Source organism: Papio anubis, chromosome 1 (assembly GCF_008728515.1).
Source record: "Papio anubis isolate 15944 chromosome 1, Panubis1.0, whole genome shotgun sequence".
Taxonomy (NCBI): Eukaryota; Metazoa; Chordata; class Mammalia; order Primates; family Cercopithecidae; genus Papio; species Papio anubis.
In genome coordinates this window covers 162,833,318-162,905,406 of record NC_044976.1, presented here as the reverse complement: position 1 = coordinate 162,905,406, position 72,089 = coordinate 162,833,318, and the positions used below count along the sequence as shown (strand labels likewise).

The 72,089-nt window shown below is 34.3% G+C and overlaps 1 long non-coding RNA gene and 1 pseudogene across 1 annotated transcript; one reads left to right on the top strand and one right to left on the bottom strand.

The window, feature by feature from the left end:
* Nucleotides 1–14,649: 14,649 nt before the first annotated feature.
* On the bottom strand, nt 14,650–57,743 carry LOC101003555. The gene is made up of 3 exons (XR_159878.5): nt 57,480–57,743; nt 54,662–56,759; nt 14,650–17,953 (listed from the first exon to the last, which is right to left on the bottom strand). It is a non-coding gene; the product is annotated as an uncharacterized LOC101003555 (long non-coding RNA).
* An 8,167-nt stretch (nt 57,744–65,910) lies between these two features.
* LOC116275350 lies at nt 65,911–66,632 on the top strand (annotated as a pseudogene).
* The last annotated feature ends 5,457 nt before the right edge of the window (nt 66,633–72,089 follow it).

The window sequence follows — 72,089 nt, the reverse complement described above, 5'->3', positions numbered from 1 at the left end:
GTTGTACTAATATTTCAGAATGTTTGCATTTTTAAATTAACGTTCGTATCCAAATTATGTTTCTCTTTTTTAAGTCAACTCTATTTTAGCTGCATCTGAAAATATTTTAGCATTACTACCAACTACTTTTTACCAACAAAATATTTTGTCCTTTATTTCAGCCTTAAGGAATCATTAAGCTCCATTTTGTTTACCGCTAATGAAATAAAAATGTTGGAGGAAGTGAAATCAATTTAATAAAAGCAAAACGAACCTAAAATTGTATGCTCCAGGAGACAGGCACTATGTGAACATTGATAAGAGCTTGTTATAGCATAGGTATTACTGACAGGTTTAGAATACAGATCTCTTTAGTTGAAAATGTAGCCCAGCTAGAGGTGATAACAAACACTCTTGTAATAACAAAGATGTAATACTATTTTTTTTTTAAGAGAAACACAGGAAGGGGTTCTGGGACTGTTTTTAAAAGTACCAGTCACATTTTATGAATTATTATATGAACTATTATTTATTTCATAGTTCCACATTTAAAAATGAACAGTGCCATTTGCTCCTTCTTTTTGGAAATAGATTATGATGAAAGGAGCAAAGATATTTTGATGAAGTGACTACAGGGTGAAATTTTCAGGCCACATAAAGAGAAGGATAAATTCACTACACCTGTGCTTGTTCTTGTACATGAGCCTGTGGAAATCACAGTCAAGTTCTTTGACACGAAACTGGATTAACCCAAAGGATAATGAGTAGTTACCTTTAGGGGATTTCCCTCATGTGTTAAGGCATGAATGATATTTCTATTCACTAAAATTCAAAAAGAACTAAACTACAAACAGTCCTCATGATAATTACTAAACTTTTCCATGCATAAATAAGCACTTTGGAAGATACCAAAGTGTATTATTATCTAGAGTTACTCATAAAGATGACCTTAGGTGGCAACTCCAAAAGGTCTGGATTTGAAGCACCTATACGATTCCTACCATATCAGTTCAGGGCAAGTAGGATTTGTAACTAAGCTCAAAAATATGTTTAGTACCACAAAAGCATTAATGCTCCCTATGACTATATTGAAGGAGATTTCTGCAGTAATTCTTAAAGTCCATGGGTCTGGATGTTTGAGAACTCTTCCCAAACTCATCAAATCTAAATGTGGTGCTCAGTCTCCCGATTAAAGAAATATAGCATAGGGCAAGTTACATACTTAACTTAATATTTAAAATATGCATTCAGTATACATAGTTATGATTTTGTTGCCTGGGATAAAATATTGTATGTTAACGTCAGTAAAAACTAAATGGCAGTTATGGGTTGCATAGGTTATGGAATAAGTATAAATTAAAAACCAGAAGATTTGAGATATTATTATACCACTTATCAGCTATGAACTCCTAAGGAAATTATTTAATATCTCAAAGATCTATTTCTCAAAAGAAAATGAACAGCTGCCAACTCTGCTATCTACTTCATGGTGTTTTGGTGAGGAATAATTTAGCTAAGAAAGGCAGAATTTATCGTGGATAAAATGCATTTTGATACCAGGAAGACTAAAGTTTGAACTTTGATATTGCAAGTTTCTAATTGAAGGACCTTGCACACTTTACCTCTTAAAATCTGTTTCGTCTCCTGTAAAATGGTCAAGAAATGGTTGAAGGAGACTGACTTGACTATCTATCTAGCTATCTATGTATCATTTATCTGTCTATCAGCTTATGTATCAAACAATCATCCGATTGTGAGTATTGGCAAATATTAATGAAGTAGAATAAAGTATTTTTTCATTAGTATTCCATGCAAATGTAACCCATTATTAAATGGAGTAGCATGAAAAAAAAGTGTTTATAAAATCTGCTCTTCAAATTAGTAACTTTATGTCTATACTTAAAATTCTAGTGGTTTCATACTATTGAAATTAGAATACAGCAACTTGGATATTGTATCAATAATGCTTGTTCATTTTTAGAAAATTAAATGCATTCATGTAACAAAAAATATTGTAAAAGAAAATATATAAAACGTGTATTGTCTCTATCCTTCCTTCTGCCAATCTAAAGAAAGTATTCTTAGGGTGTTTTGTTTTGTTTTGTTTTGTTTTGTTTTGTTTTGCATTGAGACACGGTCCAACTCTATTCCCCAAGTTGGAGAGCAGTGGTGCGATCTCGGCTCACTGCAACCTCTGTCTCATGGGCTCAAGCGATTCTCCCACCTCAGCCTTCTGAGTAGCTGGGACTCCAGGCACACGCCACCATGCCCTGTGGTGTATTTTGTATTTATTGTAGAGATGGGGTTTCGTCATGTTGCCCAGGCTGGAGCTGAAGCGATTCACCTGCCTCAGCCTCTCAGATTGCTGGGATTACAGGCACGAGCCACCATGCCCGGCCAATCTCAGTTTTCTGTTAACACCTAGGATGGCAACTGCCCAGGATGATAACTAATGGGAGTTCTTAAAAACCTTCATAGGTAAAACTAATTGAAAGCAGAGACTAAAAAACATATTTGTATACCTCTGTTTAAATAAGCAGTATTTACAATTACCAGAAGGTAGAAGCAACCTACTGCCCTCTGTTCATCAATAGTTCAATGGATAAACAAAATGTGATATATATATCTTATACTGATGATCATATATATTTTATATATAAATATTTATAAATGTAAATATATAAATACATACACACACACACACACACACACACAAAATGGAATACTATTCAGCCTTAAGGACTAATATTCTGCTACAATATGGATGAAACTTGAAGACATTATGCTAAGTGAAATAAGTCAGTCAGAAAAACATGAATATTACATAGTTCCACTTACATGAAATAACTAGAGTAGTCAAATTTATAAAGACAGAAAGCAATATGGTGGTTGCCAGGAGATAGAAGGAGGCAGGATAGGTGTTAGATGTTATTGTATAATCAGTACAGAGTTTTAGTTTAAAAAGGTAAGTAAAAGAAGAGGTAGAGATGATTGATGATGATGTTGCACATGCACAATGATGTGAATGTACTTAATGCCCCTGAACTGTATACTTAAAATGGTTAAAATTGTTAAATTTATGTCATATACATTTTACCACAATGAAAAAAAAATCTATCTAGCAATTTTCTGTACATTTCTCTGCTTTCTTTTACTTATGATTATAATTATAATCTTCAGGTTTGGTGTTAATATTCAGTATTTGCAAAAGTGATTTGAAAAGGGTATGGGAAGAAAAATGAAATGGGTCATTTTTGCACTGACTCAATCCTTTAATTTTAATCTCCATTTCCTGAGTTTAAAATAAATTTGTTTAATTAATATTAAGATAACCAAAATGAATTCTGGCTTTGCTTCCTCTTCTAGATAATAGATTTGGAGAGAATGGTTGTTGATTGATTTAGCAAGGCAGGTATTTTATAAAACCCCTCAAGTAGCTACTTATAAATAGAATTGATACCTGTGCATAAATAATACTTGTAAAAATGATTAAAGTATTTAATATTGGAAAATATTTAGGTCTTTTAAAAAGAAGCTTGTCTAGTTTTATATTAATATCATAATATGCTTCATATATATTCATTAGCATTTTAAAGTTTTACCTTCCACGTATATACCCTTAATCCATCCACAAACCTATGACTCAGAAATTTCTATTCTAGTACATACTTTAGAGCATTTATTGCCCATGTGCACCAAGAGATGCATACAAGAATACTTACTGCAACAGCTTGTGTAATTCCAAAGCAGATAACAATTTAGATGTCCAAAAAAGAGAACAAAAAAATAAATTAAGAATACTTACATAATTTAATATTATACCCCAAGGAAAAAAATAAACATACAACTGTATGCAACAATGTAACAATTAGAAACATATTTTGACTGAAGAAAAGCCAGTAGTTGTAAGAATATGTACAAAATGTTACCATTTTTGTAAAGTTCAAACCAAGCTAAACTTTCATTGAAAAGGTAACCCTGAAGGTCAGGAGGATGGAAAACCATCGTGCAAATTTGTGTAGGTGATGCATGGCACACTTTAAGGGGCATCGTTCATATTAGAACTGTAGGCCTTCCTTACATTTGTAAAGTACACAACCTGCGCAACTGTGTGTGGAGACTTGGTAATAGTAACTTCTGAGAGAGAGAAGGGAGAGGAGAAGTACAGAGGTTGCTTTATCAATTTTGGTGCTGCTCTAGTTCTTAAATTGGATAGCAGATTTACAAGTGTTCATTATATTGTACATAATCTTTAGTATGTATCAAATAATATATTCCCAGAAATAATTCTGGGAATTATCCTAGTGCTGTGGGGTAGAAGAGAATGGGGATATAAAATTAACTATTTTCCACACAAAGAAAAGTGTTTTTTCACTCTGTTCTTTTGCCTCTGAAAGCCACTATTTTTTTTTTGCTCCCAATAAGAATAAAAGTATTTTAATGAAAATATTGCATCATATGTTCCCACTTAGCTACATAATATTCTGACAATAATTTCTTATTTGACAATGATTTCTTATCAAATGTCAGCCAAGTATGGAGACATCCAATCCTGATTCAATGAGAAAGTGTTATAATAAATCATCCCCATTCTCAAATACCTTCTGCATTTTTTACCTGGTTCCTCTGCTAAGTAAAATATGTCAAAGGTTCCTTGACATTTCCAGATTGAGAAAAAGACTTTGCTCCTCAAATCTGTTATGTTTCCAGTAGCCCCCTTTATTTCTACTCCATATGTAGTAAACAGAAGATGTGATTTTCTACATAAAAATAATAGGAATAAAAGTCATTCGAAATCAGAATCAATTTATTGTAATGGTCAGCTTTTTCCAAGACAGATATACATATTCTCATAAATATTCTCAGTTGATTTTATCTAAGATAGTGTCACTTTAAAGAAATGCCTCCCATGGCCATGTTAAAATCACTTATCCTCAACAAGCATATTGCATCTCAATCTTAAAATGAACATGTGACTTAAAAATTCATTATATTTTCAAGTTATTTAAATCTACTCTTAAAAACGCATGAAACTCCCTGTTGTATTTTGAAGCATGAAAGCAAAGTTATCCATCAGTTACTAATCTAGCACACGCTCCTGGAAAAAAAAAATGAGTTTTGCTTTTTAAAATGGCTGTAACATCTGATCAATATATATAATATTAGATATCATGAAGGTATAAGTTAACTGTGTATTCCTGATTATATCTATTTTTGAGAAAAAGCTCATTGATTCTGTAGAAAATGTAACATCTAGGAGGATGTACAGCTCAGTAGTAGAGTACTGGACTGCAGATCAAGAAAATGTACATCTTATTTTTATATGTACAGGAATATTCTGAGTAAAATGCTAATTTCCAGCAAGTTTTTATTGTTAAGTTACTATAATAAACATTATGTTAGAAGTACATATTCAAATGAAAACTTATCTCTCCAGTGACATTTGAAACACACCATCTGCATTATGTGCTATAGCAGAATTCAGAAAACAGCTCCTTTCTTTTATATATAATAGTCATTCTATTATAAATCAGTTTAACATAAAATACTTTGCTTAGAAAAAGCGACACTTTAGCTATAATTTTCTGATGGGAACAATTTTTATTTTTCATGTCGCAAATGTCTATAGTATGCCATGTGCCGTGTGATACATTAGAATGAAGAAAATCCTAAAATCAAACAAACAAAAATGTGGAAGATGTGTATCGCAGAACAAAAAGAAGAAAAAAAATCTTTACGTTGGTTTAAACGTATTAAGTTAGAATAATGTAAGCCAAAGTATGTCTCTGTCTGTCTTGATTAGTTCAACTCATAAACCTAGTTTAAAAGGCAGTTTACTAAATTTTTCTACCAAAGGAGAAAAATGAGGGCAAGTACAGTATAGAAGAATTTTTAAATGAGACATACTGACAGAATATAACATGGTGTCCCATCAGATGATGTGGTATGATGTGGTGTTTTGACTGCATGGCTACAGAGGGCTATAATTTAAATGCCATTAAAGACACATAGGCTTTAGCGCGGAGACAGGAATACTGTAAAATCTTTTAGTCTGTAGTCACAATGCAGATAAAATTGTTCCTTTGATCTTGCAATGCCAAAGTCTGTTGTCCAGAAGGGAAATGTTTTTGTGCTTCCGTCGTAAACTAAGACAGATTTCATTTGTTTAATCGAAGCCATTCTGTGAACACCATGTAAAATAAAGTGCATTTTATCAAGCAGAGCTTAGTTTTCTTCCATTGTTATTTTAGGTTACATTATGATTATGTAGTGCCCAAAAAAATGTGCCCAAAATACACACATCTGGGTTTAGAGTGAAGAGACGCTAACTTCAAACGTCTTGATGTGGACAGTTTAGTGGCATTTGTATGCCAAGAGTTAAGAACATTGTAGTTCTCTTTTTTATATGTGTTTCTTTTTCAGCAATAGTGATATATTTTGTCATAAGACTAAGCAGAACATAAACACACACATTTGACCTCTGTAAGAAACCTCAGCAGCTAAAATCTGTAATAAAATATGTGCTGCACGATTTGTAAAATCACACCCAATGCTCTCCAGATCAAGTCTCTAAATTAAAAAAAAAATTGTAAAATGTTAACAATTTTTAAGCATTAAGTTGTAATTTTAAATGTACATATTACCTGATTAAGGGGAAGCTACAATGTGGGAGATTCTCAGATTCATTATGTCTTATTTCTTTAAAAAAACTGGGAAAAGGAAGCAGTTGTTGGGATTTGCACATAGTCTTGATGGCTCATTTTACATGAACTATTACATTTATGCCAAATATATACATAATTTTTGAATGACAGTATGTCAATGATAGCTTCTAGCACCTAATGTATTTTAGGTCTTAATGGCTTATATTGTGATTCTCCTTTATATTAAAAGATGAGCAATATTATTTTTACAAAGTAGATAGTGAGTTTGAGTTAGAGATACAGATATTTTCGCCAAGATTAAATCTAGTATTAAAAATGTTACTTATTTCTCTATTCTAATTAGACTTAAGAACTGTTTCCAGTTTCTTTCCTATGTGAAAATTTTGGGATGATTAAAGGCTGTATGTTTATTGGCCAGAACTAACATTTCCATTCTGTCAAAATTTATGTTATCAGGTGAGAAACTTTTGATAATAAACTTCACTAAAGTCAGGTTTGAATAGCTTAAAGGCAAAATGCCTTATGCATAAATCATGTTTCTTTTATTTTCTGCCGTGATACATTTTATTTTATTGTGGCATAACAAAATTCTTAAAACCAACTTTCTGACCAAGAGGTCTTTGGAAAGTAAAGAGTGATTTTTATATGTGTAAGGAAAAGGAGGAGGGGGGGAAGCTTAATCAGCACTATTTCTGGCACAAATCATGCTCAAAGTGAAGCAATTAAAACATATTGGGCATTTCTGCACAACACTTATCAACAAGCAAACAGTCAAAATCAAAACCTGTAACTGAACTCTTCAATCATACTGTTATAAATATTTGATGATTTCAACCATTTGTCATGTAGCAAAGGATATCTATAACTTTTAGCTGAAAGGATGTGTTTTCTTTGTTCTAAATATTTGAGATCAGTTTGTATTTAATAGAAACAGAGGCTCAGTTTGCTGTCTGGCCCAAAGTGGAGACTAATGGAAATGCTTCTGTTGAAAAGATTTCACTTAGTGTATTTTATTACATTTGACATATTATTAGTAAAGATTCTAGAGGATGAGAACAGTCTCCCAGGTATCCTCTTTGTGTTTCCCCCAAAGCTCAATATGTATGTCAAATGATGAGTGCCCTGACTACAGAATGGTGTGCCCATGTCTCCTTTGTGTAAGTGGATCCCTTGGCAATTAAAAGTACATCACTGGCATTTTGTCCAGACCTCTGCAAAACATCAATGATGTGTAAAGACACCATTATATAAAAATAATTCTGCTTTGCTGATTCTGAAAATAGTTTATCTGACTATGAATGCCCAGGAACAACCCCAGATTGATGCAGAATTTTTTATGACTCATTGCAGGCTGATGAAAAGTGAATTTTAGTTAAGATAAGAAAGGCAAGCACCATGAATGGCAAGAAAAACAATCTTAGAAAATGTGTTGTATTTTTTTGTGTCTGATTTTGAAATAGCTTTTTAAAAACTTCCTATCAACGTCTTTCTAGAATCCATAATTGCTAATGGTTACAAGGATCAGCCCCAGGCAAATTGCCTAGTGAGATTTTCTGCAGCAGTGAAGGTAAACAAACCAGTCACTTTCTAAACAAACATTGCTTTTATGGTTATTTAAGCCTGCAGTATACACTGGAGCATTAAAATAATATGAGAATGCACCGTATCTTCTGGTTATCATAGGAACACTTGGATAAAAGTGATCAAATGCTTAAACATACACAGAATCAGTGTAATACAAAATATATTATAAATACATTGCAAAAATATTTTTAACCAGAAGAGGATATCAGAAATTAGTCACTGAATACAAGGCATCAGCAATCACTTAAGATGAACTATTAAATTGTGTGAGAGAGAAAGAGAGAATAAAAAAAGAAAGAGAACAAGAGAGGGGAGATTGAGATTTAATCACTATGAGTGTAAAATTCCAGAAGAAATAATTAAGCAAGGAGAAATATTAAATTTAATTGGAAATTAGGTCAAATAAAAATATACATTGAAAAACTTTGCCAAATTTTAAAAGAAAGGTAGGGAAGAGGGAAAATGGAAATAAAAATAAAATTTATAAACAAAATCAAAATCATATGTAATTAATTATATTTTTGCAGAGCTTTTCTGTGAATCAAAGCAATCCTCAATCTGTTCTGTAGCAAGACAGTCTAGTTTATTGGAGATCATTGGCAATCATTTTGATTAGCAAAGTAATTGTGGGGCAGTACTAAAATCCATTTCATTCTTAATTTGATGAACAAAAGACACTAATGCTCTTAAAGTGAGAATAACAATTATTTGTAGCCATTTCAAAGATAAATTTACAGTAAATCAATCCAGCAGTGATCCCTTTGATTATTTTTAAAGAATAAGAGCACTCTGACTAAACAATATATAGGTTTATCAGCTCAAAAACACAAAATAATTTTAGGCATTTGGTGACACTAAAATGCAGTTGGATTTGCCCAACATTGAACAGTTCTGCTCTTCTTTTGGAGGTCTTGATTTCTAGAAAATTAATAAGTATCTGAAAATCTCTGCTAACAGGGGTGCTATGTGGGCAAATACAGAGCAGGATAATTCTCGCAATACTTACTCTCTAACTTAAATTAATTAATTCTCTTCCAATGATTTAAATAGGAGTATATATTTGGGTAGTCTTCTTCCATGTTGATCATTTGAGAAAATGATGGCAGAAGTGAGTATGAGCAGAATGAGGTTTAATTCCCTACTATACTACTCTATATTTAAAATGATTACATTTGGAATATGATATCATTAAGAGAAAGACAACATTAACACCTGTAAGTTGTTCAGATTGTGACATGTTGTACATTTGTGTATAATTCCAAAATGTGGTTGCCACAAAATAATGTGTTCACCAATATCCAAGCTTTTTGAGCTGCCAGAAAATATCAAAACAATTGGTGCTCTTTGGAATGCGTAGTTAACTTCCTGCTAGGAGAGGAGTCACAGCTGCTACAGTAGCAGTGGGTTTCCAGATGTCAAGGCTGTGAGGATAGTGAGGTAATTGCAGGAAGGAAGGGATACAATTTTGTTATCACAGATTACCCTCCCCATTGAAAACTCTGGATACAGCATTAGTGTCAGTGCTTTGGATATGCACATTATGAACTGGAGGTCTTCATGTTGAAGTGTAGAGGTCTGTACATTTGCTTCAGTCGAAAAGGCTGGGCCAGACTTATTAAAATATGTGGGAAACAGAGTAAATGCTCTCAAAGCTATATTATTGGATTTATAAAGCGTCTGTAAGTGTTAATATGCTTTATCAGCAAAAGTTGGTCTTATAAGGACAATAACCAAACAACAAAGTTTAACTATAAATGTTCCAGTACTATAGCTCATCCACTGAATTAAGAGAAAACAAAATGTTTAGATACTGATAAATTAATCAGCAAATCTGCTTAAGGCCTTCTTTGTATACTAGTGACTGAGTAGAGGAAACAGATGATGATTTTCCCAGTATTCAACCTAGAAGAATTTCTTTCTCAACTTCTCGTGCTATGTAGTCAGGAGAGTACAAATTACTGAAAACTCTGTTTTGCATTCAGAAGCTAGAATCACGGTGCCATATTTCCATATGGGAATTTTAAAGACTACAGTATTTTGATATATGTTAGTGTCAAAAACAATACATATTTGTCCACACAAATTAAAGTGAAATTAATTGAAGAAATTCACTTTGACAATCTCTGTTTTTTTTTTTTTTTCGGTTGAAGGGTCCTTAGGACTTATTGTACTGAGTATAGATATTAGCTTAAATTTCTTTGTATATGAGTGGAATAATGGGTGCATTCGTTTCACCTAAAATAAGGCAGGGTTGAGGATATTGTGAGAGTTATGTGAAGTTGCCAATTCTGGATTCATTCTACCAGCCATGAAGAGAGGAACTTCTCATCTCACTCATACCAGATACACTATCCTCTGCTAAAACTCTAAGCTTTTCCTAGTTTTTGAGGACAGTTACATATCACCATTGAATCACACTGAGCTATTAATGGTCAACTAAACAGCCGAAAATCCCATGTGCCATTCTTACTTCATGTCTCCCACATTCTGTAGAATTTTGAAGTTAGAGATAGAACTTTACGCCTGTCTTGCTAAACCTGGCCTATTATATCTGACTAAGGGACACTGGATTGTACAATTCCAGAGAGTGCCACTCCTATCATTAACTCATACGTTTTCTTCCCAATGTTACACAGCCTCTATGGCCGCAGGTGGCCTTGTCTACCTTTGAATTTTTTTTTTAATCATGGATAATTTATTCACTATAGTGGATGCCCTCTAGTTTAATTAGTAATATACCTTAAATTTAATAGAATCCTGTCAAACTCTAAATAAAGTTATTGAATTAGTGGGGTCTTAAAGTACACTTAGGTGATGACATATGGAAGGACAAGAGCTATTGGTACTTTAGGGAGGGTTGAAGACTGAGGACGTAAAATGATTAATTCTTTTGTGGCAGGTGAAATAAGGACAATTGTGGGAAAATATAAAAAATATTGATAACAAAGTTTTTGCTAGTCTAGGAAGATGAACTTTGACTTTGTAGTAGGCATTTGAAAAAAACGGTTTTGGTTAATTCAAATCCCCGTTTCGGAGTTGATTATCAGTTTTGTTTTTCTTTCAAGGTTTCCTGTCTTTCACTGGCATGTAAAGAATCTCTCGTTAAAAACAACCACTCTCCTAAGTCATTCTTTCCAGTGGTAATGCTGATTTGGTCTATTGCAAATGAGAAAACCCAAATGAATACAATTTCTTTATTTTTATCTACACCGCCTTTGCTATTTTAATAAAAAGAAAGTTCTCAAGTCAAAATAAGTTGTACCTAAAATTAAGCATGTCTCCAGAACAATGACTCTCTATAGTACTGGATCACCGGAGAACTTGTTAGGAATGCAACTTCTCAGAAACTATGAACATGAAGCCCAGCAATATGCATTCCAAAAAACCCTCCAAGTAATTCTGACACAGCTAACGTTTGAGACACTTTGGCCTAGCAAATCTACAGTAGCTGAGTGTTTTTCTTCAATAACTAAGCTGGAAGAACTAGTGACCCAGTACTTGGTTAAAGGAAATTGTAATTTCGTTTCAATTTGAACATATTCACTATAAACATGTTTTGTCACATTTCAAATATACCGGCAAGGATAAGTTCTCATATCCACTTTTCCCCTTTATTGCATGTCATATTATTTGTTATCAGGGAAAGACTTTACTGTAATTTAAAAGTGCAACATACAGAAACAAAGCATTGTTACCCTAAGCTCTTCATAAAGAAAAAACTTGAACTATAATCATGCCACCATTTTATTATTTAGTTACTACAAGTTGGACTATAAATCCTCCCAAGTTTAATATCTGAATTTTGATACTACAGATTCATGGTAATATGTTCAGCAACAATACAATTAATACCTGAAAGGAAATGATCCCATATCTATCCTTAGTGAACAATGCTGGGTCTACAAAAGAAAAATGTATTTTAACATTCATTGATCTAGATAGCTTATTAAAACCTCAAATTTTAAAAATATAATCAAAGAGAAATACTGGTATATTTAAATTTTGGGACCTTCACATCACCTAGTAAAGGGTTTTAAAGTAAGTGACCTAGAGAGGTGAAGTGGCTCATGCCTGTAACGTCAACACTTTTGGAGGCCAAACTTGAGTTCAGGATACCAAGACCAGCCTGAGGATTTCATCTCTACAGATAATTTTTTAAAAAATAGTTGGATGTGGTGGCACACATCTATGGTTCCACCTACTCTGGAGGCTGAGGTAGGAGGATTGCTTGAGTCAGGGAAGTTGAGGCTGCAATGAGCTGTAATCACAGCACTGCACCTCAGCCTGGGCAACAGAGTGAGAACCAGTTCCCTAAATAAATAAATAAATAAATAAATAAATAAATGATAAATAAATAAATAATCCTCAGGAGCTTTGGGGAAAAAAAATCCATGAAAGTCATAAAGAATAAAGGGCAAATCAGCTAAGTCATTCCAGGTGCTCAATGAGGAAGCTATATACACAAACACACACACTCATTAGATAGTTATAAATTTATACTGAAGGGAAATCTTCAACATTTAATAAATCATGAATAGTGCATGTAGCTTTTTTCTTTTTACAGATGAGCTAAGCTAAAAGTTACTGGTTTAACAACTTTCACCATTTTCGAAACAATAATGGATCAATTCCATATAATATATTTTTTTCTACTGTGTAAAGCTTAAGGTTTCATACTACTCGAATATTTCTCTTTTATTGACTTGCTTCCTAAGCTTCCATGTAACTATATTCCATGTAACTGTTATTTTTCCCTTTCTTATTAATTTATTTCCACCAAAACAAACACGCGCGCACGCGCGCACGCGCACACACACACACACACACACATACACAAAGAGGCGTATTAAGTTAATAGCTTCTCTACCATCCCATCATTAGTTAAAAAAAAGTTGACAGTCCATATTTAAACATGACTATCAGCTCAATTTAATGATGATTTCCCAGGTTCTTTTCAGATTTTATCTTTCACTCTCAATATTTGTCATCTCCCAAGAAATCCGTGCTTTAATACATGGACAAAACCAACATTTATGGAAAGGCACAGTGAAGGCTACTCTTCGGTTAAAATCAGCTCCATGTAGAATCATCATAGTAGGGTCTTGTTTTGTTCACTGCCTAAGAAAGTTACCTCTAAAAACCTATTACTGTATTTAACTATAACACACAAGAAAACTTTTTCATGCCCAAAGGCAAACATTTTGCATCTATTTACCTTATTTACATTGCAAATTTTCAAATAATGCACAAAATATGAGCCTACATTCAACATCTTTCAACATTCAACAATTATAGCAAATATTTCAAGAGATGAATATACTATTGATATTCTTATTTTTATATCCTGCAGGAATGTTTGCATTGTAGAGCTATTCTTAACTTATTACATAAACTTTCCCTGTGCAACATTCCCATTAAAGTTAATTCAAAGAACCAATCAAACTCATTTTGCATAAAGTTAAATGAAGAAAGCAAACTTGCCTAGACAAATGGTCTAAGCAGATTTTGTTCTCTAGGGAACATTTGGGAATATATGGATATCACCATAGTGGGAGGGGGTACTATTGGCATCTAGTGGGGAGAGGTCAATAATGCTGATAAAAATCCTCCAATGCACAGCAAATTTCCTCAGGACAAAGAATTATCTGGTCCAAAATATCAATAGTGGCACCTGTTGAGAAATTCAGGCCCAGAGAAAAATAGTGTTCTCTAGGCCAATATAAATTGGCCATAGTTACTGTAATTTCCATGTTTCCTACTTGAAAAATGAAAGCCTTCCATCATAGCAGTATAACCCTGCAACATGAATGAAATTCACTTTTCTTATACTCAAAATCTCTGTTTCCACTCTAATTCTCAACTCCCAGGGAGAGCTTTCCTTCTAAGTGCAGAAACTATGACTAATTATTACAGACAAGCATTGAATCTTTATTTATTAACTAATATTTTTGCACTGGCATTTTGAATTATGTGGTACATTGCCTTGTGTGAATGTTTAGCTTTGTTAATCACTCTGAAAAGGAAGTTATTACATTATGAAATTACTACTCCTTATAAAAAGTAGTCATTTCACTATCTATATAATTATTATTCCTAATAAGACTTTTATTTCTATTTCATCACTTTCTAAATTTTCTTGTGATTGAAAATTAGTTGACAAAATACTAAATCACAGTCAAATTTCTAAACAATATAAGCTGTTGATCAAAATATACCTTCCATTGTGCCTTTTAGTTTTTAAAGGCACAATGAAAGGTATATTTTCTAGAAATGTTTTCTCTAGTGTACATTATGATGTTTTTATTTTTTAGCCAAAGGATGTTTCTAGGCTTCCCTGTCTAAAGATGTCACTCAAAATTTAGTCTAATTTGCAACATAAAGATAGCAATAGACAAATGTTGCTGTGAATTTATAATTTATCTAGAAATATAAAAAATAAAAAATTGGGAATAATGTATTTTTGTGCAATCTGGTTTCAAGTTTCATTGAGTTATATCCTTCAGTGCTATTTGTAGAATATGGGCAGGTGATACACAGCTGCACTTCCTGTCCCTGAAGATTCTAGGAAAGGCAGTTGGCGTGAAGCCTAATTATTTCTGCTATATTTGATTATAGATACCTTTATTAATACCACAGATACTGCACACCTACAAATTCTGATGATATTTTCATATCAATTGTTACAGAGAAGTCTATAGAAACAACAGGAAAAAATAGTCATGTTCACTCTCCTTTGTGATGATTTCCCTCTACTTTTTTTGGCTAAGAGAATTCAATTTTCCATATATACAAATTAATTATATGATACTAGTTTATATTTTTGACATTATTATTTGAATTATGACAGCCATTGAGACAATTCAGATCTTGATAATATTCATCTGAATTTGGAGCCCATAAAATACAAATTAAGCCTGCCGACTGCCACATATTCTGATTTCTTAAAAAAAAAAAAAAAAAGATTATTTTGATTTCACTGAGATATGTCTTCAGTGTTTTGAGACTGAAACATATGCTCTGAATAAATAACAGGTAGCACTTAATTGTGGAAATGGAGAACCCTTTAAGTATTGCTATTTCATCAAAATGTTCATCTTTAACTGAATAGATGACCATATTTTAAACATTTGAGTCAAAATATGTTTAGAATTAGAAAGCTAATCAAATTATGATTACCTAAATACATCTAAGACTTGCATTGTTAACCTTAAGGCAGTCTTGAAGGCTTTCAGAGCAATGACTTTTTGCTTTTTTAGTTTTCAAAAATCCTCATTTTCAGTAATATCGCCACATACACTTTGTATGATATTTGAAATACTAATCTGAGTGGCTATTTCCTTTAAAATTGCTTTATTTCTCTAGAAAAACTAGAAAGCCAGTTTAGGGGTGTAATTTAAATTTTAAAAGCCTTGTTTAACAAAAATATTTACTGGCATATTTAATATGTTGGTTTTAAAAATATTATGTCTATTACATCTTCAAGAACAAACTATATTTTCTGTAGAATAAAACTGAGTGTCCCCAATAGTAGGATCTAGCTGTTTATTGGTAATGCATTTCCTCCCCACCTCACCACTGACAATTTTTATGGGAATTCTTATGAATGAGAAGATGAGAGTTTTTTCCCTTCTTTTTTCTTGTTTAAGAATACAAAGCTAATAATAGAAAAAAAAAACTTCTGATTTCCAACAAAACTGATGAAATAGCTTACCTTCTTTTCTTCTGGATAATCCCTTTGTTCTGGTTAAAACTATAGAACTGTGAGTAATAAATAACTGGAATACACAAAAGTGAAATAGGGATTGTACTGGTATCCAAAAATAATATTTATTTATGTACAGAATTTGGTTGGGTTTATATATTTTATACATATACAGAGATCAGGAGATTTATTAGCAATTCAAGTAAGTTTTGCTATATGAATAATACACTCAGGCAATTCAATACATATTCTTGCCTATGTTGAATGATGGATGGTTACATTTTACTGTGGATATATTTTGATGATTATATTTCTTCTCAAACAGTTCTAACCAGTTTCTGAGAAAGTATTTCCTTCGCCTAAATATATGCAAAACTATAATTAAGCCAACAGCACTTATAGACAAGCTGAATGGCTTAGGACAGTTGATTTTCTGTGCGCCATTTTCTTCATCTGAATATGAGAGTTGTATATACAGTTTCTATACTTTCTACCAGCTCTGAGATTCTGTTAATTCTAATGAAAAATAAGAGTAAAGACAAATTATACATTGAAATTCTCAAGATCATAGTGAATATTATGCAAGGTAAACAGGTACCTACATTTATCATTTCATTGGTGATCCTGCTTCTATCAAAATTCATGCCTCAAATTATTTCATCTACAAATGTTTCTGATACCCATAGAGCACAACACCTTCAAACATGAACTAGTGGACAGGGGACTTCTGAGATGCACTGTCTCCTTTCTAAACATACTCTGTTTTCTGGGGACATCCAGCATGGAACAGTAGTCAGAGGCCAAGAAACTACAGTTAAAAAAAAAAAAAAACTGGGAAAAGGGGAATGAGAGGAAGGAAAGTAAAATATAGAATTGTCAAAGAGATAAAATCAAGTGGAAAGTGGGGGGACACAGCAATGGGTCGGAGAATAGAAACTAAGTGGGAAATGGATTCAGCGAGGAATCACCTACAGTACATCTTCAAAACTGGGAGCCTGATTCACTGTCAGACGCAGAAGTGTCTTCTTCCCAGACTCTGAGCTCCAGTAGCCACATCTTTAAATTGCCTGACTCCAACAGCTGATTTGGTTGCCACCACATAAATAGAAATTATAGCTTTCAACCCTTCATTTTATCTCTCTTACCTATAATCCTCTAGTTCCAGTCTGTCTGACCACTTGACAAAGGTTTTTTCGTTTTTGTTTTGTTTTGTTTCAACATTATTGCAGCATTGGGGGAATACTTAAATACGTTTTACACATAGAGAACAGTAGACAGCCCTGGAAACCCTAGATGAGAAAAGATATATCCTGCTGGGAACATAAAATAGCACACAGGACACACATTAATGATTCTTGTAATTGTGATTGTCCTATGTCTTATTAAAAGCCATCATTTACCTGGAGGTCTTTCTTGAAAAAAAATGCAAAGATGCTTTACAGATTTTACTTAAGAATGTTTCTCAAAGCCTTACTGATCTATTTTCATAGGTATGTTGTTTGGTTAGGTCCTTCAAAGGGCTTCAAGGTTTACTTTTATATTTAAAAAGAGTAAAGATGAAAGCTATTATTTGAATACAGCATTACATTCAGTGGCACCAAGATGCTTATTACAAGTGCCCCGATGAGACAGTCGAAGCGTCTCATGGAAGCCAGTCTCCTCTAATGTGTATTTTGGTGCCCTGTCTGCTGGTTCGCCTAAGTGATGTGGCATACATTTGATGAAAGGACAGTAAATGACATCAATTATAAAAGACATCTACTAATGAGAGGAAGAAGAGGAAGAGAGAGAGATTGAAAAAAAGAAGAAGAAATTCTCCACAATTGAAACAGCAAAGCACTTTGAACTAAAAGAAATGACGTACCTTAATGATGCCCTAATTTTAGGGTACCACCAAACAAGCTACTCACTTTTCTTTGGAAACGTGACATGTTTCTTCAACTTCTGTACAACTGTCATTGAAGATTTAAATCAATCTGCCTTCAGTTTCCATCATTGATTGTTGGTAATGTTGCCAGGATCTCTGTACAAAACAAAACAAAAAGATATTATGTGAAACTCAGGCCATGCTGAGCAAATTAGCTGAAATTTATTTTTATCCTCTTATGGGGATGTTTTCCAGTTCAACAATCCATAGGGATCTGCCAACTTTTCACATTCTAAATTTTCTCCTTTCTAGGGCTACTAATTTGGTCGCAGAAAACATTTTTTTTTTCCTCTATAAATAAGCTTTGTCAAATAGCAACCAGAGATTAGTGAAAAGATAAACTGGTTTTGGATATTTCTGGTATACTAATTGAATATAAGGTCTACATTTTCTCTCAATGCATATCCCATGCATAGAAACGCTTAAAAATATTACATTAAATATTAGCATAATTGTTAAGAAAATCTAAGATTTTATTCTCAAACATCTTATATAAATATACTTGCTTTTTAACCATCCAGTATCTCTAAAGAGACTTTATCTACCTAATAATAATATTATTATTTTATGTTAACAACGTTCTTCTAGTCTATGATAATAAATTTTCAAATAAGAAAATATTAAACATGATTAAGAAGTGTGATTTTCCCCCTTCAATTGTGCTAAATAAAGATAAACAAATCTGTTTCTTTTCTTTTCAATATTGAAGTATAGAATCCTGATATTTTGTTTTAAAAAAATACTGTAAGAGACTGCTTAGAATTCATAAGTTTGATGACCTTCTTAGGTTAGTCATTACATATTCTCTCTGCAGGAATGAATTTCTATTACTTACATTTCAAAGCACTATCAATATTTTCTTGAACATGTTCTATATTACAATATGTTTTCTTCCCATGGTATTCTATATTCAAAGCTCTAGAGACTGCTTAGGAAGCACAACTAAAGAGGTGTGAATGACCCTGTTGGCTGAAACTGCAAGGAAGTATATTGAAAAGCTTTACATGTCATCCACTGCGTTCTTGCCTTTCAAGGCAGAGGCAGTGGGCTTGGCAGACTGGGAAAGGGCATAATCTTGCCTGCTTTTTCTGGCTGGATTTTTGGGTCACTCTGGTTCACACTGGCTCACTCAGCTATTCTGTGTACATATACTTAGTAGTTAAATGACTAACAAAGGAAGGGTGAGTTAATATCAATCAATCATATAAACAAATATAAATAAAGCAGATATACTTTAATAAATTAAAAGTCACAGAGTATCAGATTTAATTTTATAGCATGTGAAACATTCTGAAAAGTGAACAAATACACAAATCAACTGGTCTTTGGTGTAGTGACTACATAGCTTTGGAACCTTTGGACTGATTTATTTTACTGTATTCACCAGGGACTTCCTGTCCTTATTAATACACTGAACTGTTCTGCATATCAAGCTTGAAAGTTTTAAAAGACAACAGAAGTTTTGCACACTCCCTTCAACTCGACATATTAGCATTTTGTAGTCAGTGCTGGCTTTGTAGATTTAGTGCCCATTTTCTTCAGTTGGCAAAATTCTTCATATTATAGATAGGTAAACTAAGGCTCTAAAACTCACTGAGATTTCAGAGTAGCTGAATAGGGCTAAAAAGTCCAAATTCCCAAACCAGTGCTCCCATTTGATAAATAAATAGATGAATACTCACATTATTTTAATATCTCAAATGAAATATTAATTTTATTAATAAATATTTTAACTACCTTGTTTAAATACTCCACAGTATTTTTCTTAGATTAGAAATGATACTGAAAATGTATCCTGACATGAATGTTGCTCTGAGACTTAAAGAGTTTGTATAAAACATTTAACAGACATAGGATTTACCTAATATTCTCTTTCCTTTCAATTTCCTTTCAATTATCTCTCATTAGATTATAAAGTAATTTCTCAGTCTCTTTTCTCTGTCTGATCCTCCTATTGACCAAATAAACTTAAGAAATTCAGGAGCTTGGAAGGGGATGAGAGAGAACAAAGTGTGTTGTCAATTTTTTAACAATTTGTTGTAAAACTTTCTTTTTAATTAAAATGTCCCCAGTGCAATTTCTTGGTCTACTACTCCTGACAGCTACTATTAATTATACTTTCACCTGTTAAGGGTCTAACACTTTCTAAAACATATTAAGCCAAGTTTTCTGTAAGTATTGAGCCTATGTGTTAAGAACAAAATGATACTGAATGGATTTGGGTGAATATGTAAGCGGGCAGGAAGAAAAGCGTAACCATCCTTAGTAAATGACAAATTTTCTTTGTCTCCCAGTCCTAGGCTTTATACCTATGCACTGCCTGGTGTGGTGTGGAGGCCAAGCAGACGGCCTTCACTGTTAGATGCCAGAAGAAGGGACTGCAGAAGCCAAGGCCCTGGGCACACAAGCTAAAACTTGCATGCTTGGCAAGGCTCAGATGCCAAGGTTTGAATCTCTAATAAACCACTCGCTGCCTCTCCAGTAATGATACCCTGGGGCTGCTGGGAGGGGATTCTTTTTATAGGAAACATACTCATAAGGATTTAATATTATCTTTCAGAACCCTTTGATTTAATGGACTTTTTTTTAAAAAAACTTTTCCCCCTTATTTTGTAGACCCTGTGATGTGAGCCAGTGTTAATTCCTAATCCAACAGTAGTATATAATCAACATCTCTCTACTGAGCTCAAGATTCCTTTTCCTTTTTAGCCATGTGCTTAAAAAAAATTTAAAATATCTTGCCACTGAATGTCTTTTTACAGACTGAAAAGACTTTTAGGTTAAACAACATTTGTTAGGCTTTGATGCAATCAAATGCAATTTCAATCTTGAATTATTCAGCCCTGCCTCTCTGAAATTGCACATATGTGTCAGCTTTCAATTTTTCTCACTAGTGTTTTACACATGAAATCTATTTTCACTGAGAAAATGGAATCTTTGTGTCTTTGTCTCCAGGAGCGCTGCTTTCAGGCATGTTCTGGCAGGGGCTTTGACTGTCTAGGCACTGGGGGAGGGGCCTGGCAGTCATTTGTCAGCTTTTCTTGCATCTGTAATTTCTGGCCACTCAGCAGTATTAGAAGGTCTTAGAAACGGGGTGAGGAGGGTGTGGGGAAGAGCTTGTCATTGATGAAAGCCAAACCCCGAATAACTGCCCAATGTTAATGACCAAAGAGAGAAGGGAGAGTCTGAAAAACTTTTATTGTGCTTTAATGAAAAAGACTTTTTGGAAATGGCTAATTTACAAAATTGCACATGGTAACATTTTCAGATCTCAGTTTAGAAAGCCCCTGTCCATATTGTGTTACCGATTTCATTGCTTTTAGCTTGGCAAGGGCTCATGAAACTATTTTAATTTTCCACCAGTGGCTTCTGGTTATTTCTGCTCTTATTTCCTTGTAACAAAACTGACAGCCCAATTAAACATCTGCATTTTTTAATCTGAATTTCCCCCATAACTATTTTGCTTTTCTTCTAAAACTTCCAGATGTTTTGGTTCCTTTATGATTTTAATGCATGCGAGTATATTTCTTCCCATTTCAAAGAGAGAGAGAGAGAGAGCTAGAGGGACTGACCAGATGTTTCTATATGAAAAGCTTTGTAATACACCAATAATCAGGTCAGTATTTTTGTCTCTTTATGAGTATATTTACATTAGAATACATCTCATTGTCTTTGAGCACTTTACAATTTGAGTCGATCTATGCAACTTATTTTTGTGGGCCATTAGATTTCAGAATCCACATTGTGATCTGCTAGTTAATCCTTGTGGCAAAGGAAGAAAGTAACCCTCTGTTATCTCAGTATCTAGTAACAGGGACAGAAGCTACTGTGATTTGTTTCTTATTACTTGTCTCCCCTCTCCCACTTCCCACTCTTGTGGGAGATAAGAAGTTGTAGGTTATGTGAAGCAACAATGTATTTAAATTCATTTTCCAGATTTGTGCAAACATTGACGGAATCATCAATATCTTGCCTTGAAGTATCTGGACAAGAGTTTAAAGAGTCTCTTGTATATTTCAAGAAAACCTGTTTCCCTTAATTAATAACAGGAAGCCTGGTAAACAGACTTTTGCTGACAAATGAAACTGAAACAGTAACATATACACAGAAACATGGGAAAAGAAAACAATGCAGCATTGTATGGTTATTCCAGAAGAGTAGCTCAGTTCAGATACACTTATACACTCACATAAAACCCCAAAGACAAAGATTATTAATCGTATATTTCTGACCATGTAAACACATACTTGCAGAGTACAATTATTTATCCCACTGCTTACTGTTTGAAAATGATCTCTGGCTATTTAGACATTTAACATTTAAGCAGAAAATCATTATTTCCTGGAATATAGATTTTCCAGACTATCAAGTAAACATGAAGAAAAACAATCTTTATAAAAACAAAACAAAACAAAACAAACAAAAAAATTATTAGAAGATTGTAAAAGTCCATTCTTGCTGCATACTTCTGGAAATGCAATGGGAACACGTAATAAGATAATTTTAGTGTAAGTTTTTTTTGGGGGGGAGGAATGTATATCCTATTTGGGTAGTGTATATTTATGAGGTGTCGGGCACACTAAATGCAACAGTCATTAATTAGAGAGTTCACTGTGCAACTTGACCCACTTGTGCTTAAAGCGCTGGACAATGCTGCCCCTGGAAGGAATGGGTCTTTATCTTCCAACTGTATCATAGAATGGGAACTCACTGATCCCAATATTGACCTTGACAGTAGCAAATTGAGGTTATACGTAGTGTCCCTGCTTAGAAACACTGAGTTTGAGTTTAAAATTTTTGTTTTGGTTTTTAAAAAAGAATTAGTTGCTTAAGTTACAGGTAACTATTAGGAATGAATTGCTTGATCCTTAAGTGATTTTTAAAAATTACGTGTTAAAGGTGATTAGCTGAGAATGGTTAAACGTAAAATAAGCTTAAGCAGATATTTATTTCTGTTTATTTTAAGATGAATAAGCGAATAAGCAACAAAGGGGAACATAAGAACATGCTTTTTTAAATGATGTATTATATTGCACATTAAAGGATGTATTTTGATGATTCGAGAGTAATTAAAAGACCTAAACTGTGCTACATAAGTAGAATTACTTGACTTCTTGGTAGGCTCTCATAAGTCGCATCTCAACACTAGAAAAATGAAAATGGAAAGTGTCCTGGGTGGCAAGGGCAGTAGTTTGTGACATGTGTAATATACATTCATACAACTGACTTAGGAACTAAAAACCAAATTTATTTTTTTCTTAACCATACCCGCAGTGGATATAAATTTGAGTCAAGGAAGTTACACTCAAAACGGAATAGGTCCAATTACAAATAAACAACAATTGTTTCATATTTTATATATATCTGAGTGAAAGAGAAGTACATATGACACACTTTAACTCCAGAATCTTATATTTATTGTGGAAATTGGGATCAACCAAATAAATACTTTGAATTTAAAGGAACTGTTGTGTTGGAATAATTACCAGAGTAGACCTTTGCTAATTGCAAGAGAAAGTAAAACATGTCCTTGGCTGTAAAATTTCAGTGAGTTTGTAGGTAAGCAAGAACAATATGCAAAAATTTAAAGTGATAAAAGTGTACTTATTTGAATTTTTGTTAAGTATACGATGGACTCTATATATTGTTTTTTAGGTATATATTAATTATTTGGAGAAGCTTTTTGGGGGGAAAAAGTGTTAATGAATCCTAAATCATAAGAAATGTCAATAGAGCTGTCGTTTGTTAAATCCTTGTAAGAAGAAGAGAAAATCAATCAGGTTTCTTACTAGAATTATGCTATTTGCAAATTGATGCTTTGGAAAATATAAAATATCTTTCAAAAATTTTAGATAAAAGTCTTCTCGGAAAACTTTCAAGTATCAACTAACTTATAAGTAATAATCATAAATTTATATAAAAACAAGGAGGATATCCAAATTTAAAATAATGATTTTCACAGCCAGATTCATTATCATACTCTCATTTCACAATATTTAAAGGTATTCTTGGAAATGGTTTATCATAAAGACCATGTACATGATATGACTTACATTGTTTAGCGATATGATCCCAGAGTCACCCCAAATCTAGTTACACTTATTTCTCAGGTAGGTTAGGTTGAATAGAATTCCCAATACCTGGCAGGAATAAAATTTCTCCTCCTTTCTTTGGCTCCATGAGAGCACAATGTACTAGTCTTTAGATGAATCTAACAGGAAAAATTTGGTGTACATATTTCAGAGAACAATGAGCTCTGTGCATAATTGTCAGAGCATCAGTAAATCATCTTGCTTGTGTAGGAAAGTACGAAAGAAAGTTTCATTTCTTGAAAATGAGATCTGGAAGAAAAAACACTATTGACCTCAGCATTATACATGCCACTGAACTTGAACAAAGATTCTAATCAAAGAACTGAAATATATAAAGCAAAGTTCCAAGTTAGACTTTTGTAAATGTTCTCATAGTAACGTCTTTTGGTTCAAGTGGTTTGTGTATGGTGTATAAATTTCATTTTTGTTTGCTCATCCTATAAACACACGATTGGTGATTTCTCTAGTATACTGTCTTCTAGTTTCCATTTTCTTTTTAGTAATCTGCCCCAGAAAACAGTAAAAATTCGCATCTTGACTTCTGCCTTTCCCTCTATTATTAATTTATTCATTTAGCTAGTCTTTTGTAAATTTTCTCTAACAGATATTCTAAAGGGATAAAATATATGGGCATAAATGGAAACTGAAAAAATTATTTCTTGACTACTTGGTGCCTTCTAACACTTTCAGTAGCTCCTTTAATCCATCTGATACCTAGTAAATTTCCAATACAAGCAGAGGAATTTCTGTTGTGAATGTCAGGTATGAACAGGGTAATCCCCTCAACAGAGTTTGCTAAAGAGCAAGGAAACAGTATTGGTAAAATTCTTTGACAGAGAATTTAGCAGTTTCAACACCTCCCTTCCTGCTCCCTTTTAAGATTCATTGTTATCATCAAACAAAACTCTAAGACTATTTCAGACTTCCCCAAACAAGGAAGTTCTTTCAAACTCCAACCAAGTTTCTGGAGATCTTTTTGTCTTGCATTGTCGTGTGCTTTGCTTAGAACATCCCAATAGATTTCCTGTCATTGTCATCATTCTAAACACTGTGACCTGTAATACACACTGAGCCCACTGGAGGAAAACATGTTATTTTGTTAATAATGTGCTAACAGCAGAAATTATTAAGATTGAAGAGCAGTTTTTAAAAATCTATTCAAATGTGAATAAATGATGGTTTTGATAGGGCCTACATTAAAGTAACAATTACAGTTTTATTTGTAGCGTAACTATAGGTCAAGGCTGGACACGCACATTTACTATAAATATCAAGAGTGCTGATTCTTCTTTAATAAACAACAGAACATGCCTAACATATAAAAATCAACCTTTTTATTTTGGCCTTACAATTAAAACAAAATGGTGAATCATTACTGCCATCCAATTAGCATCCTTTTTCTAATTTCTCACCATTTACATGTCTTCTTCCTTCAAAGAGAAATCAAATTTGCTTTGCTAGAGTGTAAATTATGTTTATAAATTCAAATTTTGTAGAGCAAAAGTATAACATTTGTCTTGGTGGTTTAACAAGTAGAATATTCATAATATATCTCATCCATAATATATTCAGAAACAAATTTAGCTCTGCTTTACAAAAACTATAGATATTTAAAAATGAAAATAATTTTGAAGTATAGTTTCATTTTTTTTTGTTTAAATGAGAACTCAAATGGTATTGCTTGCGAGAATTTCTGACTTTTAAAAACCCATGGATTTATTTATAGATTGCTTAGCAAATGTATAAGTATACATTATCAATTTGTTAAATTTTACTTGCTTTTAGATAAAGGGTTTGTTGAAACCTTAAATATGGTATATAAATTCTCTATGAAAGGAACTTAGAACAATGTGTAAGCAACTTTTGGGAATTGATGCTGCTCAATTCTACATTTCTGTTCTTCACGGGTTGCAGTATCTCTAAAGTGTTCAGCTCACTTTTATTGAAGTGTGATAAATAGGCATATCAAATTGTATACAGAGAATAGAACACAAATCAGCTCTGCCTGTTTCTGTTGTTTCTTCATTCTCTAAATAGGTATCCATTGCTCATTATAAACAGGGGATGTGCCCTTTATTTGGCAGGTCTTATTTCTTCATTGACTTGCACATTTCATAGAATGGCAATAGAATCAACAGCCGTTTATATATCTGGAAGAAAGATTTATTGGACAGAAAAACAACAGATTTTCTTTCCTTTTTAGTATATTTTGTACGTTCTCTTATAAATTCTATGGCAGCAAACAGTGACTGAGTGAAACTTGCTATACAAATTTAAATCTTATAATTTCAGGTAACAAAAATCATTCCTTTAACAATGTTTATTATGCAAAACCATCAATATTTATTTTTTGTTATGCACAATACACAATTTTTATTATACATAATGTAGCAATATTTTAAAATAGTTTGCTCATAAAATTAACACCATAAATAAAATTTATTATTTGTATATTATTTAAAAAGTTATTTTTTATACTATGTTACTAGACTTTTATCTATAATTTCAAGAAGAATTATTTGGTTGTGGTCTTGAAGCTCTATGAGAAAAGATTTCTTATGCTAATTGTAAGCTTAGTAAACTTAAATATTTGAGATATTTGTGGTTTTGAGTGGCAGAGTATTTTTTTTATTATTGTTAATGGGATTAGAAAATTCTGAACTTTGGAACCTAACAAAACAACCAAATAACCATTTCATTATACTCTGTCATCATATTTACGATACTCATTGGAAGTAGAACAGAACAACACTAAATAGAAGACAGAAGATGATACACTTCAATTTCTGCTCTTACATAATCTTTTGAAAACATCTAAAATTTGCAATCAGGGTTTAAGCATGCCCAACTTTCAACGAATGCAATTTCCAAAAAGACAGACTTGAGCATCAATAACTCTGACAGGATAAATTACTCTATTCTACTTTTAGCAAATCTACATGCATCTATTATAGCATCTTCTTAGAAAAAAAAAAAGTCACTTTTTCCTCTTTCATTGGAAGGAAACCTAGCATATAACCAATGAGAAGACTCCCAGTAAATATGCAGTGCCATCTTGATTGCTCTTGGTGACTATCCATACTTAAACAGAGACTGTTCCTTTCTGTATTTTAATAAATCCTTAATTCTGTTTCTTATACTCTTCTATCTCCCATACTTACATTTGCAAATTCCCCTATGATCAAGGATTAGCACAACACTGAGGACTGAAATGAAAAGAAGGATCTAAGAGAAAATACCTTCAAAGAGACGACAGAACTCATCTTTGATGGAACAAAGAAAAGGTTAAAGAATTCTCTTTGGACACCTGAAAAAAATGTTTTCTTTTTTTTTTTTCTTAGAGAATAAGCAATTTGTGGGAGTCACCAGATTATCAATTATTTAACCTCTCAAGACTAGTGGCAGGTTTTCCCTTTCTTATTTAGCTTAAATGATTATTTAGGAGTTAGGTCCTCAGAAAGTAAGGATTGTTTTCAATTCTCTGTTATTCTTTGTACCACTTAGCCAGAATATCATGCATTTTAGGGGCTGTCAATAAATACACAATGCATTAAATTCTCTTTGCGTTTCCAGAGGAAGGGTGTAGGGAAAAGAAATAAATGAATACCTGACTCAAGAGGCTGAGAGTCTATTTGAGTGAGATGTGGGTCTAGTGGAAATATGCAGAAAAGAATCTTGTAGAAGAAAAATGACTCACAAGTATGTGAGGGGGAAGACTTTTTAATGTCAGTGTCCATATTTCCTGATTAAAGTGAGGGTATTTGCATCATGTTCTAGCATTCTAAATATAAAAGCAGCTAAGAATCTCCAAGAATCCCTTAAATTCTTATTCAAGAACAAGAAGAAATGAATAGGTTAGAACTCAAATATTATAACAAAAAAGTATTCTCTAGCACAATAAAATCATTACAATAAAACCTGTTAGCTGATTGGTTAGTGTTTTAGAGTGCTGTAAATGCGTAGTAACTGAAAAATGTTTCAGAATTTAAAAAATAGGTCATTGGTTAATGATTCAGAATAAACAAATATGTGAATGGTCAGGACTAACAATAAAGTTAGACTTTTTCTCCTGGAAATAGTTTGTTAAATGATATCTTTGAGGATGCTTTTAATAATATTTATACTTTGAACACACATATTTAAAAACAAGGCAACACAGAAAATATCACTAATATGATATATTTTCCCCATAGAACGTGCTTGTTAAAATTGTTCAAAAATGAATTATTGCATGTTTGTGTTCAGCCCAAAAAAATGCAAAACACTGCTACAATCACTACACTAATCTTTTGAAAATAGAATGCTAACAATTTTTTATGAAGCTAACCATTTAAGTCAATATTCAGAATTTTTCCTCATGCTAAAAATACTTTACATATTTTAAATCAAAACTCCTCTTGAATATGCAGAAGAAAACTGAGAACAAAATGTGAAATTTAGTAGAAGGAACAGTAGCTTTGGAGCTCTGGGATCTGTCTTGACTTGTGACACAAAGCATGTCACCCAGGCCTCTCTGAGAGATGGGGTTAATCCTAACAGATGAGCTCCCTAGAGAGTAACTGTGAGAATAATTACCATTATAAATATGATATAATGAAGTCCTCTCAAAAAAGATGCTCTTTACATCTGGCGGAATCTTACTTAGTAAAGTCTTACATAATAATTTGACCTTCACTGTAACTTAAAATATACCAGAATCCAGCCACTTCTCACCACCTCCACAGCTGCCGCCCTAACACAAAGCACCTGCACCTCTTGCCTGGATTATTGCCATACCAGCTTCAATGGCCTCTATGCTTCATCCTTACACATTATCACCACCCCTAGCCTAAGCTGTTCTTCACACAGAAGCCAGAGTGATCCTTTTAATTCTAGAGCCAAATCATATATGTCCACTGGTCAGATCCCAATAGCTTTCCATCACACTCAGAATAAAATCTTGAATCTTAACCAGAGCTTTCAAGGCCCTACATGATTTGCTCACCTCACTTCTTCACTGTGCCCCCTGCCATTGTCTCCTTGTTCACTCTAATGACCTCCTTACTCTTTTGCTCAAACATCCTAATAACATTCCTGCCTCAGGGCATTTGCACTTGCTATTCCCCTAGTCAGGTGTGAAGAGCTCTTCTTTGGATATTCATATGGCTCCCACCATTCTTTCCTTCAAGGCTCAGCTCAAATAATATCATATCATAGAGGTCTTTCCTGATAGCTGTATATAAAATTTCATACCACATATAATAGTCTGTTCTCATGCTGCTAATTAAGACATACCAAAGACTGGGTGATTTATAAAGACAAAAAAGGTTTAATGGACTCACAGTTCCACATGTCTGGGAGGCCTCACAATCATGGCAGAAGGCAAAAGCCACATCTTAATGGCGTGGCAGGCAAGACAGAATGAGAGCCAAGCAAAAGGGGAAACCCCTTATAAAACCACCAGATCTTGTGAGACTTACTGCCACAAGAACAATGTGGAGAAAGCTGCCCCCATCATTTAATTATCTTCCACCTGGTCCCTCCCACAACACGTGGGAATTATGGAAGCTACAATTCAAGATGAGATTTGGGTGGGGTCACAGACAAACCACATCATTGCACTTTCATAATTCTTGTATTTATCTTTTTAGTATTTATAGCCACCTGATTGATTACATATGTGTTTGCTGTGTACAGGGAATTTGTGTTTATCACTGTCTTCTCAGCAACTAGAAGGGTGCCAGATTTATAATAGGTACTCGATAAAAAATTGTGGAATGAAACAATGCATGAGCTAGCAATCAGTCACAGAGATACATCAGCCATAAGATATTTTAGGATTACATCTATTTGTTGTATTTCATAATCACTTCTTCTCCTAGTCTTATAATGGTACTTCTGCTATATGCAATTCATTTGTTTCTCAATATTTATTCTTCGATAAGCTCATTATTTGTGCTTTTTAATGATGAATGTTTAGGACATACTTCCATTAAAATCTGTAAAAGTAATCATTGTCTTCAACATTGGTCATGTATTGGGCATCGATTTGTAATTCATATAATTAGAACCCCACTCCTATCTAATTCCCCTCAATTCCTAAGGTTTTCGTATTCAGTTTATTTTAAAAATAGGAGTATTTGAATATTACAATTTAGGAAGAGGCAACTTAGTACTCTTCACATTTCTAGAGATATTCACGTTCTAGAGCTGGCTTTTGGATTTCTTCAGGGATTTTTCTAAATCCTTATACATTAACTCAATATTTTAACAAATATTTACTTTTATCTATTAGATCAAGGGCTCTCTGCTGAATGATTGAGATCCTGCCTCCAAGGATTGGTCTTCTAAGGATGAAAATACAGTAACACAAGAAACAGTGTTGTAAGTAGCCTTAAAAGAATAGGGGTGAAAGGTTCTTGACATTTAAAGAAAAGATTAAGTACCACAGTGGTAGATGAGTAAGTATTAGAGAAGGTGGCATTTGAGTTGAACTACATTTGGATATTCAGAAAAGAGCAAGAAAAAAATCATTTCAATAGGAGGAAATAGCAGAAGCAAATTTGGGAAGTATATGGAAAACAAAACAATAGGTTCACATAATAATGGGAAACCTTGGGCTATGATTGTTTATGCACTCAATTTCTTCGTTTAAGAGTATGCTTACTCTAATGCACAATATGGCCTAAATATAAGTGGACTTGTACATACACTTGAAAATATGTACTTCAAAAATAAAATTTTCATTTGTTTTTCCTACTTGTATAACTTATAAACTCCCAAAATCAATGTTTAAGTTACATTAGAAAATTCAATAAGTAATACATACAATTGCAGCAATGTAGGCATATGTAGCTTTGAGCCCTTGCAGAAAAAAAAATTACATAAGTTTTAAATATTCTTTATATTCAGGGTAATCAGAGTATGTGGCACACACTTTAAGTTGCTATTGAAATGTGTTCATTTTATCAGATATTTGCTTTCTTGCTAAAATACCTGCCTACATATGCACACTGAGATGGTTTTCATGTTTTCTATGCCTAGGGATTATGAACATGGAGAACTTGCTAGGGAAACTTAAGGTAAAACTGCTCTTCCATTTTTGTATTTTTAGTGAGAATCAACATGTTATCTCCTACATGCAATTCATGACTTCACTATAACTATTTTGATACACTGCATTACTAGCAAATACATGACCAAAGAAAGACCCAGATAGCTTTCAATTGTTAGAAGGCTTGCATCATGTGTGAATCTCAGGCAGAGCAAAAAAAAGAGTAAACTTCAGTTCCAATGTATTAGGCATTATCCTCATCCCAAAGCATTGTTTCCTTTATATAGTTTCTTTTTTGAATGATTTTGAGCAAGGCAGAGCAATTACGTGGGGTGCTGGCGGAGGCCCATGCAAACATCAGCCCCAAGTGACCAGGCACACACTCTCGGGAAGTCCATATGTGAATTAACAACTGAGAGTTTTTCCTGTGTGGGTTGCATTTTGCTTTTTATACTTTGAAATAATAAAATTATATCTGGCCTGAAACTACACCAACTTAAACATGTGCTCCAAATGTGTAAATGAAGACAAACACGAAGAGAAAAATTAATGGCTGCCTGTTTTTAAGTCTTTTGTTTAGAGAATAAACACTTGAGGAAAAATATGAATTACATTTCATGCTTGAATCCATATTTCGTTTTTGGCAATTATGATGTCACCTCATCTGAACTGATGCCTGAGTTATCTTTCCAAATGCAGATTTGATCCTGTCATAGTTTTGTTTGCAATCTTCAGATGACTGTCAATTACCCGATACATAGAAGTGTTCAATGAACGTGGTTGTATAAATGAATCAGGTGTTTGCAAAGGAGCTAGATGTCATTCCCAGAATAAAACGGTACACATATATGTTGAGATCCATTTTGAGAATGGAATGCTGTATAAATGCCTCCATAAACCCATGAGATTTTCTGAGAATTCTGCCAGCAGATTGCCTTCACACTCAAACTGCAGCTCCTTTAGGTCCCCGGCCTGATGGCCTGCTCTACAGATTTTGGACTTGCCAGCTTCCACAATCATATAAACCAATTCCTTAAAATTAATATCTCTCTCCCTCCCTCTATACATATGTATATGTATACATTTATATATATACACCTTATTTTTTTTTTCTCTAGACAACACTGACTAAAATAGGAAAGTTGTATGGCTTGAAGATGACCATCTGAATACTGACCAGCCTCTTCAAATATATTTTGCTCTACAACTCCTTGGTAAATCCTGTCAAAGACTCCTTCTTAAAATTGTTTTAGAACTAGGACACTTGAAATCTGTTGGATGTGTCAGCTTCACTTTTGCACTGAAATTATTCCAACATGCAGGACTAGCTTTCCCAGTAGTCAGTACAGTATCTCTAGAATGTCTGGCCTGAAAGGTGACAACTTTGAAGGCTATTTCTGCTACGTCACAACCCTCCTACTGCTAGCACCCTGGAAGGCAAAGGGTTGATAATGGAAGAACCAAGAACAGATGATAATGGAGGAAAAGCATGAGAGAATTCCATGCCTCATCAACATCTTTAGCAAAATTGTTTCTACTCTCTGCAAAAATTAATACTACATGGTAACATGATGTGGCTGGTGATGTTCTCATCTCATGATCAGGATATAAATAACTTTTAATTGTTGTTAGAAGGCTAGCATCATGTGTGAATCTCAGGCAGAAAAATTTTTCATATGATCAAATACTTTTTTAGATATTTGCCATGTCCTATTATTTTTGAGTATTTATGATAGGCAGTATAAGAAGGACACTTTGTAGAAATGTTGAATGAAATCCTTTAGTTAAAAAAAAGTAGGATTAATTTAATATTTCAACCAGAGTTGAAGTAGTTGGTGGAGTGTAGACATGACATTGAGGGGCAATTTTCTTCTAGCTTGTTTGGATGGAGAATCAACTTGCTCTGCCCTCTACAGTTTGGAGCCCTATTCCAAGTCTTGGGAAATAAAGGGCATATGCCTCTCGTGTAAACCCCCAATTATTCTTTACCTATTGTTTTAAGTGGAGATTTCTGGCAATCACTTCAAGCTTTGGTAGCTCTTTCCTGTAGAGAATTATCTACTTATTACTATATATGTGTAGGTTTTTGTGAGCTATCTTTATGGATATTAATTTAAATAAAGAAATAAAGTTAGGATTTTTTTTACTTTACTATACTTTACTATATTTTTACACTTTATATTTGATTGCCTTTTATTTCTTTTATGCATACCTTTATGGGGAAAGGTTTCTTTCCCTACACTTGTCTCTTCATATGTAGTGAGTTTCATTAATGTAACACTTTAAGCTCTCCTATTTATTCTACTCCAGACACACATTTAAATGGGAAGTTGGGAAGGAAAAACTGCGCACATGAGCCTGCATATCTCCATATCTTCTTTTTCTTTCTTTCTCCCTCATCCTCTCACTGTCTAGCTCTCATGTTCTCTTCCTCTCTTTGTATTGCCTACAGAAGGCAAATCCTCTCAGGTGACCTCTCCATGCTATAAATTTTCAGCCTACATACTTGAAGGTGTGAGTCACATTCTGCAAAATGATCAGCCATAGCAATAATAAAGGTGATATTCTGTCTCCACTGATTTTGCTTTTTATTTCAGAACTTGAGTGGGGAAGAAGGGTGCTATTTATTGACTTCCTCAAGAACTCCAACTATCTAATGCATGGATTCAAACAAATATAACCTTCTTTTCTGCGTGGAATGAAGTATTATCAACACATATTTACCAATATTTTCTACTACTGTTTTGGTACCTTATTTTGTTTTTTAATTGTGATTCAGAAATATGTGTGCAGTAGATCCTAATTATCACATTCTTATTTTTCTTCTTAAACAACAAATCAATTGTTTCAATTAATTGTGCTGACACTTCATTTCTCTGAGGTGCAAAGATAATCTGTACCTAAATTAGGAAAATAAGTCAAAAGAATACGGATTAAGACTTTTGATGGCAAACACCTGGATTTTGCTCAATGAAGGAATGAATATAAACTTGACCAAAAAAGAAAACAACTTCAACAACTTTCTTTTTAAAACTGCTTTACCACAGATTGTGTTATTTTACAAAATTGACATATTTTACCCTTAATATATCTTTTTAAATTCTCATTGCATTAAAGCACAAAGGGAGTCTCAGCAGAGGGTAACTCTGCTCTGAATTATGATTTCCTTATTTCTTCGTACAGTGTTCCCATTAATTCAGAGGTGTTATTTCTCTCCAGTGAGAAAAATCATCAAAATCAAGAGCAGGAAAAAAAAAGGCTATCTTTTCATTTACTCTCTCAGTAATTGAAACCCCCATAACACTCTAGCATCTAACATTGAACTACATCAAAGCTATAGCAATTCAGTCAAACTCTGGAAGCTGGCTGTATTAGGGACAATGAGCTACAATTACACTCTAAAAAACATCATCTGAGACTATACATATGTCAAAGTCAACACTTTAGAGGTGGCTAATAAAGAGCCATATTGATACCGAAAAGCTCATTAGGGACAATCAGCTGTGTTAACGGGAAAGAATGACATATTCCAGAGGGAGCACCATGGCTGTTGTTATCATAGCTGCTGGGAATCCTACTGGAATGCCATTTCCACAAAAATTAGAAGAGAGCATAGACTGTCAGGGGCTGCCTTTCATGGCACTTGAAATCCCTTTGGAGCTAGCATTGCACACCTGAGGCTCTATGACCAAAATAAAAATGTGGCTGTTGCTTCTGAAGTCCTCCTCAGCTTCATCCAGATTCCTAGGTCAGAGCACCCCATGCATGGCTTCTGTTTAGTCCTGACAATGTGTTTCTTTGCTATCTCCTTGCAATTTCATTTTCTTTCTAAATCAATTCCATCTGTTATCTTAAAAACCATCTTAGCTTAAAATCTTTTTAGCAGTTTCATTTGTTACCTCTTCCAGGTTTACCCCATAGAAAGAATAAAAACCCCTGATGTTTATGTGGCCAGTTTCTAGGAAGTATAATTCTGTCATCTGGCCAAAATACAGACATACTGCACTTTATTACACTTCACTTTATTGCACTTTGCAGAAATTGTGCTTTTTGCAAATAAAATGTTTGTAGCAACCCTGCATTAAGCAAGTCTGTCTGTGCCATTTTTCCAATAGCATGTGCTCTTTTTGTGTCTCTTTGTCACATTTTGCTAACTCTCTCAATAATTCAGAACTTTTCATTATATTTTATCTGTTATGGCAATCTATGATCAGTGATTTTCTGTATTACTGTTGTCATTTTTGTGGGTGCATGAACTGCACCTATGTAAAATGGAGAATTTAATTGATAAATGTTGTGTGTGTTCTGACTGCTCCACAGACCAGCCTTTCCCTTGTCTCTCTCCCTCTTCTTGGGCCTCCTTCTTCCCTGAGACGCAGCAATATTGAAATTAGGCCAGCCCTACAACGGCCTGTAAGTGTTTAGGTGAAAGACAAGAACCACACCTCTCATTTTAAATTTAAAGCTAGAAATGATTAAACTGGGTGAGAAATGCATGTGGCAAGCTGTGATAGACCAAGAGCTAGGCCTCTTGTGCTAGTTAGCCAAGTTGTGAATGCAAAGGAAAAGTTCTCCAGGAAATTAAAAGTGCTACTTCACTAAACATACAAATGATAAGAAAGCAAAACAGCCTTATTGCTGATTTGGAGAAACTCTGAGTGGTCGGGATGGGAGATCAAACCAGCCACAACATTCCCATAAGCCAAAGAGTAATCCACAGCAAGACCCTAACTCTTCAATTCTATGAAGTCTGAGAGAGGCAAAGAAGCTGCAGAAAAAAGTTGGATGCCAGTAGAGGTCAGTTCATGAGGTTTAAGGAGAGAAACTGTTTCTGAAACATAAAAGTGCAAAGTTACACAGCAAGTGCTGATATAAAAGCTGCAGCAAGTCATCCAGAAGATTTAGCTAAGATAATTGATAAAGGTGGCTACACTAAAAATATATAATTTCAACATACATAATACAGTCTTCTATTGAAAGAAGATGCCACCTATGACTTTCATAGTGAGAGAGGAGAAGTCAAAGCCTGGCTTCAAAGCTTCAAAAAACAAGCTGACTCTCTTGTTGGAAGCTAATGAACCTGGTGACTGTAATTTGAAGCCAATGCTCATTTACTATTCCAAAATTTCTAGGGCCCTTAAGAATTATGCTAAATCTACCCCACTTGTTCTCTGTAAATGGAACAACAAAGCCTGGGTGGCAGCATATCTATTTACAGCATGGTGGACATGCTGTATTTTAAGCCCACTATTGAGACTTACTGCTCAGAAATATAATTTTCTTTTAAAATATTACTGCTCATTGAGAATGTACTTGGTCACCCAAGAGCTCTGATAAAGCTCTAATGCAAGAAGATTAATGTTATTTTCATGCCTACTAACACAACATCTATGTTGCCGCCCATGGATCGAGGTGTAACCTTATTATTTAAGAAATACATTTTGTAAGGCTATCACTGCCACAGATAATAATTCCTCTGAGGGATCTCAGTAAATTGGAAACCTTCTGAAAATGACTCATCATAGTAAATGCCATAAAGAAAATCCGTGATTCATAGGAGGAGGCCAAATTATTAATATTAACAGGAGTTTAGAGGAAGTTTAATACAACCCTCATGGATTACTCTGAGGAGTTCCAAGACTTCAGCGGAGGAAGTAACTGCAGATGTAGTGCAAATGGCAGAACAACAAGAATTAGACGCGGAGCTTGAAGATGTGATTGACTTGCTGCAATCTCATGATAAAACTTTAAGGAATGAGGAGCCGTTTATAATGAACAAGCAAAGAAAGTAGTTTCTTAAGGTGGAATCTACTCCTGGTGAAGATGCTGTAAATGTTGTTGAAAGTACAATGAAGGATTTAGAATATTACATCAATTTAGTTGGCAAAGCGGCTACAGATTTTGAGAGGATTTACTTCAATTTTGAAAGATGTCCTACTATGGGTAAAATGCTACCGAATAGCATTGTATGGTACAGATAACTCTTAAATGAAAAGAAGAGTATATCAGTGTGGTGAGCTTCACTGGTGTCTTATTTTCAGAAATTGCCACAGCCATCCCAAACTTCAGCAATCACCCACCTGACCAGTCAACAGCCATCAGCATTGAAGCAATACCCAAAACCAGCAAAAAGATTACAACTAACTGAAGGCTCAGACGATCTTTAGCATTTTAAATAATATTTTAAATTAAGGTATGCAATTTTTTTTACATAATGCCATTGCACACTTAACTCACTATCATATAGGGTAAACACACTTTCATATGCACCAGGACACTAGCAAATTCATGTGACTCACTTTATTGCAATATTTGCTTCGTTGCAGTGGTCTGAAACTGAAACCACAAAATCTCTGAGGTATGCCTGTATTCTTCAGGTTAATTGTGGATCGGAAAAAAATCAAACTAAGCTCTTTTACATTTGTTTGACACATAGATAAGTAAAAAGATAATGATGGTGACATTGATGAACAGGATAGAATTAGTATCAAGCTTCAATGATAAGAACAAGGATCTTAGAAATGTAGTCCCAAGTTTTAACATGACAAGTGGTGAGAACTCACTTATCAATTGGAAGGTGCCAGATGACCAATTTTCTAAAATCAGTGGTTCCATAAACTACTGCTGCTATGAGAGTCCAAGCTATTCCAGAATTTACAGTTTGATGAGAGTATTCTGTCTTCATCCGTCTAGCTCCAAGAGCATCATGGCATCCTACCACTTCTCCTGCTCTGAAATGATTCTGAAACCACTAGTTTTTTAGGTCTAAGGATTGCTGAAAAAGCTAGTGGCATAGGGCGTCAAAAGGACACAGTCATAATCTTGAAGATTCTTGAGGAAATTATAGGTCATAGTGTATTGGATCAGATCATGTGGTCAGTGGTTATGCTAATTGTGCTTATGCTACGTCCATCTAAACTCTCAATGATATCATTTATTTGATGAAGATAGATCCTGAAACACTGAGAATGACATGAATGAATGTTAAGATTCCAGTTGTTATTTGGAGTATATCTGAACTCTTCCAAAGGTCTGTACATTTATTGGAACAAATATCCTACAGCAGATGCTACTTATTTGATCACATAGAAAATGTCCCTGCTTGGTGATTTTCTTTTCTTTCATGACATGTGCATCCTTTAAGAATTGGGGAAAATATGACTTTAGTAAACTAATAATAACATTTTTTACATACTATCAAAGCAGGAAGTAATTATTTGATTTAATAAAATGCCCTAAGAATTACATAAGAAATATTATACAGAAATGCAGATTTTTTTCTGAAACTGATACATTTGATTAATTCTTGGAGTCTTATTGTGAAAACTCCAGATTTTATTCTAATATTGCCCTAAACATAATTTAGTGTTTATTTTTATTTTTTATTTTACTTATTTATTTGTTTGTGATGGAATCTTACTCTGTTGCCCAGACTGGAGTGCAGTGGCATGATCTCGACTCATTGTAACTCCACAGCCTAGGTTCAATCTATTCTCCTGCCTCAGCCTTCTCGATAGCTGGCACTACCGGTGCACACCGCCATGCTCGGCTAATTTTTATATTTTTAGTAGAGATGAAGTTTTGCCATGTTGGCCACTCTGGTCTCAAACTCCTGACCTCAAGTGATCCACCTGCCTCAGCCTCCCAAAGTGCTGGGATTATAGGCATGAGCCACCGTGCCTGGCCAATTTAGTGTTTATTTTTATAATTCTAAATCTTTAGGACATTTACTCCTCTGGTCAACATTATGAACATCAATTATATTAGCAAAGTATTGAAGAAGGACAATTTAAAAAATGTAATTCCTTAAATTTATTGCTATTCACATATTTATGATTTTTACAATAAAATGTTCTGCAAACATACAGAAGATATATTTTGAATACAAAAGAAGAATTAATTATGGTGCATATTTTAAAATGTCATTTTAAATCAATTTGCTTATGAATATATCAAGGGCAGAGAATACATTTTTCTCATATTTTTTATATCCTCCTACCTGTGTAGTGCAGTGTTTAGAATAAACAAAGGCTTAATAAATAGATATTGAATTAAAGTAGCACAGTGATCCAGTCTCTGTCTTCCTACTCTGAAAATTAACTAGGGAATTTGGTCAGCATCTCCTTTTTTGCCTTCTACTCCTCAAGGACAAAGTAGTAGATTAGCTTTACTCTTTACTTACATAATTTAAAAAATGAATATATGAATGTTTGAATTCATGACTCAAACATCATTTATGAATATGGAAGTTGAAGAAAAAAACTGATGAAAAATTATAAATGAGTACTCAAATATAAGACATTCTGGCTGGGCGCAGTGGTTCATGCCTATAATTCCAGGACTTTGGAAGGCCATGCTGGAGGATTACTTGAGGCCAGGCCTGCAGTGAGCTATGATTTTGCCACTGTACTCCAGCCTGGATGAGAGAGCAAGACCCTGTCTCAAAACCAGACACAAACAAACAGAAAGCATAAACAAAACTGTTTCTAATAATAGTTTCTGGTTTCTTTAATGACTTTTGCAGTGACTACTCAACATTTGGAACACTGATTCGTTTTTCAGGGATAAATAATGGAACTTCTTCAGGATACTCAACATGACTTCAGCAGACAATTTCAAATTTATTGTAGAATTTCTTAGAAGTTAGGGCAATACTGTAGAAAACTTTGCCACAATTGCTTCCTGTTCCCTACTATTATGTTGCATTTGACCTTCAAGAAAAGTTTTACCATAGTAGGCTGAAATTGCATATAAACACACTAGAGACATGTTTTAAAATAGTGGATACCTTGAAAACGAAGGTATTCTGAGATATTCCTGCCTCAGCCTCCTCAGTAGCTGGCACCACAGGCACACACCACCATGCCCGGCTAATTTTTATATTTTTAGTAGAGATGGGGTTTCACCATGTTAGCCATTCTGGTCTCAAACTCCTGACCTCAAGTAGTCCACCCACCTCAGCCTACCAAACTGCTGGCATGAGCCACCGGGCCTGGCCAATTTAGTTTCTCATATATATATGTATATATACATGAAATTATTTCAGCTCTAGCAAATAATAAAAACTGTTTTTCTGTTGTTTATGGAATAAATGAGTTTCTATAGTGAGTTTCACTACCTGACACAAAATTAAGAACTGTTTTTTTAGAAAGCTGGGAACCAACAAGAAAATTTTCGGGCAATGACTTAACATTACTTCTCTAAGAGAGAAGTTGACTTGAGTCACACTTTCACATCTTGTAACTTTCAGTTGATTAACGCTTAAAGAGTCACAGGAGAGAAGAGAAGGACTTGTGAGTCCAACCAAGTCTCTAACTAAACCGAAATTTAGTTGTTTATGGAAATTTTAGAAAATGCCAAAAAAATTGAGAGGTGTGAGATTTTTGGATTTCTAAGTACTTCTAAGTACGTATTTTTAATCCTTGACAGACTCCATTAACCCTGATCCAAGATTGAGACCATCTACAGATTTTATTTTTTAAACCATGAGAACATGAATTACGTTGATGCCCAATGGCTTCCCCAGAGCTAACATTCAATAAACATTTGAGATTGATTATAAAGTGACTACATTGTAACAATTTGATAACACTGTCCTTGGACTGAGTTTTATCCTTTTGTAAGGATTATTGGTGGCTACATGGATTTGGATGGAAGCCACTGCAGGCTGGACTACTGTGAATTGTCTTGTAACCAAGCTCAGTACACTTACTAAAATGCTGTGAGATTATTTTTTAAATTTGCAGCCATTATTGGTATATTTTTTGAAACATTAGTTCTATTTAGATGGAATAGAAGAATATAATGTGTTGAACAGGTAAAGGAGATAAAAACACTAAACAGATGAGCCATAGGGAAACATGACTGAGAACAAACTGATATTTATAAAAAAATATATAAGTGGTGTGGAAATGAAAAGTGTATTATCCACATAGGTCAAATCTTATTATGATGAATTTTAAGAGAGTTTAGTATACAGTAATTTTAAATAAATAAGTAAAATGAATGGACTTTTCCATTTTGCTTATACATGTCCTATCTCAATCTTCCTTGTAATGGAACTTATTACAGAGATTTGACCTGTGCATCTAAGTATTGATTACTGATGATAATCTGAGATAGGGCCCACATCCCTTCTAGTATTAATATGGTCTTGCATTTGAAAAATTCTTTATTACTTTGATGTTTCCCCCTCTCCCCACCTATTATCTCATGTTTTAAGACAAAAGTGGTGGGAAGCTATGAAGCAAAGCAGTCAGATGCAGAAGTAAAAAGTCTCTCTGGTTTCTGAGTTCAATTCCTAGCCCTATCCCATAGGCATTACAGCATCTTGAGCTTATGACCTGGCCATCCTGTTTCTAAGTTTCTTCATTTCCAAAATAGGATAATAATGGGAGAGTTGCCTCATAGAAATTTTATGAAAATTAGGTGCAATATGCATAGTTCTATGATTTACCTGTAGTAAGTACTTAATAGATGTTTCTCATATTATGAGATATATAGAGCATGTGCTGTTATGACTGTTCACAGATGAGGAAACTGAATAACAAAGGGGTGATGTCCTTCTGTAGGAAGTCTGATGTTTCTTATTAAAATGAATTGCTCAGCTTTATCCTTAGCAGTACTTTTATCAGAGCTAATGTTTTTAACCAAATGGGTTCATTGTGACCTTTGTTTCCCTTGACGCAGTCATTTTTAAGGGGAAGTCCAAGGAATTGAAAGAATTATACTTTTATCACTCTAGATACTACATGAATATAGATTACTTGCTTCTCTTCTCAGGCCTCAGTTTCTTTGTCTTTCTGTAATCTCTAAGGCTCTTTTCTGTTAGAAAATAATGTCACATTATTTCACAAACTAGATCATTAAACTCTTGAACTCTAAATTTGACTCTAATAAACAAACCATCCTAAATTAAAAGAAAAGGAACCCACATTTTGACCATAAAAATGGTATGGATTATTTTGTGATAATAACTAGGTACTGATATTAGTCACTCCTAGGCCAGTTCTTCCTTTTTTTTTAACATCCCAATTCAAAAAATGTTGGAAGGGAAATTCAGATCTGTAAACTCAGTCTAACATTAACAGCAGTTATAGAAATAAAGTTTTTCCTACCAAGTCCAAATACGATCATTAATAATGTACTGTGTATTAATAGGTGCACATGGTGTAGACACATCAATGCCTAATGCAATAACAAATCACATCCAAGTCTAATAGAAGTAAATATTACTAAAATTCTACATGATTTTTATTAAATAATTAATTCCACATTTTCAACTAAGAAACTACTTTTGATATTTATTTAATATGGTCTGCCATTGCATCTCTAACTTTTTTCCCTTCACTTTCCTCTGTCTAAAGATTGGGCTTATAGGACCAAATATCAGTTGAATAAATTGATATTTTTTTAAAAAGAAGGATGAAGAAAGTCACAGACATTTCTGCAATTTTCATATTATGGATAGATTAAGAATAACTGAGTTTTGGATGCTATGAATACCTAAAAAGCAATTTAACGTGAATCTTTTCTGTGTTTATAGAATATTCCAGACCCAGAGATAGTTTTGGTAAACAAATAGATTTAAAAATTTGTTTCTAATTATCTGTTTTATGGCATGATCTAAATAGTTATTGATTATAATTTCGTAAATGAATAAATTAAATCTTTTGTATAGACTTCAGTGGAAAAAATATTGTCAATATAGTTATAACTATTTACATTTCAAGTATGTTTCTAATTCATGTTACATTTCTTCTTTAACTCACTTGTGATGTTTTTCTCCACAGACTACCATTACTCATGCTACACTCTTCATATTTAGATTTATATTATTATCACTACTTCTGACATTTGAATCTATAAGTTCAATCCCTTATGCTTATTCTTAATGGAAGTTCATTATATGTACATCATAGTTATAAACTAATTTAAACCTAAAGCATAGTCTGAATTAGTAAGATAATTTATAATTTATTGTCATTTATTTAGAAATAAGAAATCTGAGTTAAGTTTGCAATGATAAAATTCAGAGTAAAAGTGTTGGCAACAGTCACTCAATGATCAATTTTCCTATAATAAAATTTTATAATAATAAATTTGACAATACTCTGAGGACATCCATTTTGTAACTCTTAGTATTAATGTCTAAATCAGCAGTTGGAAAACCCCCACAGTCATATCATGTGGTTTCAGTAATAATAGCTAAAATCTATCCTGCAGTGAATCTTTTCTTTTTTTGAGCTACCCAATGGTTCCATATTATTACAGAATTTGCAGAGAATAATTTCTACCCCAAAAGAATCTTTACAAATTATTGCCCATGCTGTTTCCTGACTTTACTTGGCTTATCTGTAAAATACATTATCAGAACTGAGTAAGAGCCTTTTAAGCTATGTGATTTTATATGTGATACTTCATAGAGAAAATCAGTGGGTTCTGGTGAAGAATGCTTTTCAGAAGACACATACAGGAACAAAAGTTCATATACAAATGAGTTTAAAATATGAAAATTTAATACTAGAAGAGAATAACCTTGAACAAGTGTAAGTGAGACCACATTTTAAATAGGATGGACCACTTGGCACATGCATAATATAGAGATTATTTTGAGAGCTCAGAATTTATTAATTGGCTAATGGTCTCATTTTTAGATAATCATGCAGAGATATGTCCTAAGACCTTGGAGATCCACCAGCCCTACATCTCTAAATTACTGATAAGGAAAATGAGGTCCACAGAGAGCCACCCAGCTGTTGAATAACATGTCTTCTGACTCCTTACCCAGTGCTTTTCTTGTTTGCTATTTTACCATGAGAAACAGATATAGGTATTCTGAAAGATACTTAATTGACCAGAATTGTGGAGAAGAAAACAAAAAAGACTGAAACAATAGACACTGACTGTGTAATTATCTGGAGGAAAGAATATTGGTAGCTTTTAAGTCTAATAAAGATACAAATGTCAAGAAAAAGAAAAAAAACTAATAAATATTTAGTAAATATATTTCAAGTTCTTTTGGCCAAAGTATAAGATGAGAGCCTTTAAAAAGCAGCTTTCCATATTCTTGAATGTATTTTAGAGCAAAAATGTGATGTCTTTGAATAAATGACTTGGTATACAAAACTTACAGAATAAAGAATTTTAAATATATTATTGTATAGTCATAATATGTTCTTTTGAGAAATGGTATGGCTGCAATCATTGTATCAGCATTTTTTATGTATATCTAGTGTAAAAAGTCAGGAGTCACATTTATTGAGGGCTATAATATACTCTCTCTGAACCTGAGAAAAAACAGAGTCTTTCATATTCACCTGTCTTCATCTTTAGACCATGTAAGCCCAAACATTGTCTGGAGTAAATATTTACTAGTGGATACTAATTGTCCAATTTTGAAATAACTCGTAGTTAATAGATGTGAGTTGAAGATAGTTTAAGTGGATAGCAATCTCAAATATCTCAGAAAGGTAGTATAGTTGCTTACATCTTTTAGGCATTGAGATCTTGACTAAAGTTTTAAATTGACTATAGGTATCTCTTGATATAGTGCTACCTAGATAATTTAATTAGTGAGGGGGGAAATCATTTAAACTCACCTTTATGTACCTCTGAAGTTTTTTGTCTATAGATTATGTTTAGGATCACGCATGATAGGAAAGGTGCTGATGCAGATTTCTACTCTGATGCCGTGGCAGAGACAGAGCATTAGAGGTTTGTATGGCAATGCATTACCACATGGTTCATGTAAATCTGCAGTAATACTGTATTCAAATAAGGATCTTGGTTTCAGTACACTTGTTCAGAATTGCGTTTGCCCCTTTTAAAGGAAAATCTAGTTCCAAAAAGCAACTCTACTGTCAATGCTCTTTCTTTAACTATGATATTGGTGCTATTTTCTTGGCAAACAAAAGACAATTCTTATGGATTATTAGAACATTTTACAATAAGCACCTTACAAAACCCCTTGAGAGTGTGGCATATGAAAATTAATGCATGAAGCTAACTGTAATACATGTTTCTTTATGAAAACAATAAAACGGGAGAAACAGAAATAATGTTAAAGAATAATATTTTAACCATATTACCAATTCCTTATGTAACATAAAAATAGCTAGAATGTAAGACTTAATTCCAAAGAATTTGAATAAAAGAAACGCATGAGGCATATTTTCTCAATTTCTGCAACCATGAAAGTTGAAGCAGGTAGAAAGATCTTTTAATTTAAATCTTCAATCAACGTTATGGTTTTAAACTAAAAATCTATTAATAAGTATAGTATCCAAAGAATATACTTATTTGAAAAATTTCAATAACTTAAAGACAAATTTAAAAACTGGTTAGGAATTTTATATTTGAGACCTTATTCTTTTTATTGTTTGTGATATGTAGGTGATTAAAGTGTGAAAATAGACACACGAAAGATAAGCTGCAAACTATGAGACAGTGATTACTTCCATAGCCAGAGGGAAATCAGGATATGAAATGAGGATGGGAGTCTTCAATTGTGTATAAATAATTCTTTTTTTAATAATTTGGGGGTAAGTATAGCAAAATATTATAAATTGTAAATCTTTTTTATAATGCATAAAAAAGTGGTGGAAATATGCATATGTATATTACATTGCTTTTACTTTTCTGTGTAGTTTAAAATACTTCAAAATGTAAAATAAAGTTTTTTCTACCTTTTAAAATTCAAGCTAAAAGAAATGTTTATATATTATTTCTCCAGTGGATTTTAAAACCAACCTTTTCCTCAAGTTAGATATTTTATTGTCTTCACAATTCAAAAGCATGTATTTAAAATACATGAATTTACGTAATGTGGATAATTCTTTGCTAAACAAAGCATTCAGCAGAAAAGTAAAATAAAATTCTAAATGTTTTTAATGTAATCCAATACTTGCCTAACTTTATTTCCCTTTTTTATGTTTATATAGTTCATATTGAGTCATTTTATATGTTTTATGCATGTTATCTATAATAACATTAGATTTGAGAAGCATATACATGGTTGGTTTGTTAAAAATATCTGTTAATTAGTATGTATAAATGGATTTTCATTTATATTTATCAAACACCATGTAAATACATAAATATATTTTACAAAATGTTGTAGTAAAAACTGTCTACTAAAAGTACTAAAGTAGTTTGTGTATTCATCTCTTAGTTTATAATTTTTAAAAGTGAAATTAATCCTTTAAACAAATATAAGCCTGGAATAGAAGAGCTTTATTTATTACTAAAAGTGTATGTGTGAAAACATAGAGGAAATAATTATATAAAGTTTTCTATGTCCCCCTCAAAGTAAAGTAGCTTAAATAGAAATCACTATTTTAGATATATTCTTACAAGAATTCATTCTAACAACAAATGTGCTAATCTGGTTTAAATGTAAGTTGCACTTGAATAGCCTTCATTATATTTTGAAGAAGAGCAATATGCACTGCTTATTAATTATAAAAGGAAACAAATCTAAGTTTACTGAGTTTTTACACTTTCTAATAAAAATGTGAGCATCATAACTACTGGATTATTTGCTATGTTCAACACACTCCGTTCACAATTTAAAGTTTGCACATAGTGTCTAATAATGGTCAAGCACTTGCAAAAATGTTGCACCTGGAACAGGGAGGAGTGAGAAGGGCAAAGGTCAAAACCAGGCCTTAATAAGCATTGACTAAATAGACTTTAGACTCAGTGAAAAGTCCAGACGACCCCTGCAGCGTCATCTTACAGCTCTGATTTTCCTCTTTTCAACATGTAGTATAATCCATAAATACAACCAAATCACTAACAGCTTAGTCTTTGGTTTGGTTTTTTATCTTCCAGAGTTTCCCCCCACTACCCCCTTTACAAAGATTTGAAAAATTAACCCCTTTCTGTCCTCAGACTAACCAAAGAATGAATTTCTTCATAGGCACTGTTGTCAGCTTAAATCGTTAACTCTTTTCAGGGCAAGAGGCACTTTGTAAAGTGGTTCATAACAACCAGAGTAGTGACTGAGTGTTTCATTTTCTCCCAATATATTTTGAATAATGTCCTGATAGATAACTAATAGTAACAGCCAATCAAACAATTATACAAATCAGTGAATTATGTCTCCTATATAAATGTTTTTAAAGCAATAAAATTAGATTAATACTGAAAACCTTATGAGGAATTTTTACTTCTGGTTTCCCATCACACAGTGGTTGCGTTTTCATGAGGTTTTCTTGATAATTCACAGGTATAATAAAAATGTCTGTAACCAATTTTTGACACACCCTCCTAATTTCAAATTATTTGATACAGTTTACACCCTGATATTCTTATTGACATAGTCTCCTCTTTTCATACTTGTGTTTTATTTTTCTAGTCCAACATGTGCTGAAGGAGAAGTTAGTTCCTTTAAGTTAAAACAGTAATTTCCCTACAGGAAATATACCGAATCAAGTATAAACCACAAGAATGAGTCGAGCATCTACTTCAAGTGCATTAGTTGAGAGAAGCCTTCCACTCTGAAGTGGGCACACTTCGTGAACCAGAAGTGAGAGCTGCCCAATCAAATTCAGTGTAATCGCGTGATTCTGCCTACTACCCTGCAAATTTTCAGAATGCCAAAGACATCTGCGTCTGTCCCTACATGTATCCTTTTGATGTCATGTCTACCCTGTTAACCCCGTTTCCCTTAGAGTTAAAAATATAACGTTTTAAAACAAAAATGTAAGAAGACAGCTCTGCCTGTGAAACATAAACAGCACCATGGAGGGTGAGGCAAAGTCCTAACTAAGCAGAAATAACTGGGAATGTAGCAAACTGGGTGGAAGTTCAGAAGTGTGCTATAGTCTGAAGGAGGATCCTTTAGAAGGAGCATGAAAACAGATAGAAGTAGTGTCCCTGGAGAGTGAAAAGAGGCCTGGGTTTCTCAAGGATTCCTGTTCCTGATTGTCACAGTCTTAGAGAACAGGAAAGAGGATATAGCAAAGGGCAGACATTTTGCACGATTGCAAAGCTTCCCTAACTGACCCTATTTTTTTATGCTCTGTTCGCCTACAGAATCAGGATACATGAAAACAGAGCAGTAAATCTCAACCATGACCCCACACAAATAAAAGTACCAAAACTTGTTTCAAAGATAACTGGAAAGTGTTTCTTATTTTATGTAATATTTTTGATTATCTACAATCCTGCAGAATCAAGACCAATTTTTCCCGAGTAACACGGAAAAGGAGAAAAATGGGAGTAGCTCAGAGTTCTATTCCTTATTTAAACCTATCTGTTCAGAATATCTTAGCATCAACCATCTGAAATCATAACACCAATGACATTTTGCTATTTTTTTCCCAAGATCCTATTATCCATTACCTCCGACCAACAAAGTTAAATTCAGCACTATTAAAATGTATAGTTTTAAAAGTAAAGCAAAGTTGCAAATATGTATAATGTAACACTTTTATGCTTGGGTTTTTTTGTGTATACTTGGCTTGATTTTTTAAGCTTCTAAAAATATTGTTTTTATTTGAGGCAGGAAAACAAGAATTGGCTAAATCACTGCCCTTAGTTTTCCTAATGGGTTTTTACACCTACATTGATGGTAAAATCATCAAATATTGGAAAATTCTTATATTTTGGAAGCACAAATTGATTCACAGAACATATATATAATATATATATTCTCTATATATAGAATGAATACATATACACACACACACATATAAAAAAGATGATCTTAAGTATTTAAATTTTACATGTTCATAAAGAATTTGCTTCATATTTTGGTGGCTTAGACCGTTCCTTTTATATTTGTGAATCCCATGAACAAATACAGTTCAGTTTTCTCTGAAATTTTGATTTTAAAAAATTCTAACTGATCTTATCTTTCATAAGACTTGCATTTTTCAAACAATTGAAAAAACATGGCTTTTGATGATTAGGCAGCACATATTTGTGGACAACTAATAGATTTGCTTGAGATATAAGGTACCTGAAGAAGAATCAGCAAAGAACACCAAATCAGATAGTATTGCCGTGAGGCCACTTCAATAACCCTGATAATTAATTTGGAGTTTTTCTTATGTCTATTATGTATTTTTCAAATATACACCTTTGGTTTATGGTTTTTTCTATCTTTATTAGGCAAACAAGTGTCAATATGTCTGGATAATTTGTTTTCATCTAATATTTTCACCATTCGAATAATAAATGTTTTTTAAAAAAATCTTTGACTATTTGCAGTAATAAATAAATTATAAAGATATTTATCTGAGTCAAGAATTTTTCAAAAAGAAAAAACATCTGGGAACTTAGATGCCCATTTTTAATACATACGTAATTTGCTAAGCTATACTGAATATGGAGATTGCCTTCTATTCTTGATTTTTTTTACTGGTTCAAGTTCAAATAAAATTTACATATTTTCTTTATAAAATGACTATGCAGATAATGAACTAAGAATATTATATAGTGAATATTTTCATGGTAAATTTAAAAAGCATATGTATCTTTCAAAAATAATGTTTTTTTAAATAACAAGAAAAATAATTTAGTACAATCATTCTTTCATCTTAATACAACCAATATTTTATCTTTTAACCACTAAAGTGCTTACTTGACAGTTGAAACTGTGTAAGCGAATAATAACTTTAAAAAATTACTTGTGATAAAATGATAGAAAAAGCCAACTCAAATAATTTTGATTGAGGATGAATCTTGCAGCTATATTAATATTAATAAAAATTAAATGCTTTTGATTAGTCTAGATTGGTTTGTAAGGGCAAAACACAAAGACAAAACTGAGGCAGTGAGCCTCACAATGCCTCTACTGATTTCTCTACTGGCCCTTCCTCTGCACATGGTCAATTAGAATTGAAAATCCTGTGCTGATTTCATTCGCTGGAATTTTTAAGCAGGTCAGGAAGAAAGATGTTATTGAAAGGAAAAGTCTCATCTAAATAAGAAAGGAGCACGTGGCCATCTGGTCTTAGCTATACATATAAAAAGTTATTTCAGCTGAACTGCAGGCTTAATGTTTAAAAAGATGTGCCAGAAATCAAACCAAAATCTGTTTACGGTAAAATATCCCAAATGTTTCTTTTTAAACTTTCAAATATGCAATACACAGTTCATTTCCTATCTGTGATTCATGAGCCCATTTGACCCCAGTGCCTCACTGAGCTTGACTGAGTTTCACTCAGTAGAATATTCAATCATTTTTAGAACACTTTTCCTTCATAGAGTGTCAACAAGACAGTGGATCTTTTGAAAATTGAGAAAATAACTTTGATAGTTTTCACTCAAATTAATTTTGAGTATTATCTTCATGTAGGATTGCAAGAATAAAATTTGAAACATAAAGCAGACAAACCAGTTTCCCTTGCTTTCTCATCGCAACTTGAGGTTCCTGTGCATTCTCTGCACAGTGCTCAGGTATCTACTCACAATAATTTCAGGCCCTATGCCTAAAGGCTAAGTTAAAAAAAAATTCTCTTTTCATGAAGAGAAATTATAACTGTTGAGTCTTCTTTTACAAATCATTTTCACGGTAGTAAGAAACAGAGATGGTTTTAAAAATCACATTTTACACTGTTTGTCAAATTAGAGTCATATCTTTTGATATTCTTTTTTGACATGAGGTATTTGTGGTAATTATAACATCAATACAGTAATTCATCCAATATCTGATAATGCTCTTCTGGTGGTATAGACATAGCTAATTGATGTCGCAATCTGAATTTTATTGTATTGAAATACATTAGCAGTCTTCAAGAACTCTTATAATAAAGTGACAACAACTATTTGGGGTCAGAAGACTATATTCAAATACATTATATATATGTATACTAAATATGCTACATGCATGTAAGAGACATATGTGATCTTAATACCACCACATGCTAAACAAGGATGTAGATTTAAGCTAAGTCTTCAAATAAGTAATTGGATTAAGGATATTCTAACATATGAAACAAAAGACTCTTGACATATCCTTGACATAAAATACCCATTGGTTGTTTTTGTATATCTACTATGTTTGTTCTGCCATTTCAAATAAATCATTGCCATTGTGTAAGAAGAATAAACTGTACTATAGTAAATTGTTCTTTCTCCGTTATGCTCTGAAAAACCATTTGTTCTTGAATTGGCGTTACGTAGTTCAACTATTTCAATCAAGTCCATTATCTTCTTGTCTTTGAAAGATGCCTTTTCAGTAACCTGTATCCCCAATGGGCAATGCCATGTATTGTTTTTTGAAAGTAGGTAAAATTTAAACACAACTATTTGCTCATTTTAATCTTTGATAAAGAAATTATATAATTAATCATCAATCTTCCACTATATGTTGGAAGAACTGTTTATGTAAAATTATAGATTCAGGCCAAGAATTTCTTAAAGAAGTTATTTATTAGTTCTTAGTGGAGTCTTACCCCATAGAATGTCATCTAACTTGTGTAGCTTGTTTTCTCTAAGTACAAAATATGTCAACTCTTTAGCTATATACTTTTCTTAACAATAGTAACATGAAAGCAGCCAAAGAACAAACATTTTTTCATTTGTTTTAAAACAATCACACAATACATTGGCAAAATGAATCTTATTAATTTGTTGACATATACGTAGTGCTGTTTATACATATATGCTTTGAAAATCCTTTCAGATTAATCGCTTTTTAGTATGCAAGAACGAAGAAGTATTAAAAGCAAATTCCAAAATTTTAAAAATTATGTATCAGATACGTGGTATTATGTAAAAACTGGCAAGTATCGCAGTCATTCTATTCTAATGAATATTAATTTAAATTACATATCAAAACTTGGTAGTTAAGGGGTAGTATGTATACAGAGTTGTTCTATATCTACATCTCAAATCTGGCAATATGTTTTGGTAAAAGTTTTAAACTTTATTTGCGTGAAATAAAATAATGTACGTAAATCTGTGCATTAATAAAAATCTGTGCACATGTTTGGTGACTAACTATCCAGTATAAGGCCCATAAAACAGACTTGAAAATAAATAAATACAAACACTGTACTAGCTCACCCAAAAGTTAATTCAACTATTATCTAATTCAGAGATATACCCTTATTAAAGCACACGAGAGAGCATTACTTCTAAATCATTGGTATAAAATTATTCTCTCCTTAAGAAATAAGTTAAAAGTAAAAAGGATTTAATTGTTACAAAATGTTAAGTGGCAAATTAAAAACACCAAGTCATAATAAATTGCAATATTGTAGCATTGTTATCCAACTGGATTTCAAAATGCTCACCATTTCTACATCCTATTTATATCATCGAAATTCAGCCGCCTTTCAAATGTTCAAACAGCATATTAATAAGGCTTCCTAGAACCAGGAAACTCTGACTACATATATCTTGATAAACATACCCATCCTGCCCCATAAACACATCTTCAAAAGAAAGATAGCTGCAAATAAAATAGTCCTTTCCTGTGGGTGTCGGTTAACCCCACGAGCACGTGAACTTCCTATGGGCACACACCCAACATACATTAGCGATTAGGTGATTGAAAATGTTGCCCACAAAGGCAAAATTTTATATATGATGACATCACCAGCTAACCTGGATTTCTCTGTGATACAATGATATAATTTCCTGATTGAGTGTGTGTATCTTGAGATAGAGAAAGAGAAAAGAGAGCGTGTATGTGTGTGTGTGTGTGTGTGTGTGAGAGAGAGAGAGAGAGAGAGAGAGAGACAGAGAGATGCTTAGAGAACAGCATCATCAGAAATGGTATGTAACCTTCTGCAAGGTTTGCAAGAATCTTTCGACAGACCTTTGACTTGTTCCAGATTTCATGCAGCGTAAGTTCATTCAAAAATGCATTCCCCACACAAACAAATTACGTTATGTTTAGTTAGCACACTATTAGTCCTAAAATATTCTGATAGGATCTGTTGAGATGTGATTTCTACACCAAAGGAGGCATGTGCATCTGTATGATATGGTGTGGGAGTTGCAAAGTCCCTTGAGACCTGTCTTTGAATGGGTAAGACGTCTTGGTTTCAAAGGTAATGAAAGGGTTAAAAATTGAGGCTGTCTAGGGTAAGAGAAAGGGGATATTGTTGTCTTTAATCTTTCCGCAGTATGTGTAAGACTTCCATCCCGGATCTGCACATAGCAGTGGAATAGGCTCGGCATGCATTGCGTGCAAGCTCCTTGATTGTAGAAGGGGAAAAAAATCTGGCTGGAGTCCAGACAGGCTGGAGCTCTGTTGATCATTATGTCTAGCCTTCAGGTGTCTCAGCACACAGTGGGCGGCGGTGGGGGAGGTGTAGATAACATGAGAGCAGACAAAGAAAAAAAAATGGTGTATTTTTATAAGATTATGTGAAAATTTGTATTTATTTTCAAGTCCTCCTTAAGAAAATGAATCCTAACGTCTTGGACTTTTATAATTAGAACACAGGCTCTGCTCTGGCAGCTCTCTTTAAGCCATAATTAGTTATGTCTGGAGCCTTTGAATAATTCCTTTCAATAATTCATGGAGTTAATATTCTCTTTTAAAAATGAGGAGGACAATGTTTTTCACAAACTCTTTTTGTTGGAGGCTTTGTCATTCAAAATCTCCATCAGTCATAATCACACTGGTGTGATTTGCCTTTTAATTTCTTGTAAGACTTAGCTTATAACTTTTTAAGGATGTGGATAATTCTAGAAGTAAAAGCATAATGCATTGCTAGATTACTCTAGCTGAATATAAAAAGAAAGCAGTAATACAGCAACATTCTATCCATTTGTTTCCAATTATTTTATAAATTTTAAAACTGCATTGTATGTTGCTTCTGTTTGAAACTCCATCAAAAAACCTTATTATGAATGTAAGGAACTTAGATGCTAATCATATCTTTTGCTCGCTAGCAAGAAGAAATGCCAAATTATTTTATTCTTCAAGCATTCTTCTATAAAGAAGCTTCCGCATGCTTCCTCCCCACCCCCACATCCTCACTCCACCCTATTAGGAATTTCAAAAAAAAAAAAAAAATCTTTATACATGGAAGGCTGGATCCTAAGACAGAAAGCTGTCTTTTCCTTCTCTCTTTACACTGGCCACTTTCAGTCGCCTTCACTTCTGCCGGGACTTTATTTCACATTGTGTGGACTACAACACCGAAACCAGTTCAGTTTCTATCCTTATTATAAAATTAAAAGTGGTAGTTAAAAAAACATATAAAGAAAGCCCTGGCTTGAAGCCATTGTTCAGAATTTAAGAGCTATTTGCCCCCAAGTGTCTTTGCAGTCTTTCAGAGCTAATTATAATAACTGTCAGATGTGTGGAAAGTCTATGGTGCCCTTGTCAGTGGAGTCAGCAAAGTTTGCCTTTTATTTTTCTTGGGGACAGAGCAAATCTGATTAGACATAAAGAGCAAAAATAAGTGAACTAAGTACATATGCGTGTGCCTTCATTTTTTCTTATGAACAAAGCAGCACACTAGAGCGATGTTCCGACGCACAGCCTCCTACAGCTACTCTTTGGAACGCCTGACTTTTATTTTTAATTCTTTATCCTTCACAGAATAAAGTATGCAACAATTGTCCCTGGAATATTTTCCTGCCAGCTGAATACCCTTCAGTATACACATAAAAGAGTTCCCTTAAGAAATCTTCGAATATTGGATGTTTATGACATAAAACTATTTTAATCAGTACACTTGACGGAAAGGAAGGTATACTTACAATTTCAAAACGGTTATTTGCTCTAGTTTCTTGTCCCCGGAGGCAGAGCAGAGGCTTTTGCCAGACTGTCCATGATGCAGGTGCAGAATCCCTGTTTTCATGCCGGAGAGGAAGGTAGAAAGTGCTTCATAAAGTCACTCGGAACTCAGCCACTTGTGCTCAGACATCCCTTGCTCCTGTGGAAGCTGTACTATCTGCAGTTCTGAATTGAACTAAATTACAGCCCATGTGAAAGACAGGGGCAGTGAGTCATGTGAGAGATACAGAGCTATCCTATTGGCCACGAAGACATAGCTTAGGCATTCTGCCTTTTCCACCATTGGTGAATAGTTAAAACTGAAAGCATCTAGATCCTCCTCTTGAGCTTATTTGTCCTTTATGTGTGGAAGAATGACTGTAGGATTTTACAGTGACAGAATTAGTTAAGAAAGGGACTGAAGTCATCCTTCACAGAGACTGGTGGGAGGTGATTGGAAGCTCAGCTTTTTTAAGATTTCTTTTTTCTTTTTATCACCCTGCCCTGCAGTTTTGTCCATAATTTGCCTGTTTGCCTGTCAGAAAAAATGTTTTTTTTGTGTGTTTTTCTCCCTTCAGTTAACTTTGGAAGTGACAGAAAGTAAATTATCATCATATTCCTTTGCAGAACTGTCATGTTTTGAAGCACAAAATCAATTATTTTCCGTGATGGATTTTCAAATTTTATTTTTATCTTTACAGAGACTTTATTGCAGTTCTAAACTAACAAACTAAATTGTTCACTAGTGACACCAAACACGGAATTAACTTTTGAGTAATTATTTCACTTTGGAGAAAGGAGGGGTAGAAATAACTGGAAAATAATAAAAGGCAACAATATCAAAACAAATCAAATAAGGGGCTTTAACTAAGCAGGGATGAAGAAGAAATACATTTCTCCATCAAAGTCACTCTTTAATTTACCACTTTAGGTAAGGCAGAATGTCCAGAAAACTGCCAGTCAGAAGGTATTTTTTAGTTATGCTAGGATTCTTTAATTCATCTAATTCCTTAAAAATCCTTAAATGTGTTTGTAAAGATTTAGAGGCTGTAAACTACTTTAGAAGTCATCAAATCTCACATTCCCTATGTTAAAGGTGAGGAAGGTAGCCTCTGACAGTAGTGACTCTCTTCATCACACTGATCCACCAAGTTATGCAAAATAAATGAAGGAAACATTGAAATAAATACTAGTTTCCTCTGTCTTACGTACCTACCAAGAGCCAGTTACCTTCTCATGTAATTCAATAATTGTACAACCCACAGAATAAGTTTGGCTACTTTCATTTCTCCTCGGCAAAAACAGACTCAAATGTTTTACTACCATGATAGTGTCTGGATTTGAACCCAAGTGGCTGATTCCATGCCTACTTTTTCCAACTAGGTATGTGTCCTTCCAAAATAACGATGGTTCTCATGCATAGTTCCTTCCTCCTGTATGGTAAGTAATGTGCAAAACCCTTTAGAGCACCTCATTCCATTATCACAACTGTTAATGAGTCACTTATTCTATTATGCCCATTTCATTGATGAGGAAATGAGGTGTGTACTACTCAGTCTTATGTAGGTGGTAGCTGGTAACTCGTGATTCAAACCAATTCTTATCTGTTTTACACACCATATGGATTCTCATCACAGTGTTAAATAAGGCTTGATTTTTCTTTTTTTTTTTTTCTGCTCTAACACATTAGAATATTTTGGCATAAATATGGAATATTAACTGTAGTCATGTCATTGTCTGGGTCTGTTTGGTTCAGACCCAGATCATACCATTTAGTGACCCATATGGGACTGGAAATAGGCATCAGAGGAGCAGTCATGGAACCATATTTATCTTGGGGCTCTACAAGCGGCCTCACACAGGGTCTTGCAATCATAGGAGCTTCCGTATCAGTTGACGGGGCACATGCTCTCAGAACATCAGCCTGGGTCTTAAGGAGTCCTGCTGCTGGTTCAAAATCTGAAACCCATTGTTCAGCAGAATAGGCACCTGATCCTTTCAAAAATGGTGTCAAAAATTCCACTTCAGCCAGGTATCAAGATCCACCAAGGAGTTTCCTGAATTGTACCCCTCCTGCAGCAGCTGTAATCATACAAATGAGAAATTTGCATTGGCTCCCGCAACCCTCGTGCGGTTTGTTTGTAGACAGGAGGTGATTACTGAAGTGCAACTGCATCTTCACCTGCACTTTCTAAAGCGCACATTGCTGTCACTTAGAATATCCTATAGGACAGGTTAGGCAGGTCCCAGATAGCATCGGAAGAGAGTTTTTAGTCATCTTCTGTTCGGAATACTTTTGTTTCTTTCCATCAGTGGTGCTTGCTTTCCTAAACAATCCACAATCCAATCACCTACCTCATGCTGTCCGGAACCCTTCCAGGTCAGCCCTCTCATATAGTGAGCATGTGATAACATTATGTTATCCCTATCTTCATCAAATAAGCTTCTCTATTATAGTGCAAACATTTCAAAGACTGAGCTGTATCTTGTTATTTTAATCCTGCATAATAATCATCACAGTAGAGATGAGATAAATATTTGATTTTTTTTTTTTTTTTTTTTGCCTTCAGTGACCTATTCACTGGTACACAACAGATCAGAAATAAATCTGGTGAGATAATGCCAACATACTTTTTAAAAACTCAGCACTTTAAAATATAGTCTAAAACAGTGAATCAGACACTAGAGAACAAGTAGGAAATTATTGTGAGACCACAGACTCTCCCTAATATAGGTCTAAATCGCTCACATGCAACACTTATACTAACTAAACTAATGGTCATGGTATTAGCACGCACTTACCTCAGACTCTCTGCTGTCATCTACCAACTTCTTTGTTCCTCTCATTCACTGTTTTTCAGATTTCCTTTTTGTCTCTAGCCCTGCTTTAGTTCAGTGTTCACAAGGGCAATCTATTCAACACTCTAATATCTCAGTTCAGCAACTTCCTCAATTTCGACGAGGTTCACCGCCACTCCCCATGACAATCACCCGTGCTCATGTGTTAAAGCTTGGAAACTTTTACTTTAAAATTGTGAAATCAAACCACCTACTTTTTTTTTTTCTTTTTTTTTTTTTTTTTTTTGAGATGGAGTTTTGCTCTTGTCACCCAGGCTGAGGTGCAATGGTACAATCTTGGCTCACCTCCAACTCCGCCTCCCAGGTTCAAGCAATTCTCCTGCCTCTGCCTCCTGAGTAGCTGGGATTACAGGCATGTGCCACCACACCCAGCTAATTTCGTATTTTCCGTAGAGATGGGGTTTCTCCATATTGATCAGGCTGGTCTCGAACTCCCGACCTCAGATGGTCCACCTGCCTCGGCCTCCCAAAGTGCTGGGATTACAGGTATGAGCCTCCATGCCTAGCCCAAACCACCTACTTTCTAACCACCAACTTCAATGTTTCCAACTCTTTATCACTACGCTTTGTTTTTCAGCTTCTCTGATACCTTCAATCCTTTGGTTTCTATGTTTTCTCCTTATCTATAACCCATTTCATTCCTTTTCTTCCCTTTCCTTTCATACTTCATTCTCTCTTACAGTTCATGATTCATGATTTCATACAGTGTCTGGACAATATCGTGAACTTTCTTGCCCTGTTTTTCTTCTGATGGCCACCTCCTCCCAAGAAAACTGGATTTTGAATCAATCCAACTGTTAAACTTTTCTAAGCTATTCTGGGCTTTCTAAGAGTTGCTGGAGAAAAGTCTCTTAAGCCTAGAAAGGATGTTACTATAAGCCAGTAGTCTCCAGATTTGACCAGTTACTCAGTGCTGTATTAAAAATCTATGTTCCCCAATCAGCTTTTTTTATCATTTTCCACAATGCTATCCAATCTTTTCTCCACCACCTCTACCCTACATTCTCACCAAATTGTGTTGCCTTCTCATTCTCAGGAGAACCAATGCACTTGCCAATATGTAGATTCACCTTTTTCTTATTTATTCTCATCACAATGGAAAAGTTGTTTTTCAACGTTTTCAAGGCAGATCACTCACTGTGTACACGGATATCAACCTCTTCTACTTATTTGGACATTTTTTCTTAGATGTTTTTATCTTTCTCAAATTGTCAACAGATCCCTGCCTACTAAACTCATTGATATTAACATTTTAAAAATGCTGTTTGTTTCTTTAATATTTAAAAATCTCCTCCATAGATATCTGGTCCCACTTCCTGTCTTCTACCCTTCCTCAGGAAATCTCTTCAAAGATTTTGTGATATTCACTATTGCTGCTTTATTTCCTTTTGTTTCTCTACCTAATCAATCTGGCTTCTGTCCTCATCATACTGATTTTTGACAAACACCTCAGTGCTACTAAAACCCATGAACAATTTTCAGTCTTTGGCTTCTCTAAAATGTTTGTGAACATTTGAGTTGGGACATATATACACTATGGAATACTATGCAGCTATAAAAAAGGATGAGTTCATCTCCTTTGTAGGGGTATGGATGAAGCTGGAAACCGTCATTCTGAGCAAACTATCATAAACAGAAAACCAAACATCGCATGTTCTCACTCATAGGTGGGAACTGAACAATGAAAACACTTGGACACAGGGCAGGGAATATCAACACCAGGGTCTGTTGCAGGGTGGGGGAATTGGAGAGGGATAGCATTAGGAGGAATACCTAATGTAAATGATGAGTTAATGGGTGCAGCAAACCAACATGGCACATGTATACCTATGTAACAAACCTGCACGTTGTGCACATGTACGTACAACTTAAAGTATATTTAAAAAAAAAAAAAAAAGTTTGTGCAGTTGAACACTCTCTTTCTTAAGGTGTTCTCCTCCTTCAGCCTCATGTGTTCCAGCTTTTGTCCCATCTTCCTTATGTTTCCTGTGTTTCCTCCTCTTGTCTCTTGAATATTTGTATTTTTCAGAATCTCCCATAGGCCATATTCTCTTCTCACTCCACAAGACTCTCTTTGAGTCATGTCATTCACCTAATAGTTTCATTTGCAACTCTGTACTAATGATTTCCACAGTTCTATCTGCAGAGCAGACCTTTCTCTTGAGCACCAGAGCTGTAGATCCCACTGCACCTTCCCTTGGATGGCTCACTGATATCTCAAAGCCAATACATCCAACACAGAAGTCATCATCTCATCTTAAAGTTGTGTAACTTTTATTGTTTCTTATCTCAGCGAATAGTACCACTATTCACTAGAGGCCAAAGACAGAAAACTTGAGGCTAATATTTATCTCTTCCTTTCCTTTATATAGGCTTTCATATCCAACTAATCAGCATGCACCATAGATCTCTTGAATCTGTTCACTTTGCTGCATCTCATTCGTAGTAGGCCTTCTTCAGTATGCATAATAGTTAACATTAGGTGTCCCTTTTGTCTCCAGTCTTGCTTAACTCCACTTCAGCATCCTTGTGACTGTAACAATCTCTTCTCAAACTTGCAGCTGAATGGATCTTTTGAAAAGGCAACCTGATTCTTTCACTCCTCAGCTTAATAGTTTTTAGTGGTCCCCATTACTTCTAAGGCAAACTGTGAATGTCCCTGAGGAGCCTGCTTTTGTATGCTCCAGTGTTTTATTAAAATAAATGCATGGAAATGTTTAATTTATGAATAATATTATAATTTACTTAGTTAAGTCTCTTAAACTTGCCCTCAAAGCTTTTAAAATCTTCAAGTGAAACTGAGGCATCAGCAGAGGACATTTGTCCAGTGGAATGAAGAACTCCCAAGGAACTAACATTCTAGTCTTAGAATATGAAGACAGTAGATTCAATATCTTTCTTCTTCAAGAGGATTGAAAGCCCACTCACAGCAACAGAGAGACCTGTTTTCTCCCCCCTCAGACAAATCTTTTGTCTTTAAACTCTAGAGGAGTTCTAGGAAATCTTATATATTTTTATATTGCTTCTTTCCTTTCCAGGGGCCTGTGAAAGCGAGGGCATCCCAAACAAACAATGCAATAATAGAAATTACAAGGTGGGTTAGGTCAGATGGCTTTCTAATTTTCTTGAGTTTCCCTCTTTTCTTTCACCACTGTTCATTTTTCATTTTTTCCTAATTCAGTTAATAGCAGCCCAACAATTGGTCAGTCTGAAACCTACCTATCTTTTTCAATTCCCTTCTTTCTCTTCTGCATGCCCACAGATAGGTGAATATTGTGGGGCTCACCTTTAAAATAGATTTGACATGCAATTACCTCTCACCATGTCTTTCGTTGCTGTGTGCACTGAAACCTCTATTATCTCCCACATGCATTACTGCAATCATCTTCATCTAGTCTCTTCTTCTACACGTGCACTCACTCCCACCACAATATGTTCTCCAACAGCAGCTAGCTTTTAAAACATAAAATATATTATGTCCTTTTCTTGCTTAGAATTCTCCAGTTGCTTCCCACTACATCTGCATTAATCACCTGATTCATTGCTGTGACCTGTAAGACACAACATCATCCTGTCATAATCCATACCTCACACTCTGATCTCATCTTGTGCCCACCCCCTCTCATTGTACTGCAATCATACTGGCCTTACTGTTTCAGACGTTCTACAAGCTGTTTGATTAGCTGTTCTCTCTGCTGTCAATGTCCTTCCCCTTGATCTTCATCTGCTGGCTCCTCCTCATCATCTGTATTTCTATTCAAATGTCACCATTCAGAGAAATGTCTTTTTTTTTTTTTTTTTTTGGAATGATACCTACCCATCTACCTATCTAACTTATTCTCTTGTTTTGTTTTGCTTGTTTTTTCATAGCAATTATTATCAGAAAATGTCTCAGTAGTTCATTTACTTGTCTACTATCTCTCCTTCCCCATCTGAATATGAGTCTTAAGAGAGAATGCTGGTCATCATTATTTTTTTCTTAAGTGCTTGGAACTTTCCATTACATATAATAGGCATTCAGATCTTTGTTAAATGAATGAATGAATAGCTCAATAATTTAAAAATTATAAGATAAGTCAAGTAGTGTACTTGAGGGGAAAAATCACCTGTCACAATAAAAATTATTAATCTAGTTCTATATGTTAAAAAATAAAGAACCACTATTGCATTTTCACTGAAGGTTAAAACCCAATATACAAGTTAACCAAAAATGTATTGATGTTGAATATTCAGAGGACTATCTAACAATCTAATTTTGATTAACTTTTTGTTGCTTGTGGTAAAACAATTGAGCTCAAGAATTCTAAATACACTTTATAATGGCCATGAAGTATATTCAGTTATAAAGAAATTGATTGAGCAAATGAAATTGGGTAAAGTACTCAAAATGTAGTAGTAATGAAAATAAAAATAATACCAACAATTTAATTTATGAGTATGTTTCCCTCACTCTTTCAAAATTGTATCTATGTGCTCTTTAATAATTGTTCAAGACCAAATAGAGTGAAGAAAAGTGTATCTATGTTGTTGCCCTGTAAAAATATTTCTTTCTACATTAAAATGGTCAATTTCTATGTTCAACTTTCTGAAGAAAAATCTATTGAAAAATGAATGTTATTGATGGCAGAATTGGACATCCTAAACTACATGTTATTAAATAAACCCAAAATACATACCACTTTGTAAATCCTGCAATGTCTTTAAGAAAACATACTTACCAGCCAGGCACAAAAGCTCTTGCCTGTAATCCCAGCACTTTGGGAGGTCAAGGAGGGTGGATCACCTGAGGTCAGGAGTTCGAGACTAGCCTGACCAACATGGCGAAACCCCATCTCTACTAAAAATACAAAAATTAGCCAGGCATGGTGGCATGCACCTGTAGTTCCAGATACTTGGGAGGCTGAGGGAGGGGAATCACTTGAACCTGGGAGATGGAGGTTGCAGTGAGCCAAGATCGTGCCACTACACTCCAGCTTGGGTGACAGAATGAGACACCATCTCAAAATAATGATAACAATAATATAATAATAAAAGAGAATATCTTACCAACAATAATCTTTTATATTAATATAGCACTTGGAACATCTCAATGCTCTTTAACTCCCACTGTTACCTATATTCACAATAGCACTATGAGGAAGGTGGTACTAGTATTTTTATCTCCTTAATATAAAGAGAGAAACTGAGATCTGGAAAATAATATGATTGTTGGAAAGTCACAATGCAACATAGGAACAGCATCATGTCTCACGATGACTGTGAAATTTTTCTGTATCTTGGACATGCAAATAAATTATTGGATTATGTTAAGATTTCTAATTTGACCTCAAACTTGCATAATAAATGGGAGAATGATTATGGAAATAGCTACTTTTCACAGGTATGCATAAAAGCTTTATTTATATAGTTCTTGCTAGTAATTTTGCCCAGTTTTTTGGGTGGTCTGGGCCTTGGGTGGGAAAATTGGGATCTGATGAAATGAGAGTTATCTGAGCAGGACTTTTCTTAACCATTCCAAATTTACAATGAGTACATATTGAAATATGTGGTCAGATCATAGGGAGTTGAAGTAAACAAGCTAAACAAGGCTGCCTCTTATTTTGCATTGAACTCTGTAAGAGATAACCTTTTCTGTGAATGTAGACTTTTTACCTTTAAGTGGCTGAAAGGTGTTTGATTTTTCTTAGTCTATTATCCTTTCTTAAAAGTGATGGCCACATTTCTTATGAGTACATAAAAGCATTCAGACATAGAGAATTTCTCAAATACATATATCATTCATGTAGAACAAATTTGAAAACTCATTATTTTGGTTTTTTTCTTTTCCTTTTTTTTTTTTTTTTTAAAGATTGGGTCTTGCTCTGTTGCCCAGGCTGGTCTCAAACTCCTGAGTTCAAGTGATCCTGGCTCAGCCTCTTGAGTAGCTACGACAACAGGTGCCTGTCACCACACTTGGCATGGTTTTCCATTTTTCATGTGGCTGCTTTGACATCATGTGGAAAAGAGAAGATAGGCAATCTTCCAATTTCCAATGCCTTGGCTGACAAAATTTAAAGTATAATTTATGTTGTCTTCTAATCACAGGGAAACAGCTATGTAGACAGCATGCAGCCTATGAACAGATACTCTATATTTTAGAATTAAATTGAGCAAAACAAAGTATCATTATTGCCTAGTCTCAGATTAAAACAACAAAATTATATAAAAGAACAATGTTTTTATTAGAGTTTAAATTTCACTTATCAATACATCATTTAAGCTTTTACATCTAGATACCAAACAGGCATGCTTCTCCAAAATTAAAATGCACATGAAGTACTTGGAACCTTGTTAAAATACAGATTCTGATTCTGTAGGTCTGAAGCGCTGTCTTCAATTCTGCATATCTAACAATCTCCTGGGAGATGCTGAATCTGCCGCTCTGCTGAGCACACTCATTAGCAAGGCACTAGGAACCATTTAGAAATCTTAGGGCATAACATCGGAGGCTAACTACTTAAAGGTAACTTAATAACGATCTCCAACAAGAGAGTTTCTCGCACCGCACTCTCTCCCTTTTTCTTTTTATCCTCTGTGTCAATTCTTGTCCTCACTCTCCAACTTTATCATACCTTGCTATCTCTTGACCATACATGATAACTTCAGGTCACAGCAATTCTTATGTCATCATCAGCCGTATACCAGCAAAATAGAATTTACAAAAATCCAGTTGAACCACTCCATAACTCCTAACAAAAGTCCTACTTTCTGCTATCTCAATTATCTATCCAAGGTGTTACGTTTGTCTTTCATCCACAACTTTATCTCTGGTATGCTTTCACTTAGCTCTTGAAGGATTAAGAGCTCAAAAACATAATAGCCAACTTTGGCTTTGTTTTTGTTTGTTTGTTTTTTGCTATGTTTTTATACTAAAATGAATTTCAAAATAAGCTGCTACTTTTCTGAAATGTTTGCTCAGTGCTCTGCTAGGCTGGTTTTGTAGTGTTTTTCTACTGGATAGCACCAGTATGAATAAGTATATTTACCCATTTCGATATCCAGTGGTGAATATTTTTCTATTCAACTAACCAGTAGTAAAAATTTTAGGCAAAGTGACTACCTGGTGAAGAAATTTTTGATAAAAGGTGAGATTGCATTATGACCCTCAAATAACACCACTGAATGCCTATCTACTTCATTTTTGTGTTAGTATTTATGTTTCATCTGATAGCACACATATGATTCAATGAAGCCACTTTAGCCTCGTTTATATTAACTGAGTATGTATGTGGTTGTGACACAGTGGAATTCAAGCCTGAAGTACATTTAACACTATTTGGGGAGTGTACGTATTTATGGAAACTTCTGTTGAACCTTCTGTTAGTCTTCCTTGGGTTTTCTTTTTACAAAGGTTTACTTTCTGTTATTTCTTTTCAAAAATATTCCTCAGGCCATGATAATGACTACTTTGATACTTTATTTAATGAAAGCAAGGATCTAATGGTCAATTAATTTTACAAAATTATCCCATTGACCCTGGAAAAATAAAATAGAGGCAAAGTCACACGAAATAACAGTTTATTTCATAACTCTAGCTTCCTAATGTAGGTGAATACATGGCTTTCAAAGACACACCAAATTATCTATTAATGTCTTCAATTATGAAAATTGTTAGGCCTACCAGACATCATATTACTTTTGAGCTGTATCTATATATTCAGTTCCAACTCTACTTCCAACTCTTGGGTGGTCTAAAATTGAGATAATTAATTAAACTCTTTGAAAAGCATCTGCCATCCACATTTTATCTTGGATGAAAGAAATGATTTCATGCTTTACTTAAGGAAAGTTAATACCCAAAGGCTGCACATTAGCACTGTCCTGAATTAGAACTTGCCAAATCTGAAAATTGGCTACTCATATGCAATCTTCTTTAATAACTTATGAAAATTTAAATTGGATTAATAATTTAAGTAGAAAGTTCTACAAGGGAAAGCTTAAAATTTTAAAGTTTTAGAATAAGCAGAGAAAATATCAGATAGAAAATGTGTTGTTGGATGTACAATTTTAACGATTGTCTTAAAAGACATTAAAAGCAGAGAAAAAAAAGTCCTTTGTAGGAACTTGCCTTAGACTAACGTACTATATATGAAGAGGGCAATAAAATTATTGGAAGAAAGGTTGGAAAGAAAATTAAATTATACCTGCCACCTGGACAAATTATTTTCTCCACTTTTACACCTTAGTCATTATCTGAGACAATGTTTACTTAAAATGAGTAGGGGTTGGGGGACAGGGGAGGGGAATAGTAACGTCAGTTGGCTGCTTTAACGGATGATTGTTATGTTAAAAATTTCCAATTTAGTCTATTTTCTGAGAAAACACCAAATGGGGGATGACGCAGGTGCAGCGGAAAGGCGGGGCGGGGCGGGGCGGGGCAGAGGCGCCCTGGGGCCCTGGGATGGGGAACAGCTGTGGCTTCCATGGAGCTTTGGCAGTGATATTCAGGGCCAGCCCGGGGCGGAGGCCGCGGAGCTCGATCAAGTCCCTGGAGGAGATCCATCTCTTCTCCTTGTCCATCAGGGAATCTGAGATCATTGAGTTTTTCCCGGGGGCCTCTCTCAAGGACAAGGTTTCGAAGATTATGCCGGAGCAGAAGCCGACCCGCGCCAGCCAGCGCACCAGGTTCAAAGCGTTTGTTGCCATCAGGGAATACAATGGCCACGTTGGTCTGACTGTTAAATGCTCCAAGGAGGTGGCCACTGCCATCCGCAGGACCATCATCCTGGCGAAGCTCTCCATTGTTCCCATGCGCAGAGGCTACTGGGGGAACAAGATCTGCAATCCCCACACCATCCCTTGTAAGGTGACAGGCCGCTGCGACTCTGTGTTGGTGAGCCTCATCCTCTTTCCCAGGGGCACTGGCATCTCTCGGAACCTGTGCCCAGGAAGCTGCTCATGATGACTGGTATCAATGACTGCTACACCTCAGCCACGGGCTGTACTGCCACCCTGGGCAACTTTGCCAAGGTCACCTTTGATGCTGTCTCTAAGACCTACAGCTACCTGACCCCCCACCTCTGGCTTAAAACATACTCCCTCCTTCTTTTGGCTTAAAAATTAAATGAAGGAAGTTTGTAGAGTACTTAGCCCAGTGCCAGGTATATAGAAGATTCCAAATAAATGGTTGTGGCATTAAGTTATTGCTATCTGGTACTTTATACACATTATCTTATTTACTTGTGGTTATTTGCTTTATGGACTCATTAGAGGAAAGACCGGGGTTTTATAATTAAAACATACTCGCTCCTTTATGACTTTTAACAAACTATGTAATTTTAACATCTCTAAGTGAATGCAGACCTCTGAAAGAAGACTGTATTCACCAAGTCTCCGTATCAGGAATTCACTGACCACCTCCTCAAGACCCACACCAGAGTCTCGGTGCAGAGGACCCAGGCTCCAGCTGTGGCTACAACATAACGTTTTTATACAAGAAAAATAAAGTGAATTAAGCCTGGGGGGAAAAAAAAAGTCCAGTTTAAGCTTTGGCATTAGGGATGATTTCAAGGAATGAAAAGCAAATGACAAAAATATGCTTCTTAGCTAGTGGGGATTGAAAACAACTGTACAGGGGGCACAGTCATCAATGGAGCATGCTGGAACCTGAGCTTCAGGTCTGGGTAGAAGGAGAAAAAGCAGAAATGGATTAAACTCAAACTTGAATACTCAAATGATTGTAGAACTCATCTGTAGATTGAAAACTTTCAGATCAAATACAAATCCACTGGCTCAATCTAGACAAGGGAATCTGGAATGATATGGGGGCATGGGAGGGAGGAAAATCCAGTCATACTGGAAGGTATTTACTTCTTTTTGTTTTGAGCACAACTCCTGCCGGCAGCTCAAGATAGACAAATACAGTGAATACCTATTGCATAGGATTCCCACACCTCTTTTCTCAGAAATTCCACTGGAGCCTTCCATTCACATGTTTGCAACTGAGGTAATCTTGTTCCTATTACCCAGCCCACAATGTATCAGTCCCGGTTTGTTACTTGATCTAAGTTCAGTTAATCAAGTCTTTTTCTTAGGACTTTAAAACTGTGACTAAGATTTGGCTTCAGTCTATAGACTAACAAGGAAAAAATAGCCCATTTTCAACAAGAATATACACTAGAGAGTCATGAAAGTCAACCATCAGCAAGAATGAGGAGTAACGCAGAGCCTAGAGACGTGGAGTTTTCTACAATGTCACAGATTTCAATCTTAATGCCAAGTTATGTTCTGGCCCTTGGGTTTCTTGACATCTCTTCTTCAATGACCAAAGACAAAGGACCCATGGATTGAGACCTGATATGGGCTCATCACAGAAACAAACATCCGGGCTAAACCGGTTTTGATGCAACTTTTAATCATTATCATCATACCGTGTATAATTAGGCCTCATTGTCCCTCTGACTTACTCAGTACATTCCATTTTCATAAGAAAAATGTACAATTTTTTTCCTTAGAGTCACTCCCATCTTCCTGGAACAATGGATAAGTTGTCCTAATGTTTTTCTCCAGCACCATGAAAGGCTTAAATCATTTTTTCACTTATAATATGTATTGTGAGGTTGAAAGAGTCAGTCAACAAATATTTGTTGAGAATGCACTATTTACCAACATTATCAGATGGGAAAATAAAAGTGACAATAATGCTCTTTTCTTACCTGGCAAGAAGAGATAATAAGGTATGACTAAACCTACTATACTAAACCCTTTATGGAACCATTGAAATGCATCTAAAAATGACAAACATACTATTGGTTCTTTGGCTTCTTTAAATATATTGGATTATATATTGTAATATATGAGTAATATATATTATACTATGTAGGATATGATCTGTAGGAGAGCCATAGAAAAAGAAACAATCTTTTACATTAACAAATAAAAATCCAGTTATCACTAACACCAAAGCTGTCAAGAGCATTGCTCTCCAAGTATCTCTTATGACTATTTCCCTTTGATTTTTTCTGTTCTCCACTGCCTTAAATGGTCTGATTTTCATTAAGCTCTGTATGTTAGCTTTTTATCAACATCTTCAGTTCATCTACATCATTCCACATTCATTGATGCTCTTCTTGAGCCAGGGTCAAATCAACTCCCAGAGGAGCAAGAGAAACTCGAATGACACTGATGTGTTTCATCTGACTCTGACTTCCAACCCTAAATTCGGGGTTTGTCCAAATAGCCAGGGTTTTATAAGTAGTAAGATATCACTTTTCCTACTTGCTCACATTCATGAAAGCAAAAGTGAGATCAAACTTCTCATCCCCCAAAAGAATTTCAATTACAATAATTTTTTTCCCTCTACCCTCCATTCCCCAAAGCCACATCCTTTGCAGCTCCTACCAGTTCCAGATTCCTGCAAACCTTGATCTATTCAGATCCATGTTATAAAATTCATCAAGCTCCCTGCCTCTCAACTTTCATGTCCAGTTGTCCCTGTGACTGTTGTGCTTTGCAGACTGAGAAGAGTAGAAACTTGCTAAGACCACCCTGTAGTCATGAGCAGAGTGATGTTATCGTGAAGTGTTCTGTAAGGACACATACCATTTCACTATAATGCTTCTAAAATTCGGAACTACTAAACATATTTGAGCTGCCCTTTCACGCTATGTTGCAGAATATTCGGGCATCTAATTAAATTATGCATGCTGATTTGACCAAATAAGGCATTCGCTTCATTTTAATGGAGAGTGACATTTATTTTCCTATGCTAAGAGAATTCCACAGAGCTTTCACTGTAATAAAGGCTAATTTTTATCTCTAATATGATAAATATATAGATACAACCAAACAACTTCTCTCTTAAAAAAATTTTAGTCATTTTCAAGAGGTACATTTTTCTTACCTACATTTTTAAAATTAACAACAGGCTTGATAAGTAACTTCAACTTTTTATCTTAGTTTTATGGCATATATTCTTGTCATATCCACTAACTCTGAACAGAACATATCATTTGAATGCACAATTTAGAATCAACATAATTATTTTAAATGGATTCTTTCGATGTTTCAGATGACTATTGAAATTTATACAATGGGGTCAAATTGCAATTTGCAAACTTTTGTGCATATTGAAAGTGATTTCTTTGGCAGTGATATGTTTTCAACAGATGATGATGATGGCAGTTATCTTCCGCTGGTCTGAATTTAATTTCAGTCATTTTTATTCATGATATTATAACCCATGGCATATTAAAGAATACATAACTTCTAAAAGTGCTGAATTCTCTTTTAGATGTAGTTTATCGTCTGTTAAATACTATACATCATAAGCAAACAATTCATGTAGAAAACTGTGCCTGTTCTTTGGAGGGAGGTAAATAGATAAGCTGTCCAAGGTACAAGGAAATAGAGCATAGATAATGCAGGTTTGAGATATTCTCTTGCTTAAGTGATGCATTAAATCAATATTCTGCAAAGTCTTTTTCTTGTTATGTTATTTACTTGGATAGTGTCACAATTTCCCATTAAATTGTCTGTTTCAGAAGATATATTTTTCTCAGTTCACAATTTCATTTGATTAGTATTTTTTAAACTCTTTCACTATATATGCAAATTATCAACTATTTCCATCATGTCACTCTTCTACTCAAAGACCTTCAATGGTTCCCTATCTTGGGTCATAGCACATGTAAACATTTGTGCCTGATTTTCAAGATCTACGGTACTTGGGCCCTGCTCTAACTATAAAATATTATTTTCTAGTATTATCTAAGATTCTGCCTGGTGCAATCAGGTCATATAAACATGTCATGCCAGGCTCGCCCCCTGTAACTATTTTCTTGCTCCTTCTCTTCTTCCTCCTCCTTCTTGTTTGGGTACATGTGTGTACCATATATGTAAAATGCTCTTTTTCCTCCCTCATTCTCTTTCTTTAACCTTTAAAGGCTAAAGACCCTCCTCCCTAAAGTTTTCTCTTAGTCCCTAAAAATAATTGATTGTCATCTTTAAGAAAAATCCTGCATACATAGCACACACTGTCTCTAACTGCATAACATTGGTCTTATTTACATTTTCTCATTTATATTTTTTGTTCACAATAGCTATTATCATATAGTGAGAGACTTACTATGTCTAGTCACTTGATATAAATGAATGCAGCAAAGTAAATAATTTATGCACTCTCACACATGTGCCAGAGTCAAGAAACCAACCCATGTTTATCTGGGTCCAAAAATCTCATGCCCACTCACCCTACTAAACTGCCTATTTCATGTGGGTAATTTCTCCATTGAATGATAAATTCCACCTATTTAGTGAGGGAGTAAACATGAAACACTGGCAGGAGTATGAGAATAAGAAGCAAATGAGTACATGCCTTGTTTAAACTGCTGTGCTGACTAGGGGTCTGTGTGTTTTTGAACTAGATCACCTCTGTCTGTTTCCTTAAAGCTCTATAATTCCTTGACAAGAGTTTATGCTTCATTATTTTTCAAAGAAGATGGTAGGACATACCTAGCATTCATAAAAACATTTTCAGTGTAATGTGTTAATTCAGGTCATGATTATAAGGAATTTTCACAAATCAGTTTGATTCATTTACATAGGAATGTATGAAAAAAACCTAATTGGTAACATCTGTCATAAAATTTTCATGTCAAAAACTAAAAAACTGCCTAGCACTTAGAGGATATTGAAAAATATTTGTTACATGAATAAATAGCCCAACTCTGAAACCAAACAGGGTAGTGTACTAGTGTTATAGTTATAAAATGAAAGGACAGGGGTTTTGTATATATGAAACTTTAAAATGACAGATTCATAAACAGAAATTCAAAAATCACCAAAATATTACATAAATATTAAAAAGATAAATATTTTTTATTGTTATTTCAGGTACTACCAAGTGTTGCTTAGCAATACTGGATAGCTTTATTCTATTATCTGAAAAATGTCTAGGTTCTCTTAGGATAGATTTTACAAATATTTAGTTTGGTTTTCTTTTTAAGGTTATAAGTGATACAGCAGACTGATACGGAGTTGTAAAAGATGTGATTAAACATCTTGAGATGAAGCCATTATCCCGGATTATCCAAGTGAGTCCAATGTCATCACAAGCATCCTAATGAAAGAGAGGCAAAGAGAGATTTGACACAGAAAGAAGAGAAGAAATATGAAGATAGAAGGGATTGGAGTCAGGTGGTCACAGCCAAGGAATGTCAGCAACTGGCAGTGGAAGAGGCAAGAAGGCCTCTGAGAGTCCCTGCAGGGAAGACAGCTTTTACAACACCTCGATTTTTGCCCAATAATACTGATTTTGGATTTATAACCTTCAGATATATAAGATAATATGCTGTTTTAAGCCACCAAGTTTGTGAAAATTTATTACAGCAGCAATTGGTAACTAATATCTTCTTGCAATTGACATAATCTCACATATGAGAAAACCTAAAATCTTCACCGAAAACTTTTGAGCTATTAAATATATTGAGTAAAGTTGCAGGATACAAAATCACCATATAAAAAATCAGTTGGATGTCTTTATACTAGCAGTGAACTCTCTGAAAAAGAAATTAA